The sequence below is a fragment of the Vanessa atalanta genome, chromosome Z (genome assembly GCF_905147765.1).
Source record: "Vanessa atalanta chromosome Z, ilVanAtal1.2, whole genome shotgun sequence".
NCBI classification, from domain to species: domain Eukaryota; kingdom Metazoa; phylum Arthropoda; class Insecta; order Lepidoptera; family Nymphalidae; genus Vanessa; species Vanessa atalanta.
In genome coordinates, this window is record NC_061902.1 from 7,031,511 (window position 1) to 7,103,599 (window position 72,089).

At 31.4% G+C, this 72,089-nt stretch overlaps 3 protein-coding genes across 12 annotated transcripts; 1 reads left to right on the forward strand and 2 right to left on the reverse strand.

The window, feature by feature from the left end:
• Positions 1 to 929: 929 nt before the first annotated feature.
• On the reverse strand, positions 930 to 19,858 carry LOC125076027 (voltage-gated potassium channel subunit beta-2). 9 transcript variants are annotated; one of them, XM_047687957.1, is made up of 19 exons: positions 19,783 to 19,858; positions 19,184 to 19,278; positions 18,863 to 18,964; positions 18,529 to 18,660; positions 17,961 to 18,072; positions 16,757 to 16,895; positions 8,889 to 8,962; positions 8,139 to 8,372; positions 7,964 to 8,057; positions 6,906 to 7,033; positions 6,744 to 6,823; positions 5,325 to 5,457; positions 4,730 to 4,878; positions 4,530 to 4,626; positions 4,265 to 4,380; positions 3,530 to 3,666; positions 2,938 to 3,100; positions 2,801 to 2,867; positions 930 to 2,722 (listed from the first exon to the last, which is right to left on the reverse strand). In XM_047687957.1, exons 2-17 carry the CDS (start codon positions 19,190 to 19,192, stop codon positions 2,989 to 2,991), a joined length of 1,848 nt encoding a protein of 615 aa, XP_047543913.1. In that variant the 5' UTR covers positions 19,193 to 19,278; positions 19,783 to 19,858; the 3' UTR covers positions 930 to 2,722; positions 2,801 to 2,867; positions 2,938 to 2,988. The 9 variants fall into 9 exon arrangements, with proteins under 9 accessions (XP_047543913.1, XP_047543912.1, XP_047543910.1 ...); XM_047687956.1 differs by having other exon boundaries at positions 4,730 to 4,899; XM_047687954.1 differs by having other exon boundaries at positions 4,730 to 4,899; positions 6,906 to 7,051.
• An 8,145-nt stretch (positions 19,859 to 28,003) lies between these two features.
• Positions 28,004 to 47,839, forward strand: LOC125076151. Of its 2 annotated transcripts, none has more exons than XM_047688137.1 (11): positions 28,004 to 28,802; positions 30,953 to 31,084; positions 31,898 to 31,934; positions 32,968 to 33,127; positions 41,250 to 41,368; positions 42,019 to 42,701; positions 43,149 to 43,275; positions 43,947 to 44,110; positions 44,567 to 44,691; positions 45,709 to 45,909; positions 46,109 to 47,839. In XM_047688137.1, the coding sequence occupies exons 1-11, from the start codon at positions 28,413 to 28,415 to the stop codon at positions 46,179 to 46,181; spliced, it is 2,211 nt and encodes a 736-aa protein (XP_047544093.1). In that variant the 5' UTR covers positions 28,004 to 28,412; the 3' UTR covers positions 46,182 to 47,839. The 2 variants fall into 2 exon arrangements, with proteins under 2 accessions (XP_047544093.1, XP_047544092.1); XM_047688136.1 differs by having other exon boundaries at positions 28,005 to 28,802; positions 31,814 to 31,934.
• Positions 47,840 to 53,880: 6,041 nt separating this feature from the next.
• Positions 53,881 to 59,871, reverse strand: LOC125076043 (secernin-3). Its single transcript, XM_047687981.1, has 6 exons — positions 59,625 to 59,871; positions 57,741 to 57,937; positions 57,120 to 57,426; positions 56,854 to 57,045; positions 56,640 to 56,771; positions 53,881 to 56,554 (listed from the first exon to the last, which is right to left on the reverse strand). The coding sequence occupies exons 1-6, from the start codon at positions 59,787 to 59,789 to the stop codon at positions 56,333 to 56,335; spliced, it is 1,215 nt and encodes a 404-aa protein (XP_047543937.1). The 5' UTR covers positions 59,790 to 59,871; the 3' UTR covers positions 53,881 to 56,332.
• Between the last annotated feature and the right edge of the window lie 12,218 nt (positions 59,872 to 72,089).

A 72,089-nucleotide genomic window follows, 5' to 3' on the forward strand; every position in this document is an offset into this window, starting at 1 on the left:
AATATAGTATAACAGCAGTTTTCTAACGACCTCACCAATAAACATCGTATACCGAGTGAATTACGCAGCGATTTATAACTTTCAACCGTCAGTAGATTGATGTTTGAGAGCAGAGGGCAAAGAATTATGCAACTGTACAGTCGCGATACAACGTTTATTAGTAAGAGTGTTAGCTTATTATCAAATAACGCATTTTAATTAAAATATATTTTGCCGTAGTTCTAAGACATATGTTTGCAAGAGGGACAAAGTATATATTAGTTATAATACGTCTAATAGACACTGATAATTGTTAAGTCTATAAACACACATATTAAGTTAAAAGTCGTTGAAATTGAACCGTGTACGAAACGGTTTCATAATTGAGAAAATTAGTAATCCCCCTCTATTGATCTCATAGTTCCGATTACTTTGACACAATTATAAAATCGTTCGAATAAAACGAATTCAATTCGACTGATGATGAAATAAAATCTTACATTTAAAGTACATTTATAAAAAAGACGAAAATTTATAATGGATTAAAATTCATTACACTACCGTGTTATTTCTAATTTAAATAGACACTTAGTTTATTATATAATTATACATATTTTATAATAAATAATGAGGAATAATAATAAAAGATCATTCGGGTACGCTTAGTAAAAACAAGCTCGAAAATGTTTCCATTATCAAATAAATTAACCGTAAATCTATGATATCCCCAGAGGCCTATCTTCGAAACAGTATATATATATATAGTATAATTATATTTTAATTATAATTTTAGTTAATCAAATGAATAAAATAAATATTTAACAATTTAACCGTCCGAAAGCAAATAGATTAAAAATGATTAAAACATTTCTTATGTGCGATTTTTTTTTTGTAAAATTACGAATGTTTTTTTTGTTTATATATAACTAATATATACTTAACGACTAGAATTGATTATTTAAAACACTTATTACAATAACATTAATAATATTTCAATATCAAGTTTCAAGAAACAATACTTTTTAAGCCAGACCTTACTATGTTAATGCAAGCTGTGGAAAGCGGTACTTCATGAATTTTACTTATAAAACTAGCTCCCTTATTAGTATTCAAAGGAATCAATTAGATCTATTTTCTTTATTATAAAAGATTGACACATCTCTCAACATTATGCCGCATCCACGCTTGTTTGTTCTGGCTTAAAACAAAAAAAAAAACCAAACAAATATTAATGTTTACAATTAAATTATTAGGCAAATAATTTTAATAGATTGGCGATGACTCGCTTTTTGATTAGGATGCTGTGCATTTCATACATTATTTTAAATTATTTATGTCTTCGTAGCTAGGTTCGTACAATATTTCATATAACATTCAGCGTAATTTTACGGTGGAACCGTTGCTTATTTTTTTTAATTATACCCTTAATGAACTGCATAAATATACTATCGACCACTATACTTATAATAAATATATATTGATAGTTTAGCGACGAATATCGCTGCTACTTGTGCTTTTTTTTATAGAACACGAACTTTAATCATTTTAAAATCAATTATTTATACAATTATTAAATAAGTGAAATTAATGATTGTAAATTATAAAATTATAGTAGCTCTTACTTAAAACTTTACAATTAAGCTTACAAAAATAGAACTTAAGAATTATTTAGGCTAAAAAAACTCTGTGATGGCACCTATTCATTTTGTAATAATAATAGCATGTGCAAACTGTATCGTGAACGCGGCAGTAAGCTCCACTTCCTTCGTCTAAATTAAAAGACACCCTAAACGCACTGTAACGATTGTAACTACAGATTTACCACGAACTACATAATATCTAAGTCATATCTCGTACATTCGGTACATAATTCAAAAATCGTATTAAAATTTAAGGTTATCATTCCCTAAACCAAATCTACACAAAACATTTAGTGCTTCGGTACATGTGTTTTAAGTAAATTATGCGTTGAAAAGACCAACAGTACAACTAAACGATGGAGTAAGTAGTACATGAACGATTATCTTATTATGAAAATTTATGAAATTGTTTATAACGCGTTAAATACATAAAAAAGCATATATATTGATTTTAAGAATCATTAGAACATCAATCGTTAACTAACATCAAAGAAATCTACTTTTAATAATGTTCCTACGTAATTTGAAACTAACTTAAGGGTAGTCTCAATGTGCTCTGCACAAAAATACTACGTTATGAAGACTACCCGGTACCAGCATCAGTTACATCGTATCGACATTCATTTTAAAATATTAGAGTAAATCCAGCTTTTCATCACAGTCCCGTTTACAGCCAAAATTTATCGGCGTCGAGAAATTCAAATACGATTTTGCCATCTTCATTATAAGTACAAATATACGATACAAGGGCATTATCCCACATCAAAGTGAACAAGAAACTGTTCACTGATATTATTCTTAACTAGCTCCACATATTACTTCAGCCGTTGTCATATTTTTTTATAAAAAGAACCATTATCGTTACAAAATGACATTATGTGTGTCTCAATTTTACACGTCAGCTGGTGAAGGCAAGTCAAATCGTGACCTACGTCGGTCCCTAGAAACCGAGAGTTGTCCTGAAGACGACCGTTGCAAAGATGCTGAACGGGGCTTCGAATTGTCCGATTTGGATTTCTTGACTTTGCTGCCCCCCGATGCTGGTTGTTTCCCTTTCAATGATGAAATAGACACTACCACATCAGTTGAGACGCCGTTATGTTCTGAAAATACAAATTTATTTGGTTAGTTTTTTAGATAAATATGATAAATAAAAGGAAACCGTTTGATAGTCAACTCACCGACGCGTCTAATCACTTCTCCAGCATTGTTCAAAAAGAATTTAGGCTTGCCGTCCTTAACTGATTCCTGTAAATAATGTCATTATTATAATATATCCAGTGATAAAGCTATTATTAAAAGTGATTTTTATGAATACCTTTGATTTACTAGATTTGGAAGCAGACTCAGTGCTTCCGCGCCACCACGGTCACTGAATCTCACAAAAGCCACGCCCCGACTCTTTAGCGGGGGTGGTGATCTCGACCTCAGCGCCCTCAGCATCTGGTTTAGGTGATCCCGCACCAGATGTAGAAGCTCCACTGGCAATTTTTATGTAATAGTGTTAAAGTTATAATTCACAACAGGTCAACAAGGAGAACAGAAGGAGATCCATAAAAACTGACAAACCTGTTAAAGCATTACAAAAACATTTATATTAAATAAGTAGAATGATGCTCGGAGCTTAAACAAATGCTAATATAAATACATGTAAGAGACAGTAAATTATTTAGAGATATTAAAAGTTAAGTTAGTTTCTTCTTCATCGTATGCAGATTTCCTCAAGATGTTTTACTTCATCGCTGAGCATGAGATCTATTATAGACGCAAATCGAGCTCATGAAAATCAGTGGTGCTTTCTTGGTTTTAAATTCAGTATCATCTGTAAAGATTTACGTTTTATAACCACCGGACCATCAAGGCTCTTAATTGTCTTATTTATTCGTATAAAAATTATGTTTTGTCCTCACGTCAAATCTACTCGAACCGTGGCACTGTTCTGTTGATTGCGCATCGCGAGCGTCGAGACCATTGGTGGTCTTTGTGGCTTGTTAGACAGTAATCGTTCGATCTCTATCATCACCACTGGTGTGAGCTGGGGTACGATCTGTTTCAAAAACATTTTAATTTTTAATATTTACTATTTATGTACTGCCATTAAAAAACTGGATAAAAACTGTTTCTATTTTAGTTTACGTTTTTATAAAATTGACGCCATATTTTTAAAAAAAGATTATCGTTAATATAATTAAAGTAACAGTCAAATTCCCGTTAAATTGATACATTTTTAGTCTGATTTTCTACATGTTAATAAGTGAAGCAATTACTTCGAACACTTTTCAAGAAACGTGGACTGAGAAATATGAAATTAGGGACCGTGAAAATTAGTAAGCAAAAGCTAATATTGTTATATAATATGCAGTATATATTAAGTTACTAAAAAAACACACACATGCGTTTGATACATATTTAGTATGAAACATTCATAATGTTGTCAACCAATGTAACTTATATTTTTGTTAGCAATGAATGTCGGTCTAATTTTTACCAAGGCGCGATTTTTTTTACCAAGGCGCGATTTTTTTTACCAAGGCGCGAAATTTCGGTTAAAAACGACAGAATTTTTAATTTCAACTATATTTTACGACCTAGAATGCTATGTAAACATCCGTCAATTTATGTTATTTATAAGAAACTTCATATACCTGTAAAGCATGAATATTTTCTTTAAATTGTTCAACACTGTTGGCGCCCAGCAGTAAGCAGTTTATGGACTCATTTTTGAGGCACCAAGCGACGGCCAGTTGACTCATAGTGCAATCTGGTAGCAGAAAATAATATATATTAAGCATTTAAATAGAGTTTTTTTTTTCTACGCCTTCTTAATTTTTATAATATTAGGCTGTTTGTTGTACACATAATTTTAAGGCATAATTGCGTAAATATAGAAATGAGGAAATTTGTATGTACTCATTGTAGCTGCAAGATTAGCCAGATCACGCAGTTTGTCTCCATAAGTGCGTAGTTCTTCTCCAGCCACCTGTTCCTTGCTATTGGAAATCCTCATCTGAGAAAAACACTTCTATTAAAATATAAATAAAACGATGCAATATGTCACATTAAAAATGGTGAACATCGGTGTTTTCGAAAATAAAATGAACTGAACTCACTGGACTGACCTCGCTTACATCTGCACCAGCTAAGTCTTCTTCACACCAGCTGAAGGTGCTGTATTTCCTGTTGAATCGGGACTTCGCAAAAAGCCCGGTTATTTCTTCGCGACCTTTGCCAGTTGTTATTGCAGACCATGCCATCATCCCTGGGATCAGACACATGATGCCTATGAACAAGTAGAACCAAACCATGATAGGTCACACGCCTATTTCGCCTGCCAAATGTAGGCATTCTCGAAATAGTAATATAACAAACTCGTTATTGACTAGTTTGCTACTTAAACTTACGAGACTTAAATCAAAATTTAGTTTTTATAAAGTTTTTAAATATTAATTATTAATAATTAAAACCTATGTTTTATGTGTGTGTTTTATGTGATTTTAATACATAAAATTAAATAGATAATCTACATGATATTTTTACATAAATATGATTATATATTGACCTGCGTAAATCAAAAATTTAATGGTTAAAGCGTAAATATAATAAACTACGAATATATATAGCATGAATGAGTTGATTTGGCAGAGAGTTAAGCGTGTGACTGGGATTCTAGGATAACATGAGTATCATTGTTTTTCTTATACTCACCAACACCTATCTTATGGTACAGTTCAGGCATGTATATCTCGGGTTTTTCTCTGCAGAACATATGATACTCGGTCTGTTCAACGATAGGTGTGATACAGTTGAACTGTCGGCAGTTAGTGTACGCGTCCATTATCTGAATAAAAGATTAAATACAATGAATATTTTAAATATGTATTCGTTAAAAAAAGTGAAAACTGACGTAAACAATAGCTTGAATGTACGCTTCAATTAAACACTTAAGAAATAGGGCAAACTTCAGATTATACTGAACCCAAAAATAACCTTGATAAAAATCGATTCACAAACAATAAAAAAGGTAAACAATAAAAAAGGTAAAGACGAACACACTATAAAAATCTATTAATACTACAAAGACAAATTAAGGACCAATTTCTTAGATGGTCGGTAAATAAAAATTTAAACCTATTATTATTTATTTAAGTCTATATATTATTATTATTCATCAATTCTCCAATAATTAATATGTACCTACCTTTAATTAAAGTATTATAAGAAACAAAAGTATATTATAAGAAAATTGATCTTTATTGAAAAATTCTGAAATAGACAAATAACTTCGTACACGACGACAAGTTCAACAAGTAACATCGAAATTATATTTACGAAGATACCAAGCAATTACTATCTTTACACTAATTAAAAATAATGTTTATTTCTCTAAAATAGAATCATTCTGATTATTAATATTATTTAAATTATCTCGCTCTCTCAAATTCATAATGATATGGGCTGGCGGAAATGTCCTGACAATAGTGCACAAGTGGTCTGGTGTGAAACGGAAATCATACGCATGTAATTTCATTAAGTTTTATAATGTAAGGGCAGGTAAATGAGGCATTTTTTAGTTTCAGTAGTAGTTAAACGTCACATAACATATTGAAATAGTTTCTATTGTTAAATAAAAATAGGACATACACAAATATTGGTTGGTCGTCCTGACTTCGAATGGCTAAAATACACACTAGTTGCCCCTCCAACTTTATCCCCTTGAAGTTGAAATTTTCAAAATTCCGTTCTTAGTGTGCCGATTGAAAGCGCACCGTGCACGCAGAATTCGACGCGCACGTAAATAATACTCGAAATGTTTCAACCTGTCTTGACTGCGAGCGGTCGCGCACTCAGGACGCACACTTAGTGAGCGTCCTGAGTAACTATGCTAAATTTCAAGTCAATTGGACGTACAGCTTCAGAGATCTTGTGACAAGTTAGTCGGTAACTCATAATGAGATATATATATACCGCCTACCTAAATATATATATATATATATATATGCGCATTTGGTTTTAAATTTAAATTATAATCATTATTTTAACTACAATATATATATTTTTAAATAAATATTGCATTCAAAATAATTAAAACCCACATAAGAAATTGAAATCAATAAAATTACTTACCTCAGACGGCAACCAACGAGCTGTTCCCCAATACATAACCCATCCTTGATTGATCACAAAATTCATTGCGCGAACCAACTCTGCCAGGGAACAATTATGAGAATTGAAATAAACACTATAAACTCCAATAAATGTCAGAAAACATTCAAGCTAGGAACCTACCTTCCATGGGACAAACAGGATCAGTTTTGTGCAAAAGTACAACATCTATGTAATCGACTTGAAGTCTTTGTAGTGACGCCCTTACACTTTCAATGATATGTTTTCTAGATAAACCCCTTTCATCTGACCTGTTAGCATGAGGAAACCTAGTAAATGGAGATATAATATTAGGATCTAGAAAAGCCAAAAGCATAGGTTAAAAAGCATTCGGTTGTCGTTAAAGCAATTCTAGAAGCTAAAAGCAAGAAATCGAAATGCTGGCAATAGCAAAGTGTCATAAGAGAGTATAAATAATTTACTGGACAGCTGTTACAGTAGAAATTGTCTCTTCTATAAGATAACAATTCATTATTGTCATATTTACTTGTTATTTTTATATTTGATCCATTCGTTTCCGTAGAAGATTTCATTTGATAACCTTTTATTTATCACTTGTTAAGTAAAGCTTAAAGCCCAGCTACACACTCCGGTTTCACTTCGAGCTTACTTGCTATGCAAACCAGTTTGCTCAGTTAAGCGCGTGTTTATGGACGTTACAAAAGTTGCCCGATTAAATCCTAAAGTGCAGTTTTGTGAAAGTATTGCTTTGCTTGATATTTGAATGGCACAGTTTGTGGTTTGCGTGGTTTTAATGCCACACTGAAGAAAATAGCACATGCTTACTTATAGTGTTGTTCCGATTTTTTGCAACAACTTGACTGCGCAAACCGTACTGCGCAGGTAAGTCGGTGCGTGTAGCTGGATCTTCACAATTAGTTTTATTAAAATTAATATTTTTTTCAAAAGATTTAGTATCGATTCATAGTTATTTTTAAATGAATCATACTATGTTTACTGTAAGTAGTTTTACTGTGCGACATAAATATAATTAGTATCCGGTTAAGCGAAAAAGATATTTACAAAATTAAGTATTATATTAAAAACTATTAAACAACGAAGACATGGACCCTATATAATTTACTACCTACAGAAATAGAATTAGTTGATCACAAAAAGTTAAATTATAACAGTATATTAAAATGTGGTTAATTTGATGGTTTTGGCAAAGGTTCACTTACTTCGTACTCCAATATATTTTTGTAGTTATAATAACACTCGTTCGCCTTACATTTCTCTTTTTCAGTATTCTGCCCAGCTCAACTTCACCTCTGGCTGTAATTATTCAAGCAATGATTTTAATCAAATCAAATGCTAGAGTCAATTACTCGACCAGATTTTTCAAATGTATCTTACCACAATGCGCCTCTGAAAGGTCAAACAAATTGATGCCATTTTCTAAAGCGGTCATGATGATGTCCTCTGCACAATCTTCACTCAACATCGTCCACAGTCCTAAACCAATATTCGGTACCCTCAGGCCTGACTTTCCCAAGTTCTTGTAACGAAGACCAGGCGTCACTGATGAGGGCATACTTGCATGGTTACCCATGTAGGCTGACATATGCTTCGACGAATTCATTTCGCCGGCTGCAGATAAAATTCGAACCATCAGTTCTTTGTTCTCTCAACGGTTGCCAAGCCCACGTAGGGCTTGATTTGTGTAAAGGTACAAAATGCAAAACACAAATTTATACGGCCTTTTGTTTGATTTCAGTTTTATTCCAATTTGGTTACCTCTAAACTTATACATACATAAAGTTGACATTAACCCTATTATGATACCTTAGGTGATTTCAAAAATATTCTTAAGCTAAAACCATCATATGAGAAAGGAAAAGAAAAACTAGTGTAAATATAGCGCCGTCTTCCTTCTCGTCACCTTCTTCGGCTTTTTATCCAAAACGTTTTGTATTTGATTATTAGTTCTTAATTCGAATTGTATACTTTTTTATAATTATGCTATTAACCTAATTTAATAGGCCGAATTAAAGCTGTCAGTCCAAAAAATTGCTTTTTTAAATATGAAAATATACAATTGTTAAATAAACTAAAATGTATTAGTATTATTAATAATTAAAAAAAAAAAACATTTAGAACACTTACCTTGATCCAACATTTGCTGTGAATTGGCGCTGAATTCGTCCATACAATCAAGCGAAGCGATCGGAGCGCGACATCTGGACAAAATATGCACGTTGCTTTAAATGTATTTATATATGTTTAATTTTATAAAACGTAGAAATAAAATTAATATCAAAACAAAAATATTTAACATATACGACCTTATGACTATGCACTAATTTTATTAGATATTTATTTTATTCAAATAAATAACTCGTTGAATAATAACAAAATAGATAACTATTTTAACAATGTTTAACAAATGTTATGAAGGTAAAACTGAAAATTGTTTTTGTTTTTGTTTCATAATAATGAATATTAATTCTAGTAGGGAATACTAGAATCAATAAGGAAGTCAATTTTTACAGTGATAAATAATCATATTCATGTATCTCTTATGTTTAAGAGGTTAGCTCAACATTACGAAAAAATCATAGTTACCTTGCTATTTATACAAGAAAAAAATGTTTAGTATTTTAGACTATTTTTTAACCTAGCTATGGTTCATCTAACCTCTAATTATATATAACCTACTTAAGTCTACAGCGCTATTTATTTATTTAGTAACAAACACTAATCTACATAATATCTATATTGGCAAAAACACCTAACGTGACGCGGATATTTTTAATTTGAATTTGTGTTTTATATTACAGTTGTTTGTGTGGGTTAGTCAGTATTTATTTTACTTTTCTTTCCCTATTTGCAACATTTATGTCATCAGCACATGCAAGAATAACGTCGTCAATTACGGTCATTGCGATGGCCACGTTAAATAATAAGCAATATACTTTTATAACTGCAAAATCGATACTGCGAGTTAAGACAAATAATTCTTTAAATATTCCATTTGTAATAATAAATATTAGGATACGTTCACGAGGAATGGAATTTTAAGAAGTCATTTATCTGTAGTGAATAAAGCCTCTTTTGTGTCTAACCTATATAATATTTAAGCTTACGGACGACTACGGTTTTCTAATTTCTAGTTTAAATCTAAGTTTAAATCTACAGTTTATAGTTGATTACCTATTATTGAATGTAGTTCAAACGACTATGAAGCGATAGTGTGAATATAGAAGATAGTGAATAATAGCAAGGAAAAGGGTATCAGAATTATGGGGCAGAGTGACAAAGCTTAGTGTATCTTTGAGGTACCATACCTTGGATATGCTCCTTTCCGCAGACAGCATGATGTAAGCCAAGCTTCGTACTAAATGTTCGGCGGTATCTTAAGCTGTTTTTATGTAACGCCATGGTCGGATCGCATCAAGTCCGCGTATCTGACATATTTAACACTCGTTCATGTAAAATAATTTTGACGGTCATTAAATTTAATGTGGTCAAAAAAATATTGTGTCGCTTAGCATTTTACAGGTCATTGTCTAAGTGCAGTCAATTTTAAGCAATTTTGACATTCGCCAGCGATCAGACCGCGGCATTACTTGTTAAAAATACTTAACAATTTTGCTAAAGATACGTCGCCATCGTGGTGCCTACTCGCATGCGTCGGTCGCTGTGCGCGATGCAGCGGAGTGCTCAGCTTTACTCACCGCTGGGAGAAGACATAGTGGGATGGCGCATCGGGACTGCAGTCTAATGATTTTAATTATTAAATGTGAAGGTCATGTATGGGATGTTATACCGGATATCGTGCAATTGCGCAGAGACTTCGCGGCGCGCTGGACGATCGATTTAAATCAATTATTTGCAGTGAGGTCTTCATATGAATAAATGATGTTTATCGATCGCACAGCACGCCCCAATTTGAGGTTACGTCTTCTCCCCGGACGGTGCGGCGTTCCTAAGGTTCCAGTTACCGGTATATGGTGGGCATGGGATTTGAGTCGACGCTGACGGAGTCGGGTGGGCCCAGCGGCGTATGTGGCGTGCAGCGGCTGACCGTTGACTCGCTGCGCGACATGATGCCGTCTTTGCCGCTGCCCTCCCTGCCTTGCATCTCGTGCCGCCTCATTCCGCTCCTACGCTTAGCAACAGCATCTTAACTCCCTACAAACATCTTATCTGTAATGAAACGTACACACCCACGGTCGAAGGATAGGATATTGCGGGTTAAGTTTTAACACTGAAGGACATAAACAGAGATAAGCATGCATGCCCTAAACGCTAACATCTAGTCCGCTATATTGGGTGGTCCACACCGAAAAAACATCTAAGCACTGAACTATCGCGGTAGATTAGATGTAAATCTGTCGATTTGGTGTCGGTGAGTGGAGCACTCACCGGATCGCCAGATAAGCTTAATTACTCAACATCGGTAGCGTTGCCGTCGAGGTTTCAACTGCTAAATCCGCTTACTGTGTCGTAACGCAGTGTAGGGTTGGAACAAAGGGATGCGCGCGACGCCAGCCCGCGCATGCGCCTCAAGCTCTACCGATCTGACCTATTTCTAGATTTAGCCCCAGATGTTACGTTCATTACATGAAGTACGTGTATAATTTATTCCCAAAACTTTGTACCAAAACTTTAATTTATTACAGATAATTAACTCACCGGAACGAAAATTCTAAGGTTACTTTTAAGTTTAATGACAAATTAATTATATCTTACAATAATTTTTTGTTACGTGACCTAGACATGAATATTAAAAATAGAAAAAAAAAAAATAATTTTAAATAAAAAAAAAAGACATGTATGCTTAAAATTTATTGATTCGAACATATCAATAAGTTTGGGCAACGACACATTTGTTTTTCGTTGATATATATACATACTTCCTCTTTATTTTGATGCCAATCAGAATTGGTAACCTAGGTAAAATGCAGTCTGTATGCAGCTGCGCCCGGTACAACATCGCGAACGCGTTGGTCCCGAAGGATTCATTTGATCACATTGTTTTTATTTTTAATTGTAGTACTTTATTCAGTATAAAGTAACGCAAAGTTTTAATGTGCTTTTTTTTTCATTTTAGGATTATTTAGAAAAGAAAGTTTCTTATTGACAAGTTTGTGATTTTTTTTTCTTAAAATGACAACACGATTAAGACCGCGCGACTTAAGAAGAACAACTTGTTGAATGCTGTGTCGTTTCTTTCACTAAATGCAAGTTTTCGAAGTTTTCATAGTCGATTAAAGGTCATTTGTGAAATTTAATGTGTCGAGAGACGTGTAGGGGTAGAATAAATCGGTTCGTATAAAATTTATTCAAGTTTATTTTTTCTTATTTGAAATATGTTTCTTGCGCTTATCAAATGCTTATCATTTTTATGTGCAGTGTTATTTTCTCGGCTTGTCTCTGTTTCACAGTGTTTTGATACTCATCACTTATTGCGCACTTACGTTTTAGAGAACATACAAAGTTCTGTATTCTTAAAATTGAAGATAGTGCTTAATAGAAAAGTTATACTTGATTTTCAATTTAAATTTGTATTCAACATAAAATAATTTATGTTAATATACTCAGATTTTAAAACAAATGGCAGATGGTGCGTGCGGAACATAATAAAGATACAAAAGCGAATACAAAATCGACGTGGTGCGAAACCGCGCGTCTTTTTGTTAATACTACAAAAGTGCTGTCACTTTAACTATACTTGGTCAACCTTGTTTTCATCACACGAACTTTGCGATGATTTTTATTTGTGTTGGTGTATGCTCGTCACATAAGTATAGTTTTGTTGTTACAAGTATGTTATACACATATTTGTCTCATTTACGTAGTTTCGTTTAAGTAGTTAATTTAGGCATCTAGATAACTATTATTTTCAATGACCCGAAAGCTAAAAATAGCACAGACGGTTTTTGGTAGCGTTGACAAAATACATCATTAATATAATTACCACCATTATTAAAAATTCCAGTGGAACCATTTCATGTACACTGTACATAATCTGTACTATGCTTAAGACTCCTACTAGTTAAAGGAACACTAGCAATTGTTATTTCAGCAGGTTCTTACTCTAGGACTTATGACACACAAAAAAAAGGTTACCTTTCACATAAAAAAGGTCTCATGGATAATTTTGTAAAATCTATGGATTGAAATCTCTTGAATCATATATTATCTAAGCAGTGACGCAAAAATGATTAATTTAAATTTTATTTGATTGTTTACAAATACAGAAACTAATGAATAAAATAACTTCGGACGAAAATTGAATGATTATGAAAAATGGAAATGCTCTTTTTATACCATTTAAAGTTTTTTGAAAATATGAATTTAAGGTATGTAAATTATACAATGTATTGGCAGCGTTTGTGAAGATTGGCTTGAAAATCTGCTACATGCTGTCCAAGACCTATTCACCGGCTGTTTTTAGTTAAATTCATTCAGTAAGATGGCATTCTGTTCAATTTCTCTACATATTACTGTTCTAACGTTTGGTGAAAAAACTACAAATAATTACATACTACATACATACTACAGCTTAAAAATAAATATATTCCAATAAACTTAAATAAACTTCATACAAATATTTATAAAATTATAACTTATTTGGGTGCCGCCATTTTTATGGTGACATTTTAGGCATAAAACATTTCGAACGTTTATTATTGCAGATTTACAACAATGTTACGTAACGAATAAAAGTAAATAATACTCAAAAAAATTTTACATATAAGATACACTTACCTATTATATACACTACATTGCCAATTTCGAAATTTAGTAATAAAATATCTTTTTTTCATTTCCCTTGTTGCTACACTCACACGCATGGTCTACGAGGCTTTCACGCACACATGATAAATTTCTAGCAACACAATCTTTGCTCCGCTAACATTTTTCTTTTGTTTTATTAAATGAATTATATATTAATAAGGTTACCTAATTCATTCAAATTTAAGATTTTAGTCTTTTTTTTAAATTGTTTATTTAGGTATATTTTATTTATTGAATTTTCGGAAGCTTCAAGTCAAATAACTGTTTTTATTGATAATAGAAAAACAGTTATTTATAAACATGACAAAATATTAAAACGAATTAGTATGTGCAATGTAATATGATAATATGGATAATTACTTATACCTTTGTAGTGTAGTCCTTTGTCAAAGTCCGTTGGGGTTGACATAACCCCTATTGTTATCTGTAATTTTAGCACCAAAGAGCAAAACTCGTAGTGTTGTGTTCCAGACAAAAAGGGCGTAACATCTTAGGTATAGTTCATGATATAATTAGTGGGTTGTGATAATTTACGTTAAGGTGTATAATGGACGATCTGTTAATTAGATGACTACAAGATGATAACGTAATTGTATGATTAGACTAATTATAATAATTATCACAATATATTATACATAGTATAGGATTCTGATATGACTATTGTTTTTAATTTATAGATTGATTTATGCAATATGCAGATTTTTGTCCACTTTATGGCTATATTTTTAACCGCGCATGGAGAGTTTTGTTTTACTTAATGTTTAAAGAAAATAGCGAGTTAAACTCTTATTTAAATATAGGTATGAATAAAGAATATAAGATATCAAAAGATAATATTATTAAAATTTCAAAATGACTTAAATCATATAACGAAGTACTTTATAATTGTCTTTATTACCATAATTTACGGACTATTTTCCTTTAAATTCAATGTAGGTCTTTCTAAGTATGTATGTCATGAGTATCAGTGAAGACATGACTGGGTCTGGTTGACATTGAAGGTTATATACATAATTGATTAGTAGGAGTGAACGGCTGTAAATTGCCTAGAAGATTTGATGTAGGTATATTTGCAACGGAATCACATTTTCTATTTCGTCCTCTATGTTATACTATTATAATTTTTAAACAATATGTAATTCGGAAATATCGAAAATAATGTAAAAACGGTCTTCAATTATATTATTAAAATATTAAAAAAAAGTTGAATCGTAATTAATTAATGCTTATCAGAACTATAAATGTCTTAAGATGTCTAATAATACAATACAACTATCGTATCATTAATCTTGTTCAACTATTAATTCACTGAATACGTACTTAATTATTTATTATACCTAATACAGGTACCTATCCGGCCAAAGTCCTACCCATACATAGCCTTCTGGTGAACTGTCAAATATAAAGGTAATCTTTAAGATAAATAGATTCTAATCGATAAGATAGATAAGTACAAATATATAAGATACTCATAATGTGAGTAAGATCATATTATTTATTAGATAACTTTACTTTTAGTCAGTACTTTTAACTACCTAATTTGATACCATTTATTAACCATAATTAATGATAAAGTAATATATACCTGGATGATTGAAAAAATATTTCTCATTTATAAATATAGCGTCGTGTCGATACGTTTTCATAATTAAATTAAAATTGAACATTATTCACAATAATTAATAAAAACATCTTTTTGGTTAATTAATTACAACGAATACCACAATAATAATAAGTATTTTAGGTAGTTCTATAAAATGTATTACATTTCATTATTTCGTAAAATAATATTTGAAACGAAAATTTTATTCAAGACCTTGGCGTCCGATCCGTCTCCGCACGGGTATCACTTAGTATATAGAAAATATAAGAATTGTTGTAAGAACCCTGCGCCGGTTGAATTGTTTCTATACAACGTTTTTTTTTTAAAGTCTTTATCATTTAATTAGCGTATGCTATATATACTGAGGCGAGATGGCCCAGTGGTTAGAACCCAGTGGTTAGACTTAACCGATGATTAGGGGTGTAGGACAAGCCCAGGCAAGCATTACTTTTTTTTCTTGTGCTTAATTTGTGTTTATAATTTATTGGAGCAGCGTGCTGGAATATGCTCCTTACTTTCTCCTCAAAGGGAGAGGAGGCTATAGTGTGCTCTGCTGCTGTGGGAAATTTACAGGCTGTACATGTTGGACATGTTCTTCTTGTATGCTATAGATAGTCTCCGGTTTGAATTATTCTATAATTTATATAAATATAGCTACAACGTCTATCAATCTAACTTTTAATGAGAACATAATAAAAATATCTGAAGTAATATCTGAGATTATAAGTACAATATTATTTATATACGCATTATAATGTACAATAATCATAGATAATAAAAATTCTGCACGAATATAATTTAGGTAATCAAAATTATATCGTGTATATTCAGGTAAACCGTTTAGTTTAAAAAAAGCTATTATCATTGCGAGAATGTAAACATACTCGTATTCGTGGTTTTTTTAATGCGTTTATAAAAGTTCAGATGAGCTAAATGGGGCCCAATCAAACAGACCAATTTAGAATATTGTGTCCATTAGTAACGCTAGGTAACCAGTATATCTTCAACACACTAATGCTCATTAGTAGCCATACGAGAGCATAATTTTATAATAACAGTGGTTGATTTCCTTGGACGCGCTTTATTCTGATTAAAATAATAAACGTTTAAACCTTGAGCATAACACAATGTACATGAAATGTGGTACGTCATGTATTTATATTTGTAAATACATTCTCGACCCCTGATCAGGATGTTATGACGAACAAACTACCGTCTATTTATTAGATTTCTATCAAACTAGGATAAATAGCTAGAAACATGGCTTTCTCCAGCGCAAAGCGTCCTTCCTAATTATGTTAGAGCCGAAGGCAACGTAGTGTAGACAGGAAAGAAAATATTTTATGTAACCATGTTTACCATTTTACCTTTGATTTAAAATTCAGGTGGATTTTTTAATAACCAATTCCGTTTGGATTTTAGCCAAATTAATATTCTTTGAATTTTTATTTGCTTTCAGACTCGGATAGAGAAATTTTTGATTACTCACTTTGTGTTACTTTTTTTACTATTCACATGTAATCTTGGACAAAAATTATATCCAATATTATATTATATTACTAAATAAGTAATATATCATAAATATATACCTTCATATAAAATATAATATTATAGCCATTCTTACCCTGGACACGACGGAGCTTTGACAAGCTCGCCTCTGACTGATGGACTGACATCGTTAGCTGACGCTCTCCAATTCCTTGCTTCCTCCCCACTGATACAGCATGGTGTTTCGCAGCAGCCGTCGCTATCAATTGATTCATCTAAACAATAAATCAGTTTTATAAATTTAGGGAAGTATATATGTATAAGTACACGCAAGCAAACTCCGCATTTGCTTATTTCGGTCTGTTGAGTATATTTTTTTTGACTCGCTCACTTTCGTGTCTTTTCGGCTTCTGTTTTCCAAGCTTTTGGATTTAATTACCAAAAGCTTGGAAAACAGAAGAGTTTCCTTATTGAGCCATTATCTATTATATATTTAGATTTATAGCCCCTTTTCATTTATATTAATAATCTCATGCTCATTATTAACACACGTTTACATTTTTGTGGTGTTTTACAAAATATTAGCATGATTATTGATATATTAGGTTTTAACTTATTTATGCTTTGTTTGTTGCTTTTTTATTTCATTTAAATTAAACTATTTCACTACTAAAAATGTATACATAATCAAAATTAACTTAGAAAAAATTTTAAGCCGTTACGCACCAAAAGATGTTTTATTTTCAATAAATAAATAAATAAGTTCAGATTGCCATTTGACTAATGCCAGCCATCTTTTATCAATGCAGGTTTTATTGAAATTTATTACAGTAAACTCAGAACTTCAATAGAATACAATATGATAAATATATGAGTAGTAGTATACCTAAACATGAATTTATCCCTTTGACGACGTAAAATATATTCTATTTTCAAAGCGTATAACAAAGCTTTCTTGTAAGAATCTTGTTCGCTTATTTTGCAGATAACTCGAGGTTTCAAGTTGTCTGCATGCAACAATTTTATTATTATATTAAATAATAGCTGGTGCTCGCGACTCCCTTTGCGTTATTTTAAGCCTCAAAAGTGTTATGTTACAGCATTTCAAATTAGTAATAAATATTAAGTACTGCCAGGTACTTACTGAATCATTTCCTATTGACTTTTATGTAATTTTAATCATTTCACTACAAAGATTTTTGCATATCCAATAACTCGCTTTTGATTACAAAGTCGACGACAAAAGCGGCACAGCACTTTTAATAATAAATGCTAGATTTTTTTAGTCAAATTAATATAAAATACTTATATATACTTAGCATTATATAAATAGGGATTACCTCTACAAGATCCAAGCCGTGAAAGGTTTATGAAGATGCCTTCATTGTCGCTTATACTTTGGCTGGATTGAGGTTTCGTCAGCTGGGCGCTGCAGGCTTTCTTCATAGCATTCTGAGTGGAGCAATTTTTTTTTGTTTTGTAATTAAATTATTAGACTTTTGTTGACTGTAATGATAAATGTAGTTTACATAGATTATTATAAGACCACAAGATGAATCGGAACCACATTTGAAAATATATAAATTTCATATGAATCTCTTGCCGCTGTTGGTCTTCATAAGTGTATATTTCTAAGCGCTTGGTGACAAAGTGCGTCACATGTTTTAAAGTTAAAAAAAAAAAACACTTTAAAGAATGTTGATATAATATGTGCTTAATTTTTAGAAGGTCACTTAAGGATTATATAAAACATTATAATTAATGTATTTTTTAAGATAATAAGTAAAATTGAACTTAAATGAAAGCCAAACATATTCGACAATAGACGCAGCAATATAATTATTTTTTTGAGCTGGCTATACGCCATTTCATTACATAGATACATATATCATCTAAAAAACGTCATACTCTATAATGTTTTGTGTCCGGTATTGATGGTCGACTGTGGCGCCATCTCGCGGCTTGCCTTTGTAAGTCACATAATCTATGATGCGACCATGAAGTGCTTATTCCTCGCAACTCTTCGACTGCTTCAGCAATCTGCTGGAACACAGACTCATTAAAAAAATGCAATCGACTTAAAATAGGTATTGAAATCTAAATAATAATATATTAAAAAATCTAGGTCAGGTCAAGTCTAACCTAGTGAGGCTTGAAATAGTTGTCTGAAAATATGAATCCGAGCTATAAATCTTTTGTAAAAATCGAATATCGCATTTTTATTTATAAGACATTATTTTACCTCACGCTTTTGTTCCTCTTCTGCTTCTATAGCCCGCTGATGAAGAAGTTTTATATCCAACTTCCTGACTTCCTCTGCTTCTCTTGCTTGGCATTCTTTTTCCTATAATTTAGTTTTGTAAGTAAAGCACGTTTTTAGTTGTAATAATAAAATAACTGTTGGCTTTACTTTATTAAATATTTTTTTGCAGCAAAAATGAAGTGGATTTGCCGAGAGAGAGAAAAAACAAATCAAAGCATTCCTGTTATTATGTTCGATGACGTCAAAATATTTTTCAATACCTCCATAAATATACGTTATGTTTAAACTGAAAAAAAGCACCTTTTGCATTTGTTTTTCATGTTCAATTTTCTGCTGTTCCAGTTCCTCCTCCGGGATGGGTGGCGTTTCATCCCCACCGGAGGTATGTTTCGCACCTGAAACACAATAAGACCTTCTAAACGACGTGAAAATTGTACGAATATACATCCATAATAACGATCATTATGCATTCCTTAAGAGTAAGCAACCAAATTTATCTATCTGTTGTAACTTTGTCAGTTGTTTGCAACTCAGGCCTGGCCATATTCATGTCATTCCCATTGCATGCTGGCTTTAGATACACATCTTGTATTGGGCGAAATTATTATTAAATTTCATATTTATATTTATTGATACGGTGGTTTTGTTTTTTTAAATATAAGCCTTATAAAGTAGTTTTTAAAGAAATGTTGTTTTTCAATTATAATACAAATATGTATATTATTATAAAAACAATACTTAATGTCGCTTTTTATATTAAATACTCAAATCAATTAAATTACAGAATTGATACAAACGCATTTTAAAAGAAGGTTTTATCGAAGCTGTTAAAATTTTTGTAAAATATTCATGTAGTTAAATGTTAGCAATGAGGGTAAAATTGTCACACGTATATTTACCAGTTGGTGGGTGGTAAGAAATCCAAAACTGATGAGCCAGTTTTACTGAGTTCAGAAAATTAGGTGAAACAAGGCGGCTCGGTGAACGAGGCTAAAGCCAACTGAATGTGTAAACCGTGAGAATTTATTCATAGATGTTTATTTTGATGGTAACGCATGCAGTGAAGTTTGGTGAGACTGATTGGCTAGCGTCCAAAACTTCTTATTTCCTAAATTTCTATGATAAAAGTGATTGATTAAACAATTTCTAAAGTGTAAGAAAGAGTTCTGAACAGCTTTTCTTTCTCTTTCGCACATTTCATAATATTCGTAGCGAAAGAAATCTTATTATAATATTCTTTCAATATATATTAAAATTATAATTAATAAAAATATATATAAAATAAATTTAAAAAACTTCGACATAAATATTCGACATATTCAGTTAAGACAAAAGAAAATTTTCATCATAAATACGTGGGTTCTACGTGATATTGATTTAATCGCGCCTGAATATTATTTTAGTCACTCATTGGATATTAACTGAGACGAGACAGATTAATGATGTATGTATTTTCAATTTGATGTGTAACTATAATTATTTGCAGCATGTTATAACCATTGCCTCCTCGAATGCAGATCGATGGGAATTAAGCTTGATAATGTGATATTGTATTTTATTAACATGCTCTTGGTCATATTATTTTGTGATTTTCATATAATTCTGTGTAATTATGCCTCATAATCATTATTTATGTATGTGTTAAAATCATCGTGATGTTCTAAGTGTTTAAGTTAAGACTTACTTACTTTTTATTACGAATAAGCTTAACATATTTATAACGATGAACCTGTAAAACCTTACTAACATGTTAGTTACGCGATCATATAACTTTCGTTACAAGAAAAATTGTATGCAAATATAACCACACTTATAATATTATTCATTTACAGCACGTATAATGTTAATTAAATTATGTTACCTGATTGGAAGTGGTCTCCTTCAACATTGGCATTTGAACTGTGAAAACTTTTAATCATTCCTTCCACCTTAATATCTCACTGATTTAATTGACCCGTTCACTATTTCAAGGCTATAGGCTTTAGGCTTGTAATATAAATTGTTATTCTGTGTTGAGTAATTCTTCAGGAAGTGCTTCAGTTGATATTAATAAATAAATACTAGTAATAATAAATACTATTATATATGACGATAAATTGATGCGTTATATTTATAAACAAAATTCAAGGTCTTGTTTCGTATCCCTGAATATTGTTTCAAATTAGTTATAATAATATCTATCATTCTCGACGGTGTCAATTGAATGAAATTAATGAATTACTATTCATTGCTAAAATTTAATTCTAGCAGTAAAAGTTTTCAAAAAACTCCATTAGTTACATCTTCAATTAATTTATGTGAGGAATGGACACTAAATTAAAGGGCTTTACAATAGAATACAGTGCATAATGGAGTTTAGACAGCTTATAAATTCAAACTTATACCTAGGTATCTAACCAAAATAGTGATGTATGAATTCCTAGTCATGATTATTTTTGTGTCAAGGACTGTGTGGCGTTATGGTGCCTAAAAATGATACGTCTTAAGCGTTATATCACTCAAGTTAAGATAAAAGGTGAAAGCGCGCCAAGGACAGTACATATGATATAAAAAAAACTTCCTTCCGGAGGTATAAAGTTCGCTTACAAAAAAAAAGATAATTTCAACTTTGGAAGATCATTCTATCGGGTCATAAATCACTGTAGACCACCAAATAAATACGACTACGACGGAATTGCAAACCAATGCAGTTATACTAGCAAGTATCTATACTATCTATCCTAATATTATATAATACAAAAATAACTATCTGATACCTCTTCACACTTAAACCATTGCATCTATTTAGATGAACATTTTTACGGAGATAGTTTGGGTCCCGGGAAGGACTGAGGTTAGTTTATTTTTAATCACCTTCGAAGAAGTAAAATGAGAATGACGGCTTATGGTTTAAAATGCGGGTAAAGTCGCAGGTGCAGCTAGTTTAATATACATCGAATATGAAGTTCGAATTTGGTGTTGAACCTATAGTAGAAAATTGCATAAAAAAACGAGCACGAAATTTCACGTCTAGTACAAAAAATACCTCAATTCCCATATAAACCAAACTGGAATCGAAATCGAATTTGGAATAGAGGGCGTAAGCCTTGTTCACCCTAAAGCCTGTATGACTTATCATTTAGAGAAAACTTTAAAGGGACGGCTGAAAGTAGGATGTTGCCTTTAATTTTGTCTTGGGCTTCAACTGTCTACAAAATAAAATGAAAGCAGCAGACCATGCTGTTATGTATTTAGCAAGGGCAAGATTAGGATCCATTGATTCGAGTAAAGTATTTGTAAATATTATTTGTTGAGAAGTTAGACTGCAAAAAATTACAGCAATGAAACCTTGCAATAATGAGATATTAAATGAAAGCATCAAATAAGAACTAAAACCTTGGATATATAATAAAATTAGTAAAACGCATTTTTAAATGAAAATATTGTATTGAGAAGAAATAAAATAATGAAGTAGGTCCTAGGACCTAGGTACCTAGGTACACGTCGGAACACCACTCTTCTTATCAGTCTAAGTGATTGATCGGACTCAAACATAAACTTGTAAATCGTTCAAATATATATATATATATATTTTTTTTTCCTGTTTTTACATTTTGTCATCTAAAGCATAGTGAGACATCTTATAAGCACGAGTATCACACATACTAGTGCAAGGCCCTTAAAATAAGTTAAAGTGGCCCGAGGGGCGCGCCTTTTCTTGGTACAGATCTATTATTAAAAACGCATTAATATGTCCAAGTTTATTTGGTGGAAGGGCTTGACTGTGTACCACTCTCTCATAATACATTCTACCGCGTCAATGTCTTTCCGAACCAGTAGCAGATTTTTGCCGTTGAATTAAGTTGACAAATTTAGGATATGATATTTTGAGTTTATTGCATGGTTGAAATCAAAATTTAGGTATCAATTTGAACACTCACGAGCGTCGATTATCATCATATATGCGATCATGTTGATTTGGTTGAAAAGTATTTGAGCCAAGATATAAATTTAAGAAGAAACAACGCTTATCTGATCATACTTAGTTTAGGTAATTAGAGGCAAGTATTAAAAAAACCTATTCTTATTTGACATCAAGATAATGAAGAAGTTATTTTATTTTAATTGTGGATTGCCTACAACACGGTTGTTCCACAAGGCTGCCTAATATCACCTACTCTGTTTCTTTTACATATCAATGATTTATTGCAAAATAAAAAATATTCACTATTATGGAGACGACAGGTTTCTACGGTGCTGTCGTATCATCTGCCGTGCTATAGTCGGGAACATGTCGTCGAAAACTAGAACAGACTTGTGTCTGAAATCGAGTCTATGTCAAGTTATATGTCTATATTTGAACAAAGCCGAAACCAGATTAATATAATACTATTGCTCTCAACCATAAATGGCCAGATCCATTAGCTAGCTCGCTATCTATTTGTTTCTGAATGTTTCTCCCGGTAGACTGCGAAACAAGGCCCTTTTGAATGTACATATTTCAAGTATGAAATTAACATATATCAAACTATGCAGGAAATTCTATTGCAATTCGTCTGACACGAACTCGCAACAATTTATATCACATTTAATAAACTATTACTCTCAACTCCTTGCAATTTTTATATCATCATTCTAGATGACAAAAAATATATTAAAAAAAAATAATTTATAAAAAACAAAATCTTTATATATATTTTTTTTTTTATAATTGTAATTCCGTGTGGCCTAAAGTTATATATTTCTGTAATGCTGTGTGCTTACAAATAAATCATAACAACTCTTTACTTTAGTCTTTTTAGTAATAGATACAATAAGTCAAGATCTCATTTAATAATATATAGTTATAAATGTATAAATGATAATCCAAGACATAACTTTATCTGACGATGGAAAATGCAATGTTTTTAATGCTGCTCACATGTTTTTTCTTTTAAATTATATCAATTTTTAAATTAAATATATTTTAATGAAGCAAGCTTTTATTAATAAATTGAGGTAACTGACCTGTCGATCACAGCGTTCGGTATTATCGTTACTACTACGTATGTACTTCCTGATTTACACAAAATTGAATTAATTGTTTGTGTTTAAATATTGTTCGATGAGAGAACAAAGGTGCAAGAAATACACGAGCTTTAATTTAATTTTATTAATTGTTGAAAATGAAATTCCAATTGCAGACTGTAGCGCTAATTAAGAACGCGGTTTATTGATTTAAAATTACATACATAGCAGTTATAAATTTATCACACCTTTGTCGCATGACACTTTGTACATATGCAGTTTCAGTAAATCGAACCTCCATACCAAAAAGACCGCATCAAATGAAGGCTTACTATAAAATTTTCCAGTTAATATATTCACGCAACCATGTACTCCCTTTGTGTTTGACTTTGTAAGCGTTTGTCAATTTGCTGGTTGTATAGAGTTGAAATACATTTTATGCATTTGTAGGCGAGTTTATTCAATCAGTTTCCTATTATAGTTCACCTATGTTGTTGTCGGAAATAATAGGATGCGGCGGATGGTGACAATTTCTGTATTGAAATCTCCGCAGTGAATATAATTTAATAAGAATACTTACATTCTATGTATAATAATGACTTTGTATGTTACACATGTTATGAATCGTGACCCGTTCCGAATTCATACGGGTAAAATTCTCGGAATGAAGTTATAGTTTCTGCATTCTCGGACCTATAGTTTCTGATTCTGAGTTCTCGACCTATAGTTTCTGAGTTCTCATAATGATTCATTAGTCAATCGGTATTTCGCTTCGGAGTATAAATGTAGCTATTTGTGCTTCTCACCTTTGATACATTTCTATTGTTTTGGCTTACAATAGGGCAAATGCGAGCAGTTGCACTGAGCTAAATTTAGCTAAAATCGTACTCGTAATTTCGACAAAACTAAAAATGTTCAATTTAAAAAGAATATATTCTAAGCAAATAAACCAAAAAAAGCGCTGCCATGAGGTAAAGGCGTCTAAAAACTTATTTGAAAGCAAGCATATTAGAAGAAAAGTTGACAGATTTAGCTCTTCTAAATATTCATCCAGAGATAACCCCAGACGTAACAATATCCAACCGGTTACCAGTAACAATAGAAGACCATTTGCTTTATAATTTTTTTTCCGTTATAAAGATACTGATATATTTTACTTATCTATTATTTTCTTATAATATTTTTGAACAATAACATTTATTTTAATAAATATAAACACCCCACCTCCTGCTACCATTTGGCAGCAACCGCGCCTGGATATCAAGGACATTACATCTTAGTGCCTAAGATCGGCATTGGTGACGTTGGAATGGCTAATATTTCTTACAGTGCCAATCTATATGGAAGATGGTGACTTGGTAAATACCAGATGGCCCCATTGCACGTCCGCCTATCTATTTTCTGGTCCTGGAAATGAATATACATGGTTAGTTAATAAATTCGTTCTACCTATTTATGAAAAAAAAAAAATCTTGATTAAATTTTTTATGAACAATACCTACAAGCACATTTATATAAAATCAGCATTTTGCAATATATATAATTTTAATTAAGGATGTCTCTCCTTCGTTTTTTTGGTTCATCATTAGTAGCGGTCGTTCATAAACGCATTGGCCAGACATAGATATAGGTATTTGTGGTTATTGCTATCATATTAACGCGTATCGTTTTAGCAGCCGCGTCCTTTTGATGTTTTCTAATAATATATATATCATTAAGTCTATAGACTTAATAACATTTAAATATAAAATAATGTATGCGTAGTAGAGATATATTCAATGTCTGTCGTCATAAGTGAGCGTTTTGCAGGTTCATCAAAATGTGGAGTCTTTACAGAAACTTACAACCTATATTGTAATTATTGAAGACCTCTTGATTTACTTCTTCATTTCATACAATTGCAAGAAATCTATTTTACAAAGTTTAATAAAATTAATTTTAATATTATCTAATGATATCGTTTAATAAATATAATGGTTTTGGACCAAGTTCTTAATATTGTTTTCCTTCTTCTTGTGTTTATATGATACTTAAAAACTTTCTTTCAACCGCCCATCGAAAACGTAGCGCTATTCGTGTCATTTGTCTTAATTATAACTTGATGTATCTCACTTTTACGCGATCGTTAATAATGTTAAGAGGGAGATTTTTATTGAAAATTCAATTTCATCAAAAACCAATTTAAGAATTGCTTTGTTGGATCTCATATCGCGATGCTACGATTTCGTTGGACAAATTGAGTATAATCATCGACGAACTCGTTCACTTATGGATGAAAAATGAGTATTTGTATACTATAAAAACAATTGGTTGGTAGCCATCCCGTCAAAGAAGCCCCAGTCCACCTATTGGTGGAAGTAGCTGGGACTTCGGGCATAGTAGACTTTCTGAGTCTCCACAGAGATTCGATCGGTTTACGGAGTACCGTATACCTAACCAACCACCAGCAAGACGCGGGTCGGTAAGTACCTATATAATGGATTAAGTACCAATAAAGGAAAAATGCTATTAATTTTTTAAATATATAAACGGCTACCACAACAAGTAAGGGGAAATATAATAGAAAAAAACGTTAACTAAATGCAAGTCTACACAATGTTCTTGACATTATATTAGGCACCTTTTTTACCCGTATAATGTTGTAGTTTGTATCTATACTTATTTTATAAATATCACTTTATAATTTTATTTATTTATTATTTATTACCCACTTTATTTTCATGACATTACGCACAAGTCATAAGTAATTATATTTGTATTATTTTATCAATAATCTTATTACAAAATAACGTAGGTAGGTAGGTACGATTTACATTTCAAGGTCATTTTATATTTAAGATATCCTTATTTCTAGTACTTCTTTAAAATAAAATTATACCTCTTTAGAAACAAGTGTTAACTAAAAGACACTATAATTGGCAAATATGAAAGCTGTTTAATATTAAAGAAATACAAGTATTTTAGTAGTACAAGGATCGTAAGAGAAATGACTTATGGTATTAATAAAAAATATATTTTCTTTCGCAGTTTATCCTAATTGAACCATTATTTTTTTGTAAATTTGTTACTTAAATATTTTTAATGAGCTTTAATTGATTTTATTTGGTAAAATATATGACATAATAAACATCAATTAAACAATTCGACTAGATTTTTTGCATATCTTGAAATATAGAAAAAGACAGTTTATAACTTTGTGTTTTATTCGTAAAAATAATCACAAACTATAATTTTGAAATTTACAAACTAAATCGAAATTTACTCACAAATAGAAATAATTGATTCGACAACTTTTATAATTTCATAACCAGTCGAACTGAATCAAAACTTAAATAAAAATTCCTACAATATTATTCAATTATAAATGTACTGAACATATGCCTGTTTAATAAAAATTAAATTGAAATCTATGTTCAAATTCCATTTTAATATTATTTGTTTTTGTTTTAATAATATAACGGTAATAACTATTGAGAAGTAATTAGATCCGGTAAAATTTAAATTATTTTTGCACCATGAACATTGCTGGATATTGACAGTCACATCAATCACTTTGTCTATTGGTATTTTCAAATGATTTAATGTTATAGGATAATGATATAAAATTAATTATTACTTTTAGATAGGTAACTAAAACAAATCAAAATAATATCGTGATACACTATTACCATGTGATTAATGATAATATTCTAAATATAATATCAATTAAATGTTTTAGGTTCGTGTTGTAGTAAGTCTTCAGAGATTATAATATTAATATGTTTAATTTTGTTAGGTTATCTTTGCCCATATACCGAAATATGGTATAGGTTTTATTATTTAAATACTTTTATTGTACTAAAAATTTGTGCGCTATTCAGAAAATAATTAATAATATTTTTCAAATAATTTATTTATGGTCGTTAATACTTGGGCGACATCTTTTATATTCTTGCAAATTACATTTATTTGTTACATTACTTAAAAAGTAAATATTAATAATATTTATTTTTTATAACTAAATTCAAAATGCAATGTATTGTCTATGGATAACAAAAGGTGGCCTTTTCTCAGCGCTTCTTTTGCCTAACCTCTGACAATGCAAATAAAAAAAATTAAAATGTCTACGGTTGACGCCTTGACGCTAGTTGATGAATTTTGTTACAAATTTTATAAGATTGACATGAAAACTTGATATTGTACAAGTGATGTAATTAAACGGTTAATTCAATTACATATTTATTTTTTCGAATGTCTTGCTTTGAGATAAATTTTTGCTTAAACTTTTATCCACGAAACAGTTGTATAGTTGCGTCTATTATCATTTTACATGTGCGTGAAAGATATGTCAGAACATAAGAGTAGATGTACGTAGAATTGTAGCTGTTTTGACAATGTAATACCTAATGAATGTAAGCAATATTTTTCTCCTTACGAACTCTTATGTGTGGCAGAAAGGAATAAAAAGCCGTTGTAATGTTACGGACAAGTGCAAATTTGGTTAGTTAGGATTTGACAGCCGGCAGGCTTGTCGTAAGTGATTTACGATCGGTTTTCTATAAAAATGAACAGTCGCAGTAGCGTAAATGAAACGAATTTGGTGAATTTCTCGGCGGAGCTGTCAACATTAAACCAGTTGGATGCAAAAGATGGATTGCTGAGTTTTCCCTTCGATCACATATACGCGTGTCATTCTCAAAGTTCAGAAAGAAGGCAGCCACTTCTGTTGGAAAAAGAAGTTGAAGTATCCACGCACTGTGTTACTACAGAAGAGAAAAAGAATGCAAGTTCTTCTGATGTGACAAGGCTATCAGAACAGCTCACTGTTTCTGAAAATCAGAACAAAAAGCTTAAGGATCTGTTAATCTATCATTTGGATCTAATTCAGCAACAAAACGAACTTATTAGCAAAAGAGATAAATTGTACCAAACACTGAAACAGGAAAATGATACAGTAAGTTTTTTATCTGGCTCCAAAAGTTGCAATTTTTTTAGAGCTCTATATATTATGCATGTTATGCTTTGTTTACAAATACAAATAGCATATTTAAAAGACTGGAAATATAGATCTAGTTAAAAGCTTTTCATTCTTTAAGAAAACATTCTACATTTTATTAATATAGCAATTGTATCCTCCATTAAAAAAAATAAAATAAAATTCGTGCTTTTGCCCAAAAATATTACTAAAACGCTTACAACATGCAGTATTATAAGCTGTGTTATAAGAATTTTGTATTTTTACATAGATCACTCTGAGATTATGTAAAATCAAAAAATATATTTCAACATCAGTAAGAATGAAGTATATAAAGTAAATTGTATAATTTAAAGCTTTATTCCACTAGCGTCAAGGTTGTTCAAACCACAGTTTTATTTGCAAAGGCTTGCTAACTGCTACATTATTTATGTTTACCCTGTCATTTGACAGGTCAGAGGTAATTGTTCAATTTCTAAATTTGCCTCGATTTTTATATTCATATGAAACCTTCAAAGACTAAGTTTTGATTCATTTATATATAATATATTTGCGAATTCATCAATGTTTATTTATCTTTGTATTGGAACATGTTTTTATATGAAAATGAATGAAATAGTATGTTAAATTTTAAGGTGTATAAGCAAAATTAAGTCTGGTTAAAACTTTATCAATGGTTGTCAAAACTTTTCATGCAATTAAAACAAGTTATTTTGAAATATATTGCTTTGCGACTGGACTATCATAAGTTGTTGCTAAATGTTGCAATGCGTTTCTGTCAATATATTATTGTATATTGAATATATCAACAACAAACTTTTATAATTTTATATAAATTTAGTCACATGAAATACATTTTAAAATCATATAATTGTATGAATATTATGTTATCTATATTCCCTTTAAAATTAACGTTAATAGAAAATTCATAATAATCAAAGTTCATATGTCTTGAAAAAAATGTTAATTATGAACCTTGTAAACATTATTTAATTTTTTTACACCAGGACATTGCCTCTGCGAATTATGCACATCTACACAGCTGCCAGTTTAAAAATATATTTATTGTACTAATTCCGTACAACAAAGTTTGTAAATTATATATTACATTTCTTTATAACTTAACACAAAAATAAGACAAGCTGCTTTGCATTTTAAACTCTAAAGATTAGAAGAAGATAAGACAAAGTAAAGAATTTACTATAGAAAGTCTTAACTGGCATTTATTGTGTTAAAGTATATAGATACTTAATTTAATTACCCAATATAGAGAGACATGACATAAAATCAAAGGTGGTGGGTTAGATGTCATGTATAATCTTACAATTTGACAAAAGTTATGTATATAAAAATATATAATATGAAAATGTAAAAAATCAATATTCAAGTTTTCTGTAAACTACATTCAGTTTCATATAATATGACCATCTTATGTCAGTCATTTTTGCTATGCTCTTGCACAATTAAGATGTTTTATTTGTTTATCAAATGTAAAATACTGTGTCGATAGCTGCCTTTGATTTTAAACAGAGATTATAAAATTAATATAATTTTTAATATTTATTTATCAATAAACGACGCTTGCTGCAACTTTACATTTATCAACTATGATACATTTTTGTATAATAATACCGTAGAATATTGATTAGACTTTAAAATTATTATTAGTACAAATACTAGGTTTCATTAAAGATTTTTTAGTTTTGAATAGAATATTTCGTCTTTAGACTAGCATGCTAGTTGTTATTATAGGTTTAAATATTTTAATAAATCTATTTAGGCAATTTTTAATAGTAGATCATATAAATACATTAGATTTAGATTATAACAGCACAAGCTACTATTATATTATGAAGATAAAATGTAGTTGAAACTTTTTAGAATTATATTGAGTTAAAAAAAAAACACTTGATACACATTGGACAAGTATTTTTTCTGTTGATATTTTCTTTTTCTATTCTTAATAAATTATTAATATATTATCTACATTCTTATAAAGCTACATTATATATTTTCTGACTTGCAATTGTCTACAAAAATATTGTTGGAAGATGGGGATTGTGAGAATAAATGTACATAAATATAATTGCAAATGAAAAAATTTATATAGTGTCTGCATATGATTCCAGCTTAAGGCAAAATTAATTCGAATGGACAGAAGAGTAGGATTGAGTCAACGGCACACTGTCAATCCTCCTTTATACACACCAACTTCAACAATCACATCGGGCATCCTTAAGAACGAACAAGGTGCTTCTCATGTAAGTCAAAATTATGAGCTTTGATATTCTTTTTTCCTGACTTATTTTTTAATTTTCGTTATAATTATAACCATTCATAAAATTTCAATTATATGATAATATTGAAATAATAATCTATTTTATTGATTGTCTAAACTTTTTTTTTACTATATCAATTGGTATTATGAAAATTTCACTCGTATTTAATGTGAGTTTAAAATAAAAGAATTCACCGAATGGCGAATAACCATCGTTTGACTACTCTTCCAATTGAAAAACGAAATTGTCGGTTTGTCGGATATTTAGACGCCATGTCAAAATAATCGACGTTTGACGAAATAAAATGAACAGAGGAATTCATATCGAATGTTAATTTAGTCATATGAAGTGAATTTGTTACTTGAAATTCAATTTAAATATCGTCTGAACTCTTCAAAAGCATGTTAGAATTATATTGTATCTCGTAAAACTGTTTATAGAAGTAAGACAAGTCTTGACATTAAACTTAAGATTTATTAAAACCGACTACGATTTCGTACTATATTAGAATATCCGGTGCTGCTTTCGCAACCGCAACTGGAGTCTGGTTCATAAAAAAACTTACCTCCAGTTCAACCTTTTTTAGGATTATCTTTATTTGGATTAACATTTTTATATTATTTATCCACCCCGGACCTTCCCACAGCCGGCTATCAGTATCGGCTTTTTGCGGAATCCTCTCCTTATGTTGTCAATTAAATTCATTTTCAGATTATGTTAAATAGCTTTACAGAACTACTTTTACCAGATAAAGGAAATTCATGTCTTTTTGATAACAATAAACCTTTTGGACAGGGAACTTTCGGGATAGCAAGAACGACTAGAGAGACAGGTAAGCAGCATCTTGTTATATTTTAATAAGTAATAAATTGTATACGTATCGTATTTAATTTATCGTATTTAAAACATAATTAATAGGCTTACATAGAATACGCTATGCGCACCCACTCGATCATCCATGTTCTTCCCGAAATAGCAATACTATGTATTGAGTTTCGGTATGATGGGTGACAGAGCCAGTGTAACTAAAATCACAAGGAACATAATATCTCAGTACCTAGAAGACGCATTGGCGATGTAAGGAATGTGCCCCATGTGAATGGGCATCAGTGTCCGCTTAATGTCAGATTGTCCATTTGTCCGTCCTACGTATTTTAATAAAAAAATAGTAATAACTTTATTGATTTTCGATTATGATCCAAAAATATAAAATCTAATGAAATAAACCTGTACTATGTTTGTCATATTATACACGTGTACATTTTAATTCATTTAAAACGCACAAACGTTCCATACACATTTTTTTTTTATCAAAATGCAAAAAGTATAACATACGTTTTAAAATAATTTCAAATACGTCGAAATGAAATAGTTATTATTGTAGAAACTGCACTATATTTTACGAACTATCCGTTGTTTATTTTAAGCCTTCAATGTATTTATTTGGTCGAAATAAACACAAACCGAAAATACGAATGTGTTTATATTTGTTCGGCTTATAATTTATATTAATAGCAAAATGTTATCAATAATGTTTATTCGTTAAGTACCGAATATGTAATATTTATTTACTCCCACATATCTACGTGGGGGTAGATCAATATAATATAAATAGCTGCCCGACGCGACTTGCGGGCGAAATAAGGATTTATATGTGTTTTTGTGATACCATATTACCTTATAGTACCGGTTTTATAGTTTTTATTTGTGAAAAAAAAATCTTTAAAACCGGTTCAGTATAAATGCTACTATTACCCTTATAACGAGGAATTCACATACCTATAGAAAAATTATATAGTATAGTAAATAAGCAGGAGATGCCTGGTGGGTGTTTGATATAGTTAATTCATGAACAGTGTTTTCAGACGTACCAAATTACTCGTCAGGTGATATAAAAGTCCCGGCCTTCGATAAAAAACATAATTGTGATAATTACAAAATGATTGACAACAAGAGATCAATTATTAAGAAAGAGGTGAAGACTGAAAATCGTGCGGAGGCCCTGTACACGGTTACTTCGAACAGGTGTGTACAATATATTTTATTTTCATACAACTTAATTTGATTCATTTATAGTACAAGTTTAAACAATCTCTTGTGTCGTGGTCACGTTAGATACAACTCTGTCAAAGCGTTAGGCAAAATAAAAAATATATGACTTGAACCCAAACTAGTACCCCTAACATGTTGTCTAGTTTATCAATACTAATATTATAAATGTGATAGTAACTATATCTGTCTGTCTGTTGTTCTTTCACGGCCAAAGCACTCAACCGTATTTAATGATTCGTTATGAAGAAAGCTTAAACTCCAAAGAGTCCTTCTTTGGAGTTTAAGCTTTCTTATTAATAGGCTACTTTTTATGCCCCATAGCCGAATACCAATCCCTAAAATGCGAGGGAAGCCGTAGTAATATCATAAGATGGAAAAGGTTATGTTTTCTTGTATTCGAGTGTACAGAAATGCTTAATGCCCGATGACAATATTCAGGAGATTATTTGTTTTGACGCATAGAATATTTCTACTTCTCGTAAGCTTATTTTAAATATAGTAAACGAGCCTAATTGTAAAAATCTAACCACCAGCTCACCGGGATATTCGGAAGCAAGACTTAATTGAGAAAGAATAAAATAAAAATAAACTGTCTAACTACCCTCGACTGCAAACGATTCTTGATTGATATTGAAATGAACAAGTGATTGATTGCGTGGATTCAAGAGTATGAGAGAGACAAAGGGATTAGTATGACCACTAGTTGTTTCTATATAGGAAGGCTAACATAACCGGCATCCCCTTCAGGGGCACATTCATCATCAGGGTGATACGTTAATTTGACGATTCTACCCTTAAATAAATATACCCTTAAATAATATTTAGCTTATCACTTTCAGATATTTAAGGATCGCTTTCAAGTTTTGATTTTTTAAACTCTCTAAATATTTATAACTCTGTTCCTCTACAGAAGGGAAACAGATATTAGCCAAAAGTAATTTTGTTTCTTTCCATAGTTACATTTAATGAGGTTATGGTTCAGTTTATTTTCTATTTCAATACTAAGAGTAGACGAAAAAGACAATTTTGACGACAGATGATTGTAAATTAATTTTTAAATGCACAAATTGTTAATTATTATACTTGAAAGTAATTAGACGCCAAAAATGACATTTTAAAGTTCGCATAATCAAAAATCAGGATTGATTTCTTTTTTTTAAATCATCGAAACATTTTTCGATCTGTCACATTTGAAAAATAATGTTGGTTGCTCCCCAAATATAACATATACAAAATAAATTATAATACAAGAATAAATGATGAATAGGTTAAATAGATTCATAGTACATTTAAAAAAAAATTACGTGTGCGAATGTTGACATATCCAGTGTTTAGTGATTACAGGAATTTCCACCTGCAAAATGGTTTTGTTATTTAAGTAGAATCAATCCTCGACGTAAATTTTGAGTATCAATAAGCGGTAGTAATATGTGTCAAATAGGGTGCGTTACGAAGGGTGGTTTTAGAGGTGGAAGCGGATATTCACAGAGGTGGTAGTTTACAGGTCCATTTTGTGAAATTAGTAAATATTTTTTTGTAATGAATAAAGTTCGTGCGATTAGACGCCTTTGAAATATTTTCTCCGTGGATATGTTAAGTCGCCTGTCTACGGAGATAAACCAGATATAATTGAGCACTTGAAATCCAACATTCGACGCGTTATAGCCGAAATATAGTCCAATTTACTGCGAAGAATATGGGAATTTAAAACTTCTAGATTTCGCCATGTACATCCACGGAGGTTACATGCCCGAAATTATATTTAAACCAAAATGCCATAAAATTATCAATGACAAAAAGCCATTTACGTGAAGTTTAAAAACGGTTGTGTGTTCTATTTTTCAATTTAAATTTCTCTGCCTTTAAAAAACGCTGAAGTAAATCTGGTACACTGTCTGCCAGCTACGAACCTAGATCGAGCTTAAATGAAACGTGTCGTATGCGATAAGTATGACTTGAGCTTAGAATGATTTATTTCCAAATGTTACTTTCGTTAATTTTATAACACTTTATTCTGTTAATATTTTTGGTTTAACAGATTGGTACTAAGCGTAGGCGTATAACATCCATCCTTATAGAAGAAGTCGATTCTGATATTATCATTAGTAGGTAAATAGATAGAATAATAAGTAGACATATATAAAATACTTTAGTAGCTAGAGGGGTTGCATTGAAATTGTGGCCTCGCTTGCAACCGTGTAAAAGAAACAACAACGATTTTCGACCGTAACATCTAGGTGATAAGGGTAGTTTCACACCATGTAGCTCGGAATTAAGCCATTTCCAATAATTAATTTGTGACGCGTATAGTTTGTGTTTGCAGTGAAATATTTTGAAATATCAGTTTCCAGTTTATTGATTGGTTGAGGTCGATACCACTTGAATGCAGCCTATCGTACGTTCATGATACCATGTTAGAAACAAAATGAAATGATGACTTCATTTCATACACGTGACGAAAATAATCCACTGCATAGTTAGAAAAACTTATAGAATATAAAATAAACATTAATTTAGTTGACTATTCTGATAAATTTCACAGCTTATGTACCCCGGATGGGAGAGATTATGTATTTTCTATCTGTTATCTATGGATTTATCTGAAGCTTTTGATTGTGTAGAACACAAAATCTTTTTATATAAGTTAAAAGAAACTTTTGCATCATAGTCATCATCATCTAAGTCTAATAATTCAATATTTTTTTATTAAGAGAAGCTTCTGAAGATGAACTGAAATAAAGGAGTGTTTAACAAGGATCAATTTTCGGTCCATTTCTATTTTTTAAACTTGACAGTAACAAGCTATTAACGCAGATGGAAAAATGCATAATCGCTTATGTATTTGTGCATAATTTGTAACAATTGGTTTGGTTTAAAACGACAATACAACTAGAACAACAGTACACAATAAAGTAATCCTTGTGTTACCGATACGACAGTATTTTAAGTATTCACTTTAGATTCGAAACTTTAACGCTCAATTGACATTTATCTTCACTAAAACAAAAACTCAGCTCTTCAGTATACGTTCGTAGATAATTATATATTATATTTTTGTTATTTTTTTAATTTATTTGTTTGTGGTAATTTTACAAATATTGAAAATATTTTCATTTCTACGGCAAGAAGGTGATCTAGTTATTACTTTCTGAATGGGTCATATTTACAATAATAGTATGTTTATTAATTTATTATACATTATATAATCATTGACAAACACTTAATATAAAATGAATTGGTGTCATTAGTCTGAAGAAAGTTTTTGTGCTCGTATTATGTATCAGCCTACTCGAATAAAGTATAATGTATTTTGATTTTATCATACTATACAATTTATATACAATGACATTGAGAGTCATTTTTCTTTTGCGATAATGGGGCATAGTTCAATATCGGATTTCATTACTGTTTATGTATATTTCATAGTCATTATAAATCTAATCATATTTTTTCAAATTGTTATTCCATTTCACATTTGAAAATTAGGCTTGTACTGTATACTTTGCGCCCTTATTTTTTATTATGGTAATTTAAGTCTGTTAAATAGAAAAATAACGTCGAGATTATATTTTTTTTTCATTAAAAAACGTTTGACAGGAATAAAATGCTAATTAATTGTAACTATATTTAAAAATGAGAAAGTGAGTTTGTTTATTACACTTTCACGTGTTAGCTACACAATCGATAAAAAGAGGAAATAATTATGATGTCTGATACATGAACCCACCTCACAGACGGGCGGAAACTAATATTCAATAAAACCGGCCAAGTGCAAGTCGGACTCGCGCACGAAGGGTTCCGTACCATTGACTAGGTAAACAACAATAACACACATATATTGATATCGAGCAAAAATAGGGAAAGAATCGCGTTTGTTGTATGGGAGCCCCCGTTATTTGTTAGCGACAATAGAATATATAATTTGTGAAAATTTCGACTGTCTAGCTATCGCGGTTCTTGAGATACAGCCTGGTGGCAGAAAGACGGACGGACAGACAGCGAAGTCTTAGTAATATGGTCCCGTTTTTAACCTTTGTTTACGGGACCCTATTAACCTCGTAAATGACTGTTACAAATGCTTCTAAACGCCTATTTGAATAATATATTATATTTCCATATAGCCTTTTGTTTAGTTAAATTAATAGCTTGTTTTTATTGTGTTTACTAGCAATTGTGCTTCGGTTTCGGATCCAGCTGCGTTAACCTTACTGCTCGTAACGTGATGTTGTAGTTTCTAACCTTTTTTTAACAAATGGGCTAACTAATGCGAAAAGGTTTTTTTAAAGTGGAAGGATAGGTCGTGGTATTTGCGTATTTAAAAAAAGAAGCCATTCAGTCTTATAATGTAAGTTAAGATTAACTATAAAACTAAACGAAAAAAATATAACATTAAAAACTAAATTAAAATTGAATTAAACATTTTTTTAGTAGTAAAACTTTCAATCAAAAATTCTATGCCAGCATTTTCCAAAGTATGGGTCGCGTTTTCCAAAGTATTTTACTGTTTGATGAACCTATGAAGTCCTTCTCTTCAGCTCGCCTCACCTTCACCTCATGCCTGTGTGCGGTGCTATTGAATTTAAAATAAAAGCTTATATAAATTGCACTTAAAAGTTAAGTTTATATACCCTTCTCATTCTCATGGTTAGGGTTCTTCTCGTCATGAAGCCCAAGAAGTAGGTCCGAATTTGACAGTTTGTTGTTTGGTTGGTGTATGTCTTGTGAACTTTGAGAAACACTTTACTATGTTATTGTATTCGCTACATTTTTCATGAATTATTTCAGTATTTCGCATTTTTTTAATAGTAACTCTTTCTGAAAATGAAACTGCCATGTTGGTTAAATGAGCGCAACAACGAGACTTTCTTCTTCCATATGCTGTAAACGAGTCCTCATTTACTTCGGACTCATTATATGCTCCTCAAGGCATTGCATACTGAAGAATATTATTTTGGAGCCAAACGATGTTAGACTTTTTTGGGGTCGAATTATCTATTGGTCTTACGCGATAAAGAGAATGGCGGGCCGCAGTCAACACAGCTCAAGATCGTATCCAGTGGAAGGATACGTGACCGCGATCCTCAGCTGTGAGGGAGTGAGAACGAAGAAAATAAATCCAAAATCCTACGCACGAGTCCGACTCGCTATTCTTAAATTTTATATAAAAACTAGTGCCTGTAATTGAAGTCGCTCATGATAGGCGTATTCAACAAACTTAAACATAAGGTTTTGTTGTTTCACGGTACAATAGTACGGTAAAGTCACTGTGTGGTAACTGGCACCCAATGAGTTAGATGTGTGGCACTTAGATGAACTTGTGCAAAGCTGTAGTCTATTCTTAAATCAGTATAATTGCTTTATGGTCGGTTGTTTTAAATGTCACGTCACTAATATGCAATTATAAAATACTTGTCTATGTCATTCCTAAATAACAAAGTTGCATGGAATTATAATTGACATGCATTTATAACAGACAACAGTTTAGAATAAAATTGAGTCTGTTTTTTTACCTTTGTAGCTACCGTACAGTAAAAATAAAAACAACTGTCTGAGTGCTTCGTTGGTTTACTGGCTAGGTTATAGGGCTGCAAAGGTCGTGGTCCTAGGTTTTTAATTCGATAAGTTTTTGGCTCAAGACTTTTCAGTAGCAGTCTGAAGCTTGAAATTTAAAAGAAAGAAATGCTTTAGGAAAAAACAGTTTCTGGAAAACCAAATTAATAAACGAAATAAATAATAAGCAATCTACATATTTGAGAAATACAAGCAAAAATCTAATATTTCAATACACAATTTTATTATTTTTTTTACATATGACACATAGTTTTATCCGTTTTTAATTGAAAGAATATCTGCTTATGCAGGAGCATAGCAGACAATAACTAATTACTTATATAAATAAACATTATTGGATCTTTGACTACATTAATGCATATAAATAATTTTACTTTATAAAATTATAATTCTCATAAATTATCGGCATACATAAATCGTCAAAGCATATTTCGATTCAGCATTTTTTTGCCGGAAAGCACAGATTATAGAAAAAAAACAACCTGTATAATATTTAATGAGGTCTATATTGAATACTTCAAGTTACGCGCCAAGTGGCGTTTGAAACGCACGCACGCGGAAAGCACTGCTCGTTACTGGTTGCGCCGGAGTTGAATACCGATATTATTTTGGTCACTACGAGTGAGTATGGCCTCAATATTATGACTGAAATAGTGTGCAAAATCTAAAAATAATGTACGGTATTTTATTAAAAAATTAAGATTCTTTTTTTCTTTTGAAATTAAAATTGTTTCTTTATTTTATTTTTTGAATTATACCAATTCTTAAAAAATAAATTTTTCAATACACTAAAATAATATATTTATTTCAAAAATAAATTTACGAATAACACATCTATAACTATTTTTTTTTGTTGGTAATGTGTAAATATTTTTTTAAACGACCGAAATTCATTATTTGATACATATTTTTATCGACTTTATAATTGGTGATATTCTGATTACAATATAGTTTAGGTGAAGGATATACAAATTTTAAAAAGTGGACAATATTTTAGGATTCAAAAATATATGCAAGCTATAATACTGATTAAAATGTTATTGTTCTTGGCGAGAGGCAGGATACTTAGCTTAGGTAGTTTGCTTGGTGTCCGGCCAGCTTCACTTGATGGGGTCGTCATTCATTTTAGGTTGCATTATAGAATCTTCTCGGTAGTCGCCGCTTTAACAATTATTTAGTTTACGTCGTGGGCTTAATGGACGGAGATTTTCGTGTAACGCTATATGGCAACGCGGTCAACGCCATCTAAATAATTTATTCAATCATGCAAAGTCAAATTATAATCAAATCTATTTTCAAATTTGGTACTTTATTATGATTAGTATATTATGTTGTCTATATAGATTTTATTTATATAGACAGCATAGCTTACTCAGTAATTAGGAAAGAACGGCTACAGCTAACAAAAAATAATAAATTATAAATCAATGCTATGTATTTCAGCTATTGTTAAAAATGTCTACTGTTCTGAAATAAAATATGAAATATTAATTAAACAACATCGTTAAAAACAAAAAGGGATATTTTGCAAAAAACTCTGGAAAGAGGCGAACTTTCTTTAGATTCGGCTTAATGGTTTCGTCAACAATTATAAATTCGTCCAATTCGCCAAAGACTTCTTATGTCGAGGCTTTGAATGATATTATTTTGTTTTTGTAAATTTTTAAATATGATAGATATATTTAGATTTCTTGAAATGTCATACAAGACCAGATTTATAGATGAAGAGGTCCAGGACAGTCCCTAATTATACTATTTGTTTACAAAATAATTTGTAGTTTCTGTTATTCGGATGTTTCTTTTGATTCCAAGTATCCTTTTAAGTGTTAGAAATATTGCATACCTTACTTGTATTTTTCTGTATAATTAATATAAAAATTGATTACTCATCGGAATTATGTTTTTTTTTGAGTATTCTGGCCCGGGTCTGGTGCTCCGGATGGTGTCCCCTAAATCCGGCTCTGATCGTGTATTTACATCTAAATCCATTTAAATGAGAAAGCTACAGCTAATCAATCATATTCCAAAAAAAACGTATTTGAATCGTCTTTAACTCACATTTTCGATTAATATTAGGAAATATTCTGAAAGTGTCTCGAAATATACAGCGTGAAAGTTTTGAAATGTTTTAAAGTAGTAAAGTGTAGTAGATAATAAATAATAACAATGTTCAAAAATGACTATTTTTATGTGATTTTGGTCTATACTCACAGTTATTGAGAAGGTAATAATAGCGAAGAAATTGTAAATAAATGACTTTCAATACTAAAAGTCGGTTTTTATCAACAACCGTCTGTCTATCTATCGTAAATATTCTTGATAATACAATAATTTATTAAATATTAAAAAAAACTGCCTATTTTTTTTAAATTTAATGTTTATTTATGAAATAATTATAAATTAAAGAACATTTAATTTCGTATTTATTTACACAATAGTTTCATAAAACAAATTTAATATTCTCTCATACTAACATTTTATACAAGTAAAGTAATTTTCTTTCTAACAAGAAAATTGTTTCCAGCGGCACTCCGGTTATCCAAAGAATACAGAGAAATAGACGAAGGACCTCTGGAATTGGCAGTTTGAGTCGCATGTCAAAGACTCCCAAGACGCAACCGACGGAAACATCCACGTCTAAAAGTGAGTTACAACAATATAAGTTGACAAAAGTTACATTTATTAATAATTCTAATACTAAAATATATGAATAGTTTTGAATATAAGCGGGAAAGTTTCTGACAGAAGTTATGTGAAATGTGGTATAGGAATTTGTATATTTATTTTTAAAGTGCATTAATAATATACATGTAATTCACTAAATAAGAAAAACGTAGACTTCGTAACATTTACTGATCTGTATATCAATCAAAAATGTACACAAAACTCACGAATTTTAACATGTAAACTAATTTTAATTATTTAATATCGAAAAATACACCCAAACTATATAAAAAAAAAACAATATAAAATATATTTATGGAAAAAGAATTATGTTATATGTTGATGCCAGGTATAGTTTTAGATATTTCGTTATATTTTGCATAAATATGCGAGTCATTCGAGCTTTATTATCGAGACGCGTTCTAGCGAGGGATAAGTGGGATGTTTTAAGAGAGGAATGACAATAACGAGGTTTCTACGCAGTACTGATATAAATATACTTTATGTATTATATGTCCATCATCATCAGGAATCACTAATAAAGCTCAAATTACTACTAATAATACTCATTCTTAAATATTTATAATTTTCATCTCGTCTTTAAAGTTACATAATTTATTTTATTTCAGATAAAACAAACACCGATCCACCGTATGATCGGTCTTATAGTGTCAACAAAAAGTCGAAAATGATAAACACCTACGGGAAGTCAAGGAATTCAACCATACCAAAGCGGACGAGCCAATTCACAGGATCATTGTCTGATAGATTACGGCTAATTGACACAACACCTACAGGGGAGGACCCCTATCAGCTCGGCGAAGCGGATATGAGGGAACAGTCGCCGATTCCAAAACTAATGTTACAAAAAACCAATCACGGACGAATGAAGATTTGCTCGGATTCCGGTGAAACTTCGCGACGTATCTATGATATACCAGACACCAAAACGAAACTGAACAGGTTCATGTCCGCTTACGAACAAGCCAAGAAGGACCCAGAGAAGACGATGATGTTCGATGAACCAGCTGATGACATGCTGAAGGGTGAACCGGAAATCGATTGGCGGATGTTCTCCGATAAACCTGTGAATGAAAGCAGCCTCTGTGATTTTGCATTTGGGGAGACGAATAGTAATTTGTCCTCAATAATACCGTCGTTAGACGCTAATGAGTTTCAGGAATTGTTCACATCAGACGCAGCGCTGAATTTGGATAACTTAAATCAATTGGATTATCCAACGGACAAATTGATACCTGAAAAGACTAAGAGACGAAACGCGCGTACTACGAGTCTAATAAGCCCTACAGATGTAAGACACATTAACTATTATTTATTCCAATATATCTTATTCTTATTGTACGTTAAATTTATTTACACACGATTTATGGATTTCGACCCCATATTTTGAGTTTTATAGTTTGAGCCGTATTTTATAAATTTTGTATTTTACTAGAAAAAGCATCGTTCACTCGATGGTAGTGTAAAATCGATAGTTCCGTACAATCGTCTGTATATCAGTCAATATTATTGATATTATTTGTCAGCGGTACAAAAAAGATATAGCCACAACAGCTATTTTTAACAGAGAAGAACCAGCTGCACAACACATGCCTTTCTCGTTTCCTTGAAACGAGAAGTACTACAAATTTCCAGACTCCGGGCTTCTGAGAATTAGTTGATATTTTAATACAACAGTTAGAACTTAAGAATAACTAAATTAAATTATTAGTACATATCTGTTTTTTTTATATTTTAGGAAGAGGGCGTAGAAATAAAACGGGGTGCTCCTAGCACGCGGGGTAGAAAAAGGGCATTTTCTGCCATTAGCCTGGGGAAACAAAGTGCAAAGGGGCCGGCTAAACCAAGAGCTACTCGAGGCAAGGGTAAGTAGAAACCATGCAGTTCATCTTAGCAACGACTTCATCGATACATCACTGAACTATTTGGGCACAACGCTGCAAAAGTTAAGTATCAATCAGTCACCAAGATTATGAGAGATGATATTCATTATTATAGAAGAAAGTATTATCCATACATAAATATTCACTGAAATAGTTAAATGTTCGCACTTTCGTACTACATTTAATTTCTATATGATATATATTTATATAATACATGTATTATATTATATTAACGTATGCGAATAAGAATGGTTACTATAAAAGTTGAACTACAGATATTGAAAAATAATTACATACAATATATTTGCACTAACTGCGACTTGGCTCAATAATATTTCAATCATACGTACGGAGAGACAGCGAGAGTTAATAAATTAACAACATTAGAGAGAAGGTTGGAGAGACCTTAATACAGTAAGTAAAGAAACATTCAGTTTCGTGGCCGTTGTGGAAGGTACTGAGTGAATGGGGGATGCTTGGATTGATAATAAAATTAATTGAAATTCTCTTAATATCATTCAAATTTCATTTCACATAGAGTTCAAAGTTTTACTAAAGAATTAAATATTTAATTATGAATGAAGTTTATTGTAGTAGTTAGTTTTAATTGGAGATTGTTGTAATATGTTACATTTTTATATTATCTTTAATAGCGGCAACTCGAGGTAAAAGATCCCCTGTACCTGGAATGATGACGAATAAACCATACCCCACGTTGGTTGGCGATAAAGATCTTTCCTGGTATTTTGGATTAGATCCAGATTTGAAGCTCGAGGACGTCGATCCTCCAGCGGATAGCCAAGCGTCTACTGTCGAGGTCTGTACATAAATAATACATGCATATGTTTAATTTTTTTAACTTGATGATAGGGTTTCGTTTATGCCGCCGTCTGGGTAAGTTCCACCCACCCATCACATATTCTATCACCAAACAGCAATTATTGTGTTCCGGTTTGAATGGTGAGTGAGCCAGTGTAACTATACGCACAAAGGACATATTATCTTAGTTTTCATGTTTGGATATACGAACATATCCGGTGTTAAAAGGACCAATATTATTTAACCCCATACTTTTGGTAATCTTAATGTATACAATGAATAGATGCTACTGGTTTTGTATAACATATTATTCCTTTTTGTGTGTTATTGAAATATTAACCTTATCGAATTAGTATACGATATAAATTGCATTGAAAATCTTATATTATAAATTGAGTTAATACTAAAATTGGTATGAAAATGTTAACCTTTATTTTCTAATCGTGTTGGACAGGTACCGAGGTGGCGGGAAAAGCCGTATACAAGTTGTTACACTCTCGAAGGTACAGAGAATGTCGACGATAAAGTTTTTGAGAAAAGACATCAGAAGTTAGAAGCTGAGGAGAGGCGGCAGTTAAGGTACACACTATGGAGTTATTGTACAATAGTTTAGTTATTTTGAAGGAAAAAACGTTAGTTATTTATATATATCAGTAGTTTTAGATTATAAATCATTACATATTATGTTATACATACTATTCTACGGTATATATATAATAATCCAACATCTAAACATAGTATAAAGCAAAGTCGCTTCCTGCCGTCTGTGCACTTAGATCTTTTAAAGTGTGTATTTGATTTATTAATGCGGTTTTCATCAATAAACAGTGTGTTTCAAAAGGAAGGTTTATATGTATAATACAAGCATATTATACCGGAGAAAAGCCTAGTATTTCAATTTTCCTAGTATAGGATGAATGTCGCATTACTAGTAATAATTGGTCTAAATATAGAGCGTAAATACGTTTGAAATTAGAATACCTGGACTGTGGTACAGATCTGAATGATGATTTTAGTATGAATTTAACAAACCTTTGTCTTTAAATTATCTCCAAAGAACGTAATATCAATTTGGTTTTAACGTGTAATTAGTTTTTGTAAAGAACACCTTATATAAAATTACAGTGAAGTTAACACTAACTATATAATCAGCGTGTAACGAACGAGCTGCCTTAATAAGTACCCAATCATCTCTTCCATAAAATGATACTCGCATAATAGACCGGGCTAGTTATGTATAATGCAAGGCTACGTACAACGAGGCTATGTAATAAATAGCTTTGATGGCGGCACTTACCTTGGAGTAGCGTGTTCGCTTATTCGAATCAATTATATTTATTGCATTTTTTTTCAGCCGGCTTGACGGTTTTTGTAATTTCTTAAGAAATATGTTAAATATTTACGTTAACCCATGCTTGATTCACTGGCATTACACTGTAGTATGGTTTTGTAATTAAGCAAATATTTTGATATATTTGTTTATTTGTGGAGTAATACACAGATGGAATTATTGTGTTTATTGATACGCCAAGCCAAACGCTTTAATAAAGAGTAGTTAAACATATTATGTGATTTACAAATTCGACTATTTTCTAGATGGCACATGAGGCGGATAAGGGAGCAACGTCACGTCGAACGTCTACGTTTAAGACAGAGGGATTCATGGAGTTCCACAGTGAGCGCGCCCTCCGTGTATTCAGTATGGCCAAGACCCCAACAGGACGCCAGGTTTATCGAGATAACCAGTGACTTGCCTGTTACGGGTTTTGGCGAACCTTTACCGAAGCTGCCAGAGTCGTAAGTACAGTATTTAATATCATTTCTTTTATAAATTTTAAAATAAATATAATCTATGATAAATTATATTTGTGCAGTAATTGGCTTATATATAGACAATTCCGAATTCCGGGTTGAGTTAACAAAAGTCGGAAGTTGGCTGGAACTGTTCTTATTTCAAAATTTATTGTGATTATATATATTTTTTTATAATTTGTAGTGACTTCATGCTGCCATGGGTCCGGACGTCGAAAGCTTTGAAGAGATCAAAACGATCTAAAACTCTTCACTGAGGGTTTGCTCTGGATTATCTCATGGATCAGCTGAGAAGTTGATGAATGTTTTCAAGCCAAGTGCATGTTTCGTGATAGTGCATCTATGGAACTTCAAACAATCTATATTAATAAGTATCAAGGACATTATCTTCATCCTCCTGAGTCCTTGTGGTCATACGTAACGTAATGGACACTCGCGTTTAGTCCTGGCGTTACGTCTAATTACTTGACCATAACGGCCGAATGATCTTCATGCAGAACAAATTGTAAAACACCAAAGATAAAACTATAGCGGCTTGATTCAAACGACCTCTATTTCAAAGTGAGCCTGTCCTCTTTAACAATGGTAATTCATATATTCTAATCGCCTAAATAGTTCAAAATTATTTCGTGTTGAGCTGGCAGAGGTAAGTATATCTTATACATTTAAAAATCAATTTGATAACGTATTGCCTGAATTTTTATGCTATCAACAATATTAAAACTCGGTTTATCATGAATTTACTTCGTTAATAATTACAATTATTGGTCTTTATAAGTAGTTAAAGATGCCATGCTTTGTCAGTCGGTTGCGGTTGCATGAATGTTTCGTTCGTTTTATTTTAAAAAATATTGATTGTTTTTAGCTATGAAGAAAAAGGACGTAAGTCAGATAACCAAGTCAAAATATAAACATGACGTTACTAACGAAGGTCCTGAGTATACTGTGTCTGATCTACATACATATGACCTTGAAGCTTTAAACTCTGATATAGGGCGAACGGAACGAAACGTCTACTGAAAATACAGAGGCAGAGTTCGCATTAGAAGCTTACGAACGTCGGTTACGTCAAATCGTCGCGATTCTGTGTCTGTTAAGAAATAATTTACCTGAACACGTGTTCTTTCTTTTTATTGACACTGATTATTACAAAGACTTTTCCTGTATCTTTAAATTGATTTGTTGCTTTCGAGGTGTTTTTGTAGCTTTCTTTATTATTTATTTTATTATGGAATATATTATTTGTTTTATTTATGAAACCCGTGCAAACATTTACTTCGTCTGAATATCAGTTATGAAATTACGTTTATAAAAATCGTGAGTGATAATAAATCATAGTAAGCGTTTCTATCTCTCATGAAGTATATAATCAACTTTGTTTTAACGGCAAAATTGCCAAAGCAAGGTTCAGGACTCAAGACTTTGTGAATCAAGTTCTGCATAAAGTACATTCGGCTTTTACGGCAGTGTACTTATATTTTGCTCAGGTCTCAGGAGTGTATTATAAGGAGTAAAGTATGTAGTCGAAACTATAAATGTATATTTAGCTAGTGAATGATATTTGCTTTATATACAATTGATTTGATCATATAAGCAATAAACTGGTTGCTATAACATTAATTTAATAATGTCGAAGTCAATGATCTTGGCAGTTGTTAACGTTTTATTTGTAATTAAACTAACTACCTTTATTGTTACTGGTTTACCCATTAATGGGTTAAAGTAGGTCCCAGCTTCGAAGGACAAAAATATTTTAAGGAAAGATTTGAAATAATTATTGTTACAATCGTCTATAATTATGATAGTCTAGATGTTGCTTGCGGATATCGCTCACGTCGATATATATTGTTTCGTTTGTGTCGTTTCGTTGAAATTTATGCTCTCTTGATTGCTGTTACTTATCGACTTTGGTCACGATGACGACTAAAATTTCGGTAATTTTAATATAATTTTAGATGTGTTTCATAAAAAAATAACCTTAATCAGTAATACGTGATAACAAAATTCTTAAGGTTTATTTAATCATTATGTTGATTATGATGTGGGTTTATTTTTCAAGGGAAAAGAATGAAATCGTTAAAAAAATCGAAAATCGATTTTTTTTTCTTATCGTTATAAAATTAAGTGCCTTAATTAACAAAAATTCCAATTTCATTTTTTTCAATATTTAACCTCTACGTTCTGAAACTCAGATCAAAATGAGATTAATTTATATGACTAATCTTGACTTGTCATTGGTCCGTTGGAGCCGATGATATAATAGGCGACCAATGAACGTTCAGTACTTAGTTATTTAGTTGATCTTACGTTGAACATTTTAGAAACGTAATTATTCTATAGAAAAATAAGCCTAGAGACTCCTATTATATCGACCGCGAGTGAATTCGCACCAACAACTAATATTAAACTTTAAATAAGATGTACAAAATGTCACAATCGACTAAGCACGAATTTTTGTAATTATCGTTTTTAAATCTGTATATAAATCGTAAAATGAATTTTATGTACATTGATTGGCCTATTTTTTCTCTTTTATAAATATAATTTTCGTATGTCTAATGGAACTTCTCTAAAAATGCTTTAATGGAAGTCGAATTAAGTGTATCGTCAAAAACTACCACCGATTTAAATAATAATGATATAATTCGAATTTAATTTTTATTAATTTAAGTCCAGTGTGAATATTTGTTAAATCACTTGATTAATTTTTTTTTTCATTTGTAAATATCTTATTGTAAATAGTCTTTTGTAGAAATATTTTTAACGTTTTTTTTTTTTTTTAATAAATAACACAATAATTAAATGTAGGGTTGCTTATAATTCGTTGTATCAAGATAGCCCTTATTTATCGATATGATAACGATGATTTTTAAAATGCTACATTCCAGATACAACTACTCTAAAATTTAGAGGAAAAATTTACAAATTTGAAAAACTCAACAGTACCATTTCCAATAGAATTAATGTTTATAGAAAAGTTTTGAGATAGTAAGTCAATGCACTAATATTTTTTTTCACATTAATAATGTGTACATAGAATTTTTATACTTAATGCTGTAATCTCCGTAGCGATCGTATAGTTATTTGTCGGACAAAACATTTCAAATCCATTGAACAAGAATCGATTCCGTTCTTCGCGTTGTTATCTCATTCTCATTATCAGAATGAAAAATCATTGAAACATTTTTAGTACCATAGCGTAATAAATAAGTACTAAAACTACTCCTTCGTTGCGGCAAAGACCGACATGTGTTATAACAAGCTATTGTTTTACATATTGGTTCTGTACAAAATACAAAGTTTTTGCATTACCAACTTTAAAAATATAATAATTAATCATCTCCGTTAACATCCAGTCAACAAATATTGATTTGTAAATAATAAACTAGATAATAATATTAGTATTATTTATTACGCTGTGTCTTTGCTTTCGTACTAGCTTAGTTTAAATGTGTTATTTTTATTTTTTTATAATAGAGTCTGGCTCGACATTGAATCGTAAGTTACGTCGCATCGTCCAAATGAAAAGAGTAATGTCGTATGATATTGTATATAGTGTAAATTCTCTCATTTAAGTACGTACAATTATGGGCTGAAATAAGTAGGTAATACTTAATTGTGTTATATTTTGCACTAAGAATTGATGTTTTTATGATTGTCTCTTACACGTCTAGTAAGTATTAATAATGACTAAGTGATTCATATAAGATATGGATGACAAATATCATAACTAGGTTTGTGTTTTCGTTCCCTATTTTCCCATTAACGTGGATTATGTCACAAATACGAGTTCGTTTTGTGTACGAGAGGATCTCCTTTTAATATTATTATGACGTCATCTAACGCCTATTTTCCCGTAGCTGTGTAATACTTAACTGTTTTTTTTTTATTAATTACTAACGTATAATAATATGTGTAAGGGGAAATCGTACGGCCACAAGTTCATTATTTTTCATTCGTCGGTTTTTCCTTTTAATGGAACAACTTTATATGATTAAGGGAAACGCGAATTTGTTGCAACGTCAGTAATTCAATAAATTCAATAGTTTATTAAATTTTGGCAGAGAGACGATGACGTCACGTTAGGGATTGCCATAAAATTATTCTCTGTTACATGTTTGTAGTTAAATACACCTATATAGTTATTTATTTCACGTAGCAAGTAATTAAAATATGAATTAATATTGGTGTTGATGAAAATATATATACATAATTCGTATTCTAGTAAATGATAAAAAAAAAAATATCTTGAAATGAAGAATCAATTTTTATTTTACGCTTTTAATGTAAGTGAATAAAAAAGTGTTTTGTGTTAATTTGCCAATGTTTTTTATTTAAAGCGCGATATGTGTCAATGTTGGAAATATTTTTATATTCGATAATAACAAGGAAATATTGTAAATATATTATGTGATAAAATTTTATCTAGTGATTCATAACTGATGTATTCTGATTATGTTTAAACTATAATGGTAACTTAGTAATGTAATTACGTATTTTTGAATTACTTTCATCTGATGTTCATTATGATTGTGTAGTTGTTTTAGCGATACAGTCGACGTTGCATAACGGATGTTACAAGTGGGTTTTAAGCGCGGAAAAAATCTATAGTCAATTCAAATTGATATATATATATAGATTTTAGTACCACATATCGGTACACGTACTTTTTTAGAACATAGAATAAATGGATAGAAATTTTAGATGTATTTATATAAACCCACTTGTGGCTATTGTTGTGAAAGTATGTAATTTTAGATTTTAAATAGGTATAATATGTAAGTAAGATATTCAAACACCGTTGAAGCATTACTTGTCACTTTCCGTAGTCATTTCATTGGTATATTGTTTAATGTAAAGAAAACTATTACAGTTTGATTGTTTTTTTTCTAGTTTATCGCTATTGTCTAGCAGTTAAATGTCTATTGATTGTGAAAAATAGACATTGTAGCGGAAGAGTGGATGAATGAATAAAATTTTCACCGACTTAACTTTTCTGTTAAAGTGTTGTACGAGTAAAGGTTATGTTCTTTTTTTAATTTTTCTTTTTTAATGTTACAAAAAAATATTGGATCTCATCTTTTAATGTCGCATAATAATTTTTTTTTTTTAATAAATTTTTCGGGCTAGTGCTATATGCGAATGTGATAATATGGTGGTTAAGATAAGGTAACGCTCGAGATCATTCGGAACGTTGTTACTCGTATAACAATTCGCTACTGTCCACTCGTTAAATAACAAGATCTCATTAATTATTAATATTGAAATGTCGTAAATGCAACGGATAGGATTATTGATAAAAAAATTAATAATTGTGTGTACTAAAAGCGCCAATGATTCAATTTAAGGTTTTTAAAATAAATTGTTTGCGTCGTACCCGATCGCATATCACTCGATTTTAAATCGAGATAATCGTATCAAGCCAATCATCGTTAGGTGTAAAATATATTTTCGAATAATTGTTGTAAATTAGTTAGCGTAGTTGTTAAAATGTGGCATTTAAATAATAATCTCCAAAAAGTGGTGTTTCAGTGTACAAGCTGTATTGTAATTCAATTAAGTAGTTTAATATTTATCTTTCCAACTAAACTTCTATGATTACGAATTCATGTGATACTTCAGTCTAAGTTGTAAAGTACATGGAAATAAAGGCTCTTCGATTCTAGTGTACTTTATTTTATTTTTATCACTAGGTTTTAAAATATTGTTTCGACAAAGTATTTCTAGCCACCCCGTCTCAAGCAGTGAGTGGGATAGCCAACACTTTTTGTTAGTATCTTCTACGGGTGTCCAAAGCTTTATCGAGGTGGGTCAGGCAATTATTAATATCGTAATTTAAATTGCCATTTGAAGTCAACGACTTGTATCGTCGCTCATTAAATTTGTAAGCAGTTACACTCTAAGCATAAGGAGTTGACAATAATATGCCAATCTCAAATGGTTCCACCAAAACCGCGATGATCATTTGAATGGGATTAGCAGTTGCGGATGCTGCTGATGATGATGATAAAATAAATTTTCGATACGTTAACTAAATTATTATTATTTTTAGTTTTTATTGAATATTTATCCTTTGATTTAAATTAGATTTAAATAAAAGGATAAATATTTACAGCATCGCAGTTTGGTAATACATTTTGTTTTTATTATAATTTACTTGGTGGTAGGCTTTGAGCTCATCTTACATAAGGTGGTACCAACCATTTTTCAAATATTCTACCGCAAATTTCCGCAATATTTCCGGACAAAGCATTCTTACAGTTTCAACATAATAATATATAGTAAAAGCTATTGTAAACCTTATCGGAAATATTCAGCCCTGACTTCTGAACTAGTGTGAACTGTGCGTCAGAAGTCATTTTTTATTTAAAAATGAATGCATTCATTTATCCGTATTCTTAACGTTCGCGCATCTGTTATCTGATCGAGTCGAAACATTGTAGTTGTAGGCACGTGTTTCAATATTTCTAAAATAGTAGGTACCATCAACATAGAAAATGTGACGCACGTGACGGACCGCACAATGTCCCGCGTGTAAATAGTTTTATGATTTAAGATTTTAAATTGCGAATTACATCCCTTATGTTTTGAACATTGCCTGATAATCCATTTCAATGTATACCAAGACGAATAAATTTGTATTAGATACTTGTCTCAATCGTCAAGTTTACGCTAACGCTACGGCAATAAGTTCACATAGTTATTGAAAAATTGTCATAGGAATAAATTTTGTTGTTCTTTTTTTATTTCTTCCTAAAACGGTCTAAAACGATGTATACGCTTTTTAATAATTTATTAGAAGCTACTAATATCTAGCTCCAGGAGTTGGTATTAACTGTGCACATGTACCTATTATGTTGATTATCTATAATAATTTCAGTTCAGAAAAATCCAAATAATCGTTTTAAGTTTTTCCGTGAATATTAATATACGACAAGTCTATAAATTAGCAAAGTTTAAGCCCTAGTTAGTAATTGTTATTTGAACGTCAAATTAATTTTGGCCGTCTCAATGCTGAAGTGATTTGTTCAAGATGTACTTTCAATGATGTGCACATAGATTGCCTCGCTTCATGTAACTTCGAAAGATGAAAGTGTTTTCGCAACTTTAGTTATAAGAAATGAGTAGATTTTTTTTACAGAATGATTACATTATTTTTAATTTTTATGGAATAGTTATTAATTTTTTTAGACGTGTCATTTTTTATGGTTAAAAAAACGTATCAGACGGAAAGGATTAACATAAATATCAGAATAGTTGAATGATTATATAACTCTGAAAAATAACCTCATTGGATCTAGACCGGCCGTTGGGATCTTTCTGATTTTCACTTATATAGTAGAGAATATATAATAATTTTAATATAATAGAGAAATGAAATTCTTCATCATATTATCCATCTTATGTGGAATAACAATTTTTTTTAAGGTTATTTTTCGAGAGAATTTACGTTATTCTTTATGCTAGTTTGTAATAATTATAACCTAGCTGTAAACTGAAGGACTCTCTTCGTGTTACTAAATAGTACAAACTAGATTGCGCAGTTAATCGCAAGCGCGTGGACGTTAAGTAAGTGATTCGGTCAAAAATTGAACTTATATATAAGTTTTTGGGATTGGCATATATTTATAAGTGTAATTAGATATTCGTCGATGTAGCGTTTCGTCGGAAGCACTGCACAAACCTGACTGTGCCAGTAAGTCATTATGTATAACTCGACTATCGTATATAATCTCGAAATGCACGTTTACAATATGAAACAAAATGTTTTCTATTTTTTAAAAAGGCAACATAATTATGTTGTGTACTGTGTTACCTAACGAAAAAAAATAAAAGAAACACGAATATTTTGGGTTATACCATATATCAAATGTAGAATAATAAATAATACAACCAATAGCTCTTCACTACGTTTATTGCATATTAAATCAATGAATAACACTAATTATACTAATTGTGACAAAATGTAATAGCATTGAATTAAAAAAAATAATTGTAAAGCTTTCAACAATATAACATAATATTGCACATTTAAAAGAAAATAATACATTGTTTGTACAGTTTAACGGACAATTCTTATTAATTAGTAACAACTGTTTTTCTAATACATTTATCCTTTGTTATATAAATCAAATTAAGGTCAATACCACACTTAAGTGCCACATGTAAAATAGCTTAAGTGAGGAGCTGTTAGGGAAAGTGTCTCGTTGCTCATTCGCACGATTAATTTCCCTCTATGGTATCGATCCGTATTTATTAACAACATCATAAAATACTACAGAACCGTGTATAGCAGGCCTTGGTTGTCTTGTATCGATTCTCAACTTTAAATAGAATCTTAGGCTGTCGACTGCATTAATATTAATCATGACTAACACGTACAAGTCGAAGGTGAAAATAATAACTCAACTATAGTAGTTATGGAATATGGAAATAAAAAATTCAAAACGAACACAAAAATAGCACACAATCCAATGTCACTGAAATGATTATATTCATTTATTCTAATTCTAATAATATTTTAAAACGAAAACCCTTCAAACTTCAATAGAAAAAATAAAACCTAGCACCGAAACTATTTTTTTTTCTAATATAAATAATTACTTAATTATTTTTTTATTATTTAAGCCTCATTTTTCTTAGCTTTACTATTCTGCTAATACTTTAGCCTCTGCGTGTGACATTGACCTATAATTATGTAATTTACATAAGGCACACGTCAAATTATATAACAATATATGAATTAGACTAATAATAGATTTATTGTAAAAAACGTGAACGAGTCAAATTTAAAAATTTATTATCGAATTTGAATCTTGAAGATGGTTTGTGCAAATAATTTAATTGTATACATAATAATAAATAACTTAGGAATACTTGTCGGTTTTTAATTAATGAGGATTCTTGAAAGCAAAGCTCGTGCGTTATATTCTGATAAAAAACATTTTAAATAACAATCATTCAATGTATCCTAAAATTCCATTACAAGCTCATTAGTCATTTCGCTTAAAATAATACACAGATGATTTTATATTATTTTAAGGCAGCTGTCTTTAATACCTCAGTACTATTTATTCCCTTACATTTTAGTTTGCCACCTTTACACTTAGACCTAAGCTTGATCGTAAATAACCTGTCTTTATATTTAAATTTATTTTGTCTTTTATTATGAAAAAATATAACTAGCATGCTGCTTATATATCACAGTGTCGAATTTTATTTATAATTTAAGTGAACAATTTAAGTATAATTGAGATAACGATAAGATATCCTTATGATAACTGAGCCTAAAGCTGCGTTTCCACTAGAGAAATATTGGCGATTGAAAGTCGACTACACACGATAGTGAAATATATATTTACTATATACATATGTATATTTGTTGTTGATGTCGGTGGCATGCTCGTATATTACCAATTATTTCAGTGGAAACGCTTCATTATATATTATTAATCAGCTTTACCTACATATTCAGACAAATTCATTTCTATTGGCAAACTATCTCTAAAAATAGCTAGTAATTCAATACTAGCAAATAATTTTAGTTCAGAATATGAAACAAAATCAATATAGTTTAAAGTAACAAACAAAACTTGTATATTTATACAAATTATTTTTTATTCAACATTTTCTATTATATATGTACGTATACATAAAAAAAAATGTATAATAAAGTTGTCTAAATATCGAAGGAGCTGGAATTTAATTTTGTCTTTAAGTATTTTCTATCCCCGACGACACTTATGAATATTTATAAGCATTTTTCACAATTTTAGCTTAAGTAACATCAATGACAAAAAAGCTAAAAAACTTGCTTAAACACGATTGAATATATATTTGACTAATCTAACGATATAATATTTAAAGTTCTGAAACATGGCACTCCTATTATTATTAAAGTATTTATCGCTTTGTAACTAGATGTAATAAATATATTTTAATATATTATTTGTTTATAAGATAAAGCATGCGATAAGGCGAATAAATCTCACTTCGATTTTCAAAATATTCATTAAGCCCCTAGTAGAAAATCCTTACACACTGAGTCCAAAAGTGAAACTCAACGAATGGTTACATTTAAATGAGATTAAAATACCGAAATGCTATGGTCATGGATAACGTATACGGATGACACTGAATTTCTAGTATCAAAATGATTCCCATCACAAAACTCAGTACCATATTTAAAAACTTAGGTAGAAAATGAAACATTATCTATGTTGCGCGGTTGATGTCACGATATCATGAAAAGAGGTGTATAATAAATTATCGTTAATGTGGCAACATTATAAAACTAAATACGAACTACGAGATGTTTATTGTAAATTAAGTCGACTTTATTATTTTTAATGCTAGCAACGGTAGGCCGAAAATTAAAACGAAAGTATAATACGAGATTACCTTCTACTTAACTTGATGTTATTATTTGTATTTCATTTTCGACGCATTTCTTCATCAAATCGTCAAGTTCATTGACAGTTTTCTCCTTCTTTGCATATTTCTGGATGAAATCAGCGATTTCGGAAAGGCAGCCATTTTCGATTTCACGAAGGAGCTCGGTTACTTTATCATTATTCGATTTCGCTACGTTTTCGGTGTGAAGTTTGTATAAATTGTGTTCCCTTTTCGGCTGTAAATCAAATCGAGCAATTTTGAATACATTACAGTTTCTATACATATGTGTATTAATAAAGGGAATAAATATTTTTACTTACATCTTTGGGACTCTCCGTATGAGATGAGACTTGAGCATTTGGCGTAAATACGAAAGGTTTAAAATAAGAGATGCTTGGGTCAGGGGTGGCGGTGAACCAGTGCACGCTCATGTCTGACGATAGCAAAGACACCTAAAAGTAATATTTAGTTTAATATTATTTTTCATGACAATATAACATTCATTATGACATTGTTAATTTATTGATAGTCTACCTGGCTACCCTGGGTGGGAAATGTGTCGTCACACGCTCGACAGATTCCACTCTCTTTGTGACGCAGCACATTGAACATGTCTTTCACATCGAAATTATTTGCTGCAGAACTTTCTTTTAACAACCTCTCCCCTTCTTGTTGACGTTGCTCATCACCACCCGAGGAGAAAGCATTGCAGAAGTCAAACTTTCCCTGATAGAAGTACAACTCGTTATTAATATTCAACTTTTATAAAGAAAACCCTCAAGAAGAGAAAACTGTATCACCTTTCCATCCCAAACTCCCATACACTCGGCCTTTTCGAATAATCCTTCTGAATGTTTGTCAATTTTCGTCTTTATCGTGAGACCATTAGATATATTTCTGTATCCTGAAGCTATCTTCTCAGCGGCCCACAGTTTCCCACTAGTCTCTAGCACCCACGCTTCTTTGCAATCAGCGATGAGGAAAGAGTTGTGATAGAAGTGGCTATCGTCATATTCCGAGCATGGTCCACCTTGGCCATACTTCTCTAGCAGTGACGTAATCACATCTAATGCCTCCTCCGCACTGTTCCCCCTTTCGAGACCTAATCTGATTATATAAAAAAATATAATCAATATATCGGATTAAAATATGCCTGTGTTATTACACAAGAAACTGCGTCGCGATCGCTCCCGCTTCACTTCACTCAGGTAAACAACCTGACCTTTTATTATCATTGAATCGAATAAATTTGTAAAATGTATAACTTTATAAAAAAAATTCAAATTTATATCCACATTTGAATACATAATAATATTCAGCTTTGGTCTAGTTAATATTATAAATAGTTGTTGGTATTTGTCACAATGTTATATGTTGGATGCAAAGTTACCGTAGGTAAAGAATTTTAAATTTCATCTTACCGAACTAAGTCCATGCCGAGAAGACGTTTCTGTCTGGCATCACCGTCTCCTTCATTGTTATTAGTCCACACTGCTTCATTGCCAATAACTACACTTTTATCATTAGCACCCATTTCAGCACCCCACATCCATGCCGGTTTACTTAAAATTACACTATTCAAAGGATTTGGACTCTCATCTATTGTTATATATGTGCACTGGAAATCATGAAATAATATACTGATTTCGATATATAAGTTTATTTATAAACATGATTATTTGAAAACAGTGGGTGTTAGGTTAAATAAATAATTGGTATACATTAAACACTTATCCGAATAACTATCAGAGAAAAAATTAAAGATATAATCTTGATTAACATATATAAGGCATAGACGATTGTAGTTGTTTTCAAATTGTCTGGTAGGAAATATATAGAAATACAAAATTATTATGAATGACACCAAAATTACCTTAATATTGTTGTACCTATAATTTTATATGCTATTCATGAGTTAACAATTAAAATAAAAAAAGGGTTCCTTAAAATAAGAACACATTCCTGTTTTGTATAGCATGAAATGAATAAACAAATTACAAACTATGACTGCATGATGATATCAGTGACATTTTCCTAAAGACAAACCCATAGCAAGAGTTGTCGTAATATATGGAATTACCATGTTTAGAAATATTTATCACACAGCTAATGTAAGGTAAGGAAAATTCATTCTCAAACAGGACAATAATTTGTAAATGTGAAATTCTATCACAAAGTATTTTAATATTATCGATTCAATGTCTAGTCATGACAATAATAAAAAAAAAAACATATTAAAAAAGATATGTATTAATGGCAACAATATATTAATTTCTTTGAGCACAAAATCCCTATGTGATTTTTTTTCTACAACTTCTTCTGATGTATCTGAACTGGTACTAGATTTTTGAAAAGATGCAAGTATGATGTATATTACATATAAATTGAATAAAAATAATTTTTACAATGAAAATATTGATCACTTTGTTATGCAATGTTTGAGGTGAATTAATTTATTTAGTCATTTGCTATTTTAAATTATTTGGTGGAAGAAATTGCGATCAATAATGGTAAGTATCATTCTAATAAGTATAAGTGGACATGTACCACTCTTTACATCATCAATTAGCTTCCAACTATAGAATCTAAATTATAGTCATGTCTCATATCTATAATTACACTAATTACTTACTTAAAACTGGTATGCAGTAATAGAAATTATTGATACTTGGCAGAAAAAATAAGTAATGACTGGGAGGCGCCTTGCATGCAATCTCACCAATGGTCATAAACATGCACTGTCTGTTATTAACATATATTTAGAAAAACCAGAATTTAATTACGGAATCAATCTCTTAGGACAGCACATATTATTTAGTTTGGGTTTTTAATATTTTTTCCAAAAATGAGAACCAATACACACAAAGGTTTTTAAGTGGATAGTTGTTAAATCAATATTTCAAATGAACTACATGTACAGTATTAGGGAGTATTACAGTATTATAAAAAAAATGTAGTCCAAAATTATAATAATTCCTAATAATGAGAAATAAAAAAAATATAATTTTGCGCCAAAGCACGTAATTTCTTCCTGTATTATTAAATTTTTATTAATATATATAATTTAGATAGCACTTTTTCTTTAATATGTTATCTGTTACATTAATGAAGAAAAATAAAAAATGTTTTTTGAAAATAGAAATTTAGATCGATTTCACTTAGTGTGGACTACTTTTTCGATAAACGTTGTCATTTATTAGGATAAGCTAAATGCGTTCAGTAGCATATACTACCATAATATTATGTTATAAGTCTAATTAAGAATTGTCTTTAATAGCTTGATTGTTGGTGTTAATTAATATTACCTTCAATTTAGAATTTCGAGTTCGATCCGTTGACAGCACGACTTCTTGGACTTCGTTCTGTGGTCGATCAGAATTTTTCCCAAATATTACTACATTTCTATTCGTCAGAGGAGGCAGAACGACAAAGGTGTCGCACGATCTCGGCATTTGTGTTGTAAATTTCATTGTTGAATTAATAATGTATATTCGAATGTTTTAACCGGTTATTTATTTGTTTCCGTGCAGTCAGAAGGAGAACACAAATCAATTGTCAATTCAAAGTTAAAAATGTCACAATGACAATATACATATTTGAAATGGAACAGATTATAATTATAGCATCGATTCAACCTCCGCAATCGAATACAACAACAACTTTTGATTTTCGAATAACAAATTAACGAAATTTTAGTTAATTAGACATTACAATATTTTGGTATAATACAAGAATTTGAGATGGACAGGTGAAATAATAATGATTATGAACTGAAGTTTCGTTTTGAAAAAAATGCAACATTAAATGTGAAATTGTTGAATTGTATAACGCACTTTAAAAAAATGTTTTTATGTTTTATTTTTTTTATTGTATATTAAACAAATGATACTGAGATAAAATAAACTAAATTCATAAGCACAGATTAAGTATTGAACATAATATATAATTATATAGTCGTAGGAATGAGTATAATTACAATTTAAGCTGAACTAATGTTTTATGAGTTTGGTAGTATAAAGTTTTTCTCCGATAACACTAGGGTATTTTACAAATGTGTTGTTTCTACTTTTGGTATCTGGCCTCGGTTTATTAATAAATATTGATATAATATACATATTAAGAATGTAATTAGCTCAGCAGGCAAGAATAGAATTAGTACGGTATGGATGAGATAGTCACATTTTATGCAATGATCTACCTGTGGTTACAAATTTTGTCTCAAAATTTACTTGTAACACCCAATAACATTAGAAAAGTATAACTCGAACCAAATAGAGGTGTTCTGTTATATGAATTGTTAGGCGACTTTAGTAGTAATGGATGAAAGATGAATTCTGCACGAATGTCGAGACGGATGAATGAGCGCCGAGAATGAGTGAGGTGCATAGAATCGCAAATTAAGACGTGAGTTTAAAATGGGTATTATGAAAGTAGCAACTGCAGAATATAAAGATTATTAGTGTTATATACGATATTATGGTATCTTAATTATTTTTACTAAGAAGGAAAAACAGATGTTACCAAATGTGCGTTATATACGAACGTGGATCTAAGGCAAAGTGAACACCAAAGAAGGATAGGTGGACGGTGTGAAGGATAAACTGTGCAAGAAGGAAGTAATTGAGTATATGCTTAGATTAGATTAAGATTAATGGAAGAGATTGCGTGCAAAAGAAACATAAAATATGTTAGTACCAACGTATTTTATTATAGTTACGTACCTAATACGTAATAATAATAAAAAATTATAACATAATACAAACTAAGATTAAATAAGATATACCAACAAATAATAAATAACTGTTTTATTTTCCAGGATATGTTTTTGGAAAAGTTTTGAAGAGTTCTGGATTTTTACCAGCGGCCCTGAAATGTCTGTAATAAATTTGCATCATTATTACATTCTATTATTATACTGTATATTCAGTTTTTAGGTCAGGTTCAAATCTATTTTGTGATAACTCACAAGTATACTACTATAGAAGAATAGTGTTTGAAATAATATGACGTACCTCGCGTTACATAATAAAATTACTTTAGTTATTTGCTATCTAATACTGGTTGAACTGCATTCAGTTTCTGAATAAATTTTCCTTCTAGTCCCAGTATTCAGTATATGTAAATTGATTTGTTTGCAATTTTTACATGAACGTAGGAAGGAAAAATAAGGCACACAATAATAATATAATTGAATTAGCAACCGAAACAGATTGTGATGGTAGTGAATAAATACTATTTAACTATGAATAGAGTTTAGTATTAATTTTCGCTGTACAATTAAGAGCTTTCTTAATTATCTCATATTTAAGGATTGGCTCTCTAGACGTGATCGTTATGGAGCTTACTCCACCACAACGCAGTTCATGTCAATTAAAATAAAATCATAATATAATTATATATACTTTATTCAAGTAGGAATTTACAAGTACTTTGGAAACGTCACTTTACTAGCGGATCGGAATGTAGATTTTATTACAATTTTTCAAAATATAAAAATATAAAGTTATGTCAAATTAAATTTATAATATAATATAATCGGCCTGAAAGTCAACAAGTGATATAATAATGTAAAGTATAAAGAGAACTACGAGTTTATTTAGCTACAAAAGTATAGCCCCATACTTTTTTATCATCTATAACGTCTTGTTTTGAATATTTTTTTACCAAACAGTTAAAAACGGACGGAAACTTGGCATTATAAGCTTCTCCATACTACTCATCCTTATACAATGATTATCACTGATTCCATCAAAATGATCGATATTGTGAATATACATAATTTTGTTGTAAATATATTTTGACGCTACTGTAAGTTTATCTTCTTTAGCCCCAATTTTATAAGAGATCCCTTTTGTTAAATGAACATAGACTTAATCCAAAGTTGTTTGTCTTAAAACTAATAATATGAATATGATCACAAATATAATATTTGACCAGTGTCAATATCAGTTAGTTGCCTAGCTTTTCTATCCGCGTATGCTGCGGAGCAGAGTCTTCCTATTAGGGACGATAAGTGATATTCCACTAAAGGTTCGAATCTAATGTGATTCCACTGAATCACTGACTAAAGCATCGGACAAATCATAATCATTAATGTATAGTGCTATATTATAATTTAGCTTATTAAGATGATGTAGAGGAAAATCTACTTTTTTATGTTGTTTATTTGTTGTGAACCTATTCTGTATCTAATAAAGCACTGATCAGTATCAGTATAATAGTTATAATGTTAGTTTAAGAGTAAAACATGATTAGGTTTTTCAGTTAACTTTAAACATTAATTAAGTATTGTCAACAAACAATACAAAATCACACACAAATATATTAGGACCTAAAATTCATCTGACATAAGTATGAAGCAATGAGAACAAGAGTGCTAGCGTGCAATGATAGCTGTTAGTGTGAGTGACTGCCACGTTCAAAGTATCAATGTTCAACACGCACACTAACTTAAATGACAGAAGAGATTCAACAGACAGACAAAAATATTCTCTACTGTATATTTCTGATTTCAAATAACGATGTTAGTTCTTCAAAATGCCCTATTAGTCTTTTCTAATAATATGTATATTTAAATAAAAGTATTTTTCTTGAATGCGTAGAATAAATGTATTATAATGATAGCACCACATTATAGCATGTACTATATCTTTGGTTCTTAAAAATATTGGAGTATAAAGGGAAAGTGTGTACTAACTATATTTTTTTGTAAACCATTTATGTTTTCGATTGGATTAAGGTCCAGACAATAACAGGGCAAGCGCGATTAAGTAAAACCACGATCATTTAATTAGTCGTCGAATTTTTGTACCCTCTGAAGTTGACTTTATTTTTTTGTATTAAATGTAAGTTTTATGAAATTCGGTTTATTGTCTGCACTACAGTTATTGTATAATGTATTACTCAAGAAGAAGATATTTCGGTAGACGGGGTGTAAGTTTAATCTTTGACCACTTTAAGTAATTTACAAATAAAAAACTTAGAACAAAAAAAGTTATTTGAGCTACTTTCCCGATGACTCAAGCCATGTACACCGAGCAGTAGTAACCTTGAGACTAACGCTTGGTTTGGGCTTCCCTCACCACCACCATGTGTGATGATACTACATAGAATGTGTATATTTACAGTCATCATTATCATCATCCTCCTGCCCTTATCCCAATTTTACTTGGGGTCGGCACAGCATGTCTTAGTCTTCCATACTTCTCTGTCGGACGTCATCTCACAAGTAACATTCTTTCTAACCATATCGTCTTTCACACAATCCATCCATCGTTTCTTTGGTCGTATAAAACCTATAAGATATTTAATACTTATTTAAAAAAATCATCGGCTCAAATGTTTGTAAGCACTTGCCTACAATTATACTGCCGATTTACGGTTTAGATTCAAGTATGTTGCAAAAATTGGGCCAAAAAAAACCAGTTTAGTTCTTTTTTAGCGTGTTTGAAAATCGTTTTTTTTATATTATTTGGTAGCTTTAATATCACTGAAATAAATATTCATAATAATATCAAGTATTAATGTACAGATAAAGCTAAAAAATGAGTAAATTCAAAAAAATAAGTACAATCTAATAATCAAATCAGTGGTTCTTATAAATTATTATAATGTGATTTTAATATAAGCCTCAGGCTCCAATCTTCATCGAAAACTTTACGCAAAATATAAATTGTAGGGCGGTTGCGTTGCTCTGAAGGGTCCTTTTTCATAAATCATTTATGTAAATGCTCTCAACAAAGAAGCAGTGTATAGAGAGCGTACTATGGCCCGCCGGATGTGCTTGCAACTTCCCGCCAGTTTCTGACATTTTTACCTTCCATTTCCGTTAAATGTTAGGCCCCAAGCCATATAATGTAAAGATGACGGGAGGTATACAATAAATATATTAATATTTATTCTATACAAATTTTGCTTCTTAATAACAATAATTTGATTTCTTTTCTTATCTATTCTTATCCATACTATTTTTAATTGCTGTCAACATTTCAATATTTTCTATACGTGTGAATGTAACTAAATTCTTCAAAAACGGTTGGACTGATTTCGATGAATTTGTATGTATTTGGGTAGGTCATTATTATTATTTTACGTGGACATAGAACGAATAAAATCGGGATAGGCAGCTTGTATTTAAATAAAATGGGTAAAGTACAACATCCTAAGTAAAAGTGTATGAATATATTTTCCAGTGTTAGATTTACATCGCCTTTGACCTCAAAGACGCGGAATCTAGAGCGCCCTTACGTGTTTTATAATTATATATAGCGCTATTATGAATTTATTAGGTATAAGCGATTCAATCGAGTTTTGGATACAATCTGACGCTAGCACGATTTGCATAATGTTATATTTATTTTAACATATTTCAGGAGAAGACCTGAATTATCCCGAGCTTAGCAGACTACTATAAACTACTAAGCAAAGAGTTATATTTGGGGAGCAGGTAAACATTTCCGTACATAATTAGCTAATGTATCATAACAATATAAAAGTTTACATATGTAAAGATAATATTAATCTTATTCACTTAGGTCTTTAGGATAGCTGCTAGAGAAAATATTATCCGTAGTAGAGTTTGAAAGGGGCATTTGTTAACGCAGAACTAACATAATAGATCAACTACTCAAGTTGATGGCTTTTACTACGTTGCATGTAATTTTACACCATTTCATTCATTATCAACAAAAGAACAGCCCCTATTATCTATTCGTCTAGCCAATGACATATCATACAAGGGTGGTCATTACGCGGTCAAGTACTATAATGGCTATCAGAACAACCTCTTAACACGTCATTCTCGTACACCTCGTAGTATGGAATAACTGTAAAATAAGTAATATGAAGCTTTCCCTCATATAGTGTATACAAAAGAACGGTAAATGATTATTTAGAATGTAAATTTCAAAAATGTTTAAAAAATATTTTTTATTTCCCGTTAAAGATTTGGTCCTTGTCAAAAGCAAAATTGATTTGAACTCTAATATTACAATATTTCGTAATATTACGACGACATATACGTCCTAGACACGAGTCTAACTTAGTGGTACATTTCAGTGTCTCCTAAGGCTTAGTCGCAAGCAACATTAATAATTTTACCTTTTTGTTCTTGATTTGAAATATTTTTCTTTAGAAAGTTAAGATAGCATGTATCAAATAATAGTAGCTTATAATAATTATAATTAGTATAGAATTGTATTTGATTCATTACTTCTTTACAACCTGTTTATTTTCTTGTCATCACTACAATAATGTACATTAGTTAAGCGAGTTTGATGTTCTTCGTAATTGATGTAATTTTATGGTAAAATTTTCTGCTTTAAACGTTTGATTGAATTGTTCCTGCTGAAAAAAGGCTTTAAATTCAGTCCTAAAATCGAAATATTGATAGCTATATTAAAACCATATAAGAAACTTTGGTTTCAGTTTAATAAAAGTGACGTATGCTGAAATAATTTATAGTCCGACAAGGATCTTGTGGCGCGTGGCCAAAATCCGATTTAATATCGACTTTATGTCAAGTGTCATACTTAAAAAGCCGCTGCAACAGATATGTGATACCATGTCTGATTGGATATGATAGATTGATTTATTTATTTATGTCTTACACCGGCAAGGCTTCCACCGATCTTGAGAACTAAGATGTAATGTCCCTTGTGCCTGTAGTTACACTGGTTCACTCGCCCTTAAAACTAGAACATAACGTACTAAGTATTCTGCCTGGTGATATAATATTTTACGAGTGGTACCTAACCAGACGGGCTTGCACGAGGCCCTGCCATCAATCTATATACCGTTACTATAAACAAGAGTGAAAGATATTGTGTTAGGATTAAAGTGTTCACTATCAGCCTTAAGCCTTCTTTTTAATACTCTTTTTTTTTAATACATGGAGACTGTTACCGATTTCCACCATAAAGACAAAACTCGTATATAATTATTGATGTGTTGAATAGTAAGGTTTTTAATCCCTAGTAACCCTTTAACTGCTAATAAGCTTATGTCCTGTGCCCTGTCAATGTCATATATCTTCTATATTTCAAAGATATTGTCGAAATATAAAACCTTCTTTGCGTAAAGTAATATATATTGATGACGTTACCAATCGATGCAAAATGATCGCTACTTAACTTGCCTATAATCGAGTTTAGTGGAATTATTATTTTTAAGTCATTTATCACGAGCTGAGCTGCGCTGATGTGACGGGCTTGACAGATCTCATTTAATCTTCCGCTCTTGTAGACACAGGATCCACTTAACTCTTCGTGATGGATTTTTTAAAAAAATATTATTTAAAATAGTCATATCGTTTTTTGACTGCCATTTGACTTTGAGTTAAGACTGTTATAGACTTTGCCAAAATCAATTTTTGTCAGTGCTATTTCCGTCAAACCAAGTTCAGGCGAATCGATTTAATTCGATCAACTCTTAAATTCTATGAAGAACTGTTTCACCTGGCAATAGATAGAGAGACTTTCAAAGCTAACGGCCAATCATCAGGAGTAAAGAGGCTCTTAAAGAAGAAGAATAACTCTTAAATCGACAGCGACTTGAAACTTCTGAACAGACTTAAAATCAAGTTCCAGCTTAAAAAAATCGGTTCATAAAGAGTGATTCTTGATAAAATCTTAAAATTTAACCTTTTTTCCTTATTCATTCTTACACTCTCAGTCAATAATAAAAATTTTAGTCTAGAAAAACCCACAAAATTAGAAATACTCGTCTGTAACTTTGTTTGCATCCCTTATTACGCCGCTTTGCAGTCTTGTGAAAATACTAATAAACTTAACGTTTGTTTAAGGCACGGTAAATGAAATTTATGAGGTAATTATTCGTTTAAAAAGCTTCGAGCAGCACATTCTGAGATAGAAAATTTTATTACATACATACTGAATGTAGTAGTTTATTAAAGTATTTACCTTATACGAATGAAAAATGAGTGACTGACACAACGCTGAACAGTGAAATTTTGCATAAGAATTCCTTATCGTTTTGTTGAATGATGAACGGTGCTCTGCTAATATTAAGAGATTTTTTTTTTTAGATGCATCTCTCGAGGGGATGAATATATAAATGAAAGATGAAAGTTCGTATGGAAATCGTCTCTGATGTAATCGATATGAAAATCGGTTTTTTGGGTTTGGCTATAGAATGAAAAACAGTTTTTTAACCCTTTTTTTTAAATTCATCACCTAAATGTCCCGGTTGGTGCCACAGTGGTGAAAATTGTCGATGCGAAGTGAGAGGTGGTGCCGACAAGGTATTAACCAAAGCATCCATGATCGGTTATTACCTATGTAAAATGTAAGGTCGCTTTTGTCGTAGCTCTGACGACGCATTTGTACGTGTACCGTTCCTTGCGGAGACGGTCACCCCACGTTGCTAGAACTCTCTAATATTCTCACCGTTGCAAAGCCTCCAACACACTCGGATTGGGCGTACTTTCACCGTTTGTTGGAGAAAACAGGTCTGTTGATAGACTATCGTCAATATTTGTCAGAATAGCCAAAGGCGTAAAGCGCGCTAAGAATATTGTCGCCTCGTAGCCTATCGTGCGATATCTTAGCGCTATAGGTACAAGTAGCGACTCTCCGCTGCAAACTTTGGACCTAGTTCAGAAGTCCATCAATCTTTGTGACCAAATAGGCGCCCCGTAGAGAGACATCGATCGCACGACACCGGCATAGTGATGGTGAACTTAATCCTTCGTTCCCCCGAGATTAGGCAACAGTCTGTGCATGGCATCGCTACTTTCTCCCTTTCAATCTACATAAATTAACTGAACTTATATTAATCTCAATAAACTATCATTATTTGGGTGATGACATATTTTACCGCAATATTTATTAATACTGCGTTTTGTTTCTGGTTTAGAGGATGAGTAAGCCAGTGTAACTAGACACACGAGACATAACACCTTATATCTCCTGTGCCTGTAGTCTCAAGATTGGTGGCGTATTAGTAATGTAACAGAAGCATATTAATTTATTTTACAGTGCTAATTTAAAGGGAGAGACTATTTACCATCAGAAGCCCGCTTGCCAGCCCACCTAAATAATTTATAAAAAAAACAGTCGCATTTAGTAAATGTTATTTGTAAAAAAAGCAAATTAAAAAAACATTTTTACGTTAACGTACTTTTTCGACTGAAAAAACCAAACATTTTAATTATGTTAAACTTTCAACATTCTCTATGTGCGAATTGTAATCACGGTTTGATGTTTTAGGACGGAGTCCATTTAGTTCGGTAAACCAAGCGTGTAAGAAATACTTACTTTAATGTACGTTCGGTAATTGATTTATGGATACGAAGCTTAAACCTGCTTAATTAATGCTAGTCTGGATAGGAGCTTACCAGTAAAGTAATCATAAGATTCATGAGTATCCACGTTTCACTGTTGGATTTAAGCTACTTCTATCATTTATGAGCGCGAAAGCTTTTATATTCATGCATATAAATATACAAAACTGTTGCGCTAATCTATTCAGTTCTATTTAGTTAAAATCAAGTTAAATGGACATAGTAACAATAACAGTCTTACTCCTAGATTGATTGATAATTTAAATTATTTTTAAACCAATTGTGATATAATCGGCGTCGAAAAATTCTCCCACGGCGTTACTCGTGTTTTTGGGGTTGGTTGTCAGGTTTTATTCACAAAATATCTTCATAAATTATAGCTTATGTGTTAATCTGCTGTAAGAATTATATTATAGTAAAGTTTCATTAAAATTCTTTCAACTGTTTTTTCGTAAAAATGACAAACATCCATACAAACTTTCGTATTTACATAAATCCAGACACAGATAAGAGTTTTAAATTAATTAAAACTAATTGAGAAAAAACAAGACTGAAATGTGAAAAAGAGACGGGCAAGTGTGTGTGTGTGAGCCCGTGGATGTATTTCAATTAAAAAATATAAATATATCACAGGTGGGCAAAGGGCTTGCCTCACGCCCAGAAGTAGTTGCTTGGTCTTATGTCACCAAGTAGTTTCAGTGAAGGTTGGTGATACAAAAATTGAATACTGTGTTTGTATGAGCAGGCGCTAACGTCTAGGTTCAGGGCGGGCCGGTCGACGGTCGACGCTCTGAACGCCCTGAAGACTCGGACGACGGAAGCGGTAGCCCGGGGGCAAGTCGTCTTGGCGGTGTCACTCGACGTGGCGAACGCCTTCAACAGTCTCCCTTTCGAGACGATACGGGAGGCACTCCGATACCATGGGGTGCCGACCTATCTCAGGAGGCTACTGGAGGCGTACCTCCAGGACAGGGAGGTCCTCTGGGCGGGGGTCGATGGGCAGTTGGTCCGGCGTCGGGTAGGTTGCGGCGTTCCACAGGGGTCGGTTCTCGGCCCAATTTTGTGGAACGTCGGTTTCGACTGGCTCCTGCGAGCTCCCGTCCTTCCCGGGATGGGGGTGTTGTGTTACGCTGATGACACCCTCGTCACGGCGACTGGGCGGGACTTTCGAGAGGCAGTTCGCCTCGCCGAGGTCGGAACGGCTCTCACCGTGGACCGTATGGGAATGCTGGGCTTGAGGGTCTCCATAAATAAAACGGAGGCCCTTCTATTCCACGGTCCACGGAAAGGACCCCCACGAGGGGCGAGTATCACCGTCCGGGGGACGGTGATAAAGGTGCAGGCCCAGATGAAGTATCTGGGCCTCATCCTGGACGGTCGATGGAGCTTCGGGCAGCATTTTGTCCATCTCGGCCCGAGGCTCATCAACGTCGCCGCCGCTCTCGGCCGCCTCCTTCCGAATGTGGGAGGACCGGGATCACTATGCCGGCGTCTTTATTCCGGCGTAGTGAGGTCGATGGCGCTGTACGGTGCTCCGATCTGGGTTGACGCCCTCACCGCTCACAATCGGGCCCTGCTGCGGAAGCCGCAGAGGGTCATAGCGGTGAGAGGCATCAGAGGGTACCGTACGGTGTCAATACAATACAAGATCAATCTATATTCCCACTTTTTTACTTACATTACCAGGCACGCGAGTAAATACTGCCAATTCATATACACCGAAAAAATATTCCAGGTTGCTACTGATAATAATTAAAGGGCAGAATTGCTTAAGAACTTTTTATCGGCTCGACCTAGTGCTTAAAACCTGGACTATTATATTACTAGCTAACCAAAAGACGAACAAGTTAATTGCGCACACTATTGTATAGTGTGTAAAATTAATTTTAAAAGATATGTGGTTGATCGAATCGAGAATCGCGTTTTAAGATTTGAAGTCGTGTCCGGATGTGGTAGGCGTTCGGATATTACAAAGGATGTTGCAAGCCATCGATCATCGTTACTGTCAAAGCTTCTTTAACGAGGTATGTGGCCTGACCTTAAATACTGGTGAAAGCTGCATAAATAAAATCTGTTTTAATCTTAGGCATTATTAATTTGTCCTTTGTGACCTTCTCGAGGACACGCCGAAATTGAATTTAAATTGCTTCATCAGTAACGGATAAATTAAAAAAAAAAAACAGAGATTTTCCTGGTGTGATGTAATTATTCGATAATATCTTACAATTTCCCGTATAATATCAATATAAATAATAATTAATAGTAAGAATAAAATAACGAAATTGTGAATTTAATTTTAAAATACTTTAATTTACAAATATTTTAAATTCGCTTAATAATTATTTATAGCGAGTCCTTTAACTAAACAGTGCTTAATATTACCGTTTTAATAAAAGAATATTGTAAGAATACTTAGATATCTTGAAAACAATACTTTCTCTGCTCCAAGTCGTCTCGTATTAAACTAAGCTTCAAGTAAAGTTGGAGATTTCTCCAGACTTGGGACTTGTTCTGAAATTACCAAAGGTCCTATAGTGTTTTATAAGAAAGCACGGTACGGCTTAACTTTTTTGGTTTTATTTTATTAAAGAGATCTCGCTCGGATTTCGCCAGTTTAATATAGTTTTTGAATGATAGTGTTTTTAATTACAATATCTTCATAATTACAAAAATTCTTTAGAATCCGACCTTAATAAATTGAATTATAATAGATGAATCCATCTATTCTAATTCAATGTATTCAGTATTAGTAACATATTAAACATAATCATGTTTTATTTACTTTTAATTAATTTAAAACAAATATTCTTACCAACGCTTCCCTGGAATGTCATAAAAATTACGTTATATAATTTTATAAATAATCCTTGTAATTCAATGTTTTTATTTGTTTCGTATTGTTTCGTCAGTACACATATACGAAAAACTATATTCTTATATTAGAAATACCTTTAAATTCTACACACATCTATCGAATATAGAATAAATGTTATTAGTGTTTGTTTTTTCTTGGTTCATCGTGGTTTTAAGCAAAGTAGGATTCAATTAAGAATCCCTGTATCTTATTCAAAAGTAAAAAAATACAAGTTTTAATAATATTATAGATTTTATCAATACATTACATCGCAAGTAACTTGAACTATTCTAAGCTATTACAGTATATCTTGGTTGAAAGAGAGTTTCCTTTCTTTTCTTTCCACTTTTAATTTAAAGAGCTTGGCACGCAATTTCGAACATGTTTTAAAGTGTTGGTGATTCACAAGTTCTATTTTTAAATCGCTATCCCACATGCGCGAGACAGATTTTTAAATCGATTTTAATATCAAAAGTTATGAACATCGGAACGTCAACGCGCACCTTTACATTCGAAAAACACACATAGAATGCACGAAGTTCTTAGAATATATATTCGCATGTCATTTGAGTATTGAATAAGTATAGTAATAGTAAAAACACGTCACATTGTTCA

Excerpts from the sequence above, each read along its gene's own strand:
- LOC125076027 (XM_047687954.1), bottom strand. Across the intron at positions 8,963-16,756 it reads AAAGCTCCGTCGTGTCCAGG|ATGTCGCGCTCCGATCGCTT; the intron begins GTAAGAATGGCT and ends TATTTTGTCCAG. Across the intron at positions 8,373-8,888 it reads ACAGCAAATGTTGGATCAAG|CCGGCGAAATGAATTCGTCG; the intron begins GTAAGTGTTCTA and ends TTTTATCTGCAG.
- LOC125076151 (XM_047688136.1), top strand. The coding sequence starts at position 28,413 with ATGAACAGTCGCAGTAGCGTAAATGAAACGAATTTGGTGAATTTCTCG. Across the intron at positions 43,276-43,946 it reads AAGAGCTACTCGAGGCAAGG|CGGCAACTCGAGGTAAAAGA; the intron begins GTAAGTAGAAAC and ends TATCTTTAATAG. Across the intron at positions 44,111-44,566 it reads GCCAAGCGTCTACTGTCGAG|GTACCGAGGTGGCGGGAAAA; the intron begins GTCTGTACATAA and ends CGTGTTGGACAG.
- LOC125076043 (XM_047687981.1), bottom strand. The coding sequence starts at position 59,789 with ATGAAATTTACAACACAAATGCCGAGATCGTGCGACACCTTTGTCGTT. Across the intron at positions 56,772-56,853 it reads TTCCCACCCAGGGTAGCCAG|GTGTCTTTGCTATCGTCAGA; the intron begins GTAGACTATCAA and ends TATTACTTTTAG. Across the intron at positions 56,555-56,639 it reads ATACGGAGAGTCCCAAAGAT|CCGAAAAGGGAACACAATTT; the intron begins GTAAGTAAAAAT and ends TTTGATTTACAG.